This window comes from Bufo gargarizans, chromosome 6, assembly GCF_014858855.1.
Source record: "Bufo gargarizans isolate SCDJY-AF-19 chromosome 6, ASM1485885v1, whole genome shotgun sequence".
In the NCBI taxonomy this organism is placed as follows: domain Eukaryota; kingdom Metazoa; phylum Chordata; class Amphibia; order Anura; family Bufonidae; genus Bufo; species Bufo gargarizans.
Window position 1 is genome coordinate 379,672,995 of NC_058085.1, and position 72,089 is coordinate 379,745,083.

At 50.3% G+C, this 72,089-nt stretch overlaps 1 protein-coding gene across 2 annotated transcripts; it reads right to left on the bottom strand.

Moving 5' to 3' along the window:
- Positions 1-18,861: 18,861 nt before the first annotated feature.
- Positions 18,862-48,218, bottom strand: CASP7 (caspase 7). 2 transcript variants are annotated; one of them, XM_044296925.1, is made up of 7 exons: positions 48,124-48,218; positions 40,439-40,558; positions 29,819-29,964; positions 29,439-29,567; positions 28,946-29,121; positions 23,295-23,433; positions 18,862-20,163 (listed from the first exon to the last, which is right to left on the bottom strand). In XM_044296925.1, the coding sequence occupies exons 2-7, from the start codon at positions 40,555-40,557 to the stop codon at positions 19,940-19,942; spliced, it is 933 nt and encodes a 310-aa protein (XP_044152860.1). In that variant the 5' UTR covers position 40,558; positions 48,124-48,218; the 3' UTR covers positions 18,862-19,939. The 2 variants fall into 2 exon arrangements, with proteins under 2 accessions (XP_044152860.1, XP_044152861.1); XM_044296926.1 differs by lacking the exon at positions 48,124-48,218 and adding an exon at positions 39,929-39,930 and having other exon boundaries at positions 40,439-40,534.
- Between the last annotated feature and the right edge of the window lie 23,871 nt (positions 48,219-72,089).

Here is a 72,089-nt window from a genome sequence, read left to right on the forward strand (position 1 = left end):
CCTGCCCCCCTTCTCCTCATGTCCATTACATACACAAGGCTTCGAGTGACAGCAGTGAAGGGGGGGGGGGGGGCTCCTGAGCTAAAAATGCAGTTTCTGACGGTTTGGGATGGACCAGTTGTTGTTCTGGAAATACGAGAACATGTAGAATACAATTCACACATTTCTAACACTAGAGATGTCATTTCTCTCATGCGCCTTAGATCACAAAAGAAATGTTTTCCCAAACCTGAACATATACCTCCTCAGGATGAGGACAGTGACCTTGAGGAACAGTTCACTTTTATGACTATAGGGGTCATCTTGTTAAAGGGACCTATTGACGTAGTTGATATTAATAAAGTTGTTATTATACCCATAGCCCCTGTGGTTCCAGACACACCATCTCTGCTATCAGCTATTCCTGCCATGCAGAGGTTTTCTCTGTTATTGATTTGATGAATGCATTTTTTTCTGTCCCAGTTGACAAGGAGACACGGCCACTTTTTGCTTTCACATTTAAATTTTGCCAGTATACTTGGTGTAGAATGCCTCAGGGTTATGTAGGCTCCCCAATAGTCTACTCCATTGTCCTCCACATTACACTGCGCCCTTGGACTGCCCCTCATGGTTCTGTCCTTCTACAGTATGTGGACGATCTCCTCATATGTAGTTCTACTCGGGGGGCCTGCCAGGCAGACTGTGTTAGTTTACTACTGTGGCTATGTGACAGTGGTCACAAAGTTTCTAGGAAGAAATTACAATGGTGTATGGACAGTGTTGAGTATTTGGACTTTGTTCTCATTGAAGGTGAGAGGAGAATCAGCCATGCCAGAATTGCCGCCATACTGGGTCTGCCCCGCCCACGAACCTAGAAAGACATGTTGACCTTTCTTGGTATGATTGGTTACTGCCGCCAATGGATTGCTGATTGTTCCTACTATGATAATATTCTGAGACAAGCCACTAATACTCAGATGCCTGACTCCATTAAATGGTCTGATGACATGTTACAAGCTTTTAGTCATTTGAAATGTGCAATGGTTTCCAGTCCTGGTTTGGGCCTACCCGACTATGGCGTGATGTTTCACTTATTTGCCAGGGACAATTGTAAAACCATGGCAGGAGTCCTGGCGCAGGATCATGGAGGTAAATTCCACCCTGTTGCTTTTTTCTCAAAAGTGGTTCCCGTACAGGTTTAGGGCATGCCTGCGTGTCTCAGGAGTTTGGCAGCCTGTGCGATGGTCGCTGAGATGGTCACGCCTTTCACCCTAGGTCATCCCACCACTCTACATACCTCACACAATGTTCAGGCCCTGTTGAAGAACATACATACAGAACATATGTCAGCACAAAGACTGAGTGGATATGAAGTTTTGTTGCTATCTAATCCTCAACTTCATATCAAATACTCAGTGCCCACTTTCGATCCAATGGCTAAACTAAATGCTCTACTTGGCTACAAGGGAGAGCAGGATGATTTGCCTCCTCCCCATGCATGTACTGAACTCATACATGAACATACCTCACCTAGGCCTGACTTACAGTCCACACCCATTGAAGGGGCTCCTGATGTATTTATGGATGGATCCTGTTCCCGCCCTAATGTTGAGGGGAACGATGTGGCTGTATACACTGACTCCAAGTATGCCTTTGGGGTTGTCCATGATCATGGGGTAATCTGGCAGAGGAGAGGCTTCATAGCTGCAGATGGGAAACGAATCTCACATTCCACCCTAGTACATGATCTCCTGGCCGCCATCCAATTACCAAGCAAAGTTGCTATTATCCATTGTAGGGCACATACTGGTCTACAGACGCACATAGCTAGAGGGAATGCCCTGGCTGATCAGGCAGCAAAGGAGGCTGCTGTTAGGACGGCAGCAACAGTTCAAATGCCTTCACTGGTTCCAGACATTACCCTTCCTGACGATCTATTTCTCACCCTCCAGGATTTGGCTACTACTAGCGACAAACTGGCATGGCAGTCGGTTGGTGCAGTACAAGACCCCAAAACGGGTCTTCTCTGCAAAGAGGGGAAGCCATGTATCCTAGTTGCAAGCGCCCCGATTTTAATTGAACAGTATCATGGTCTTAGCCATAGGGGAGCACAGGCAACCACTGACCTCATTCAGAGAGATTCTTTATACCAGGTCTTAGATCAAAGGTACAATCTTATGTTTAGCGGAATATTATATGTCTCAGAAATTAGGATGCAGCCTAACAAGGATACTGGTTACTCACCATTTGAGGTCCTAATGGAAAGACCTTCCCCACCACTTGGGGTCAAAGGCCCCTGTGATAGAAAAAGGGGATCTAGAAGTAGTACAAACAGAGTATGTGAGGAAACTTATAGAAACTGTAGATCAAATTGAACAAGATATTGCTCGTACCTCTCCTTTCTCTCCACAGAAACCTACGCATCCTTTCCAACCAGGAGACGTGGCAAAAGGACGAAAACAGACTGAGTTCCCGTTTGGACCACCCACCCGAGTGGTAGCGGTCACCAGAACACCGATTCTCGCAGAAGAGGCTCCAATCTGGATTCACGCTAGCAGAGTGAAAAGGGTTCCTGAGGCTTCTTCTCCGGTGACGGACAAAGACAAAGAGGGTGAAGCAGGTGTGAAATCCCTAAACAAAGAGGGGAGCTCAGAAGAAGTTTCCCTGAAAAGTGCCTTGCCACAGGCTGAAGATGATGACCCCACAATATTCTGGGAGATTTGTTTGTCTGCTGATAATTATTAATCTTTGTATTTTCTTGCCAGTCTGGCTTATTATGCATGTATTTATCACCCAGAGGAGATGAGTTTCTTCTGCGGTGCACCAAATAATCAGCCAGTATATAAAAGAGCTCTGGAGCAAGATCCCTTGGCTCCCGTCCCCTTTTATTCTGAACAGAACAGTATAGTCAGGATGGCAAATGCCCTAAATGTTAGTTCATTGTGCCTTAAAGACTTACAGAGCCCACGGGATCTTATACAAACATGTGTTATTGCTGAGCCTACACCCGAGGATCCCTCCTTGAAGTCTGGTCGAAGGCTAACAATACACAATCTTTTATTCCCTTGTATGACTTCTGTGGGGAGTGTCAGAAATTAGGAAATAGCAGGGATAATATTAGAATAACAACTATTAATATGACTACAGCAGAAACTTGCTTTACTTTTTCCCAGGATATGACTTTATATTGTGATAATAGAGACATAAAAAGTGGACTACCTAGGAATAGTGTATATGATTATATTGACGACACCTGTAAAAAGAATGGAAGACTTGCTAGCTCCCTGGATAATTCCATGAGTTGTAATAAGACCATTGTGACTCCTAGTTTTATGTATAATATAATGCTCCCTAAAGGATGGTTTTTGTCTTGTGGTAACAGCGCCTACAATTACATTCCTGCTAATGTTATTGGAGGTCCCTGTGCGTTATCCAGGCTGACTTTGGCTCTTCCCAGTCAACCCCCTATCAGGAGAGCTTACAGATCAGTTACCAAGACTTTATTAGAAGACTGTGACTCTACCCCTTCTCAGCCATACAGAATATATAAGTTTGGGCGCCTCTATATTAGGAGTGCCTGGACAGGCTATATATAATACTCGTACTATAAATTCTATTGCATGTGACTTAGCAAAATCCCTGAATCATACCTCTATCGCCTTATCAGACATGCTTTTAGATATACAAGGTATAAGAGGAGCAGTGCTAGAAACTAGATTTGCTGTAGATTATCTGTTACTGAAGCATAATATAGGATGTCAGGATTTTAAAGGAATGTGTTGTTTTAATTTATCTGATCATTCCAGATCAATCCAGTCCCATATTCAAGGGTTACATGTAATTGCTAATGATATCAGGAAAGATGTTGAGTCATCCTCTTGGTGGGACTGGTTATTGAGCTGGCTGCCGGATTTGAGTTGGTTTAGAACATCATTTATCAGTATTGCAATTATAATTGCTTCCTTGATTGTTATATGATGTTGCATCCAATGTATCCCTTCCCTCATACAGATGTTTTGTGCAATGTGTCCAAAACCCACAGACCCTGGTCAAGCATATGCTACTTACCTCTTGTTGAGAGAGAAAAGATAAGTCATATTTATGACTTAAGAGGGGATTGAAGGGTTAAACAGAATTAGCTGTGTGATCTGTATGAAGGACAAGAGGTTGGGTGACATCATATTGAAGGGTGACTATGTATACAATTACCTTCTGTCTTTATAAGTTTCTAGTCAGCATTTATTATAATGAGAGATGCCTTTCTTTCTGTATAAGGAACTGCTATTATTGTAATAAGAGCTGCCGCTATTCTTGTATGTATGTTTGAAAGTATATAAGGCCCTGTACGACAACAATAAATAGAACTGTTTCTGACATAATTCTGCATCTGTCATTGACACGTTCTCCAGACGTCTGTCTTCGGGGACACAGAAAGGAATCACGGTGCATAGAGAGAAGGATGATATTCTTTCAGGGGGGGGGGGCATAAATGTTGCACATGTTAGTTATAGCGCATTTCCTTCTGAAATACTGGGGAAATGGGTCATTCCAGAAATTGTTCTGATGAAGAACGCACTTTGATTGAAAAAGTCGATTGGAGGTAAAAACACTTAGAGAAGTCAGCAAATTCCAGGCTGCTCCCCTAAAACTGTCTCAACTGCCTTGAAGTGGGAACCAAAACCTTAAAATACGCAGAAGGAAACAGGGGTCTACAGATCGAATGGATGGAAGAAGAGCCAGAATGGCCAAGGCTCAGCCGGTGACCCCTCCAGAAAGATGAAGGAACATCTGAAGTCACCAGTGAGACCGGATGGAATCAGAAGACGATGAAGTGAAGCCAAATTACCAACAAAAACTCCCCGCAAAGTCAGAAATGTCCTGAATGGGTTCAAATCTGCCAAGGACCACACTGAGCGGCCCAAAGAGAAATGAAGCCACATTCTGTGGACGGAAGCACCGAGCACTGACTTCAAGGGCCGGTCCACGGTGAAGACAGCAGAGACATGGGCGGTGTCTCACACCGGGGTGCCGGGCCTGTTTATCCCATACCAGGGATCAGAGTGAAGAGATCAGAATACTGGAGGAGACCATGTTACCCTCTGACGAAGAAAAAATACCAGAAATACCCCAAAACGCTGTCGAAAGAGAACGGCATCTGGGATACAGGCAAACAGGACGGAGTTAATGGAGCAGCCGCCCAACCCCCGACCTCAATCCCATAGAGAACTTGTGGGGGGGGCATCAAAAATGCAGACGAACTGGGGAATGTAGTCCAGCCGCCCTGGACTGGATGACGTGTTCAGAGGGGCCAGAAGCAGGTCGACTCCATGAAACACAGACGGCTAAACATCCGTCCAGTCATTGAAAGGGAAACCGTTTCTTCAGCTTATACATTAAATATTAGAGTTTTTAGCAATAAATGTTGGAGCTGCTGTTTTTTTGAACAAACATTAGGCTGTTCAAAAAAACAGCAGCTCCAACATTTATTGCTAAAAACTCTAATATTTAATGTAAAGCTGAAGAAACGGTGTGTTTTCTTTACTATCTGTAAAGGGTTAACAGCGGTTGGAGACATTGTTGCGCTATTGATGTCATTTGTAGGATTTCCAGTGCATTTATGGAAAGAAAAGTTATTATTATGCTTTTTTTCCTTTTTTAGGCTCCCATGTTGTTGAGCAGAGCCGTACGTTATGTCTGGTGTGTTGGGCTGTCGCTCTCGTCGCCGGCGCCTCTGCCTGCGCCGTCAGACTGATGTACCGTCATTAGGCGTCAACATGCTGCACTAGAGGCGGTAATACATGGTTGGACCCGGTGCCACCAGCAATAACCGGGCACTGGGAACTTTTCTCTGGGAACTTTCGGTGACTTGTGGAGTACGGGCACCAGAAGGCCAGGATCTCCTCGCCCAAGACCCAGAAATGGCGCAGGGACATTAGGGTTCGGGCCAGGCTCCGCCATTAACCTTTCTTTATGTCACAGCAACAAGGAAGAAAAACAGAAATAAATCTCGGCAAACACTTCTGCTTTGGTGTTTGCCCTCGTCAGTGCCAAGTGAACACGCCCTGGGTCCACTGCCTGAGCCGCGCACCGGGATTAGGAGGTCAGTCTTGGATTAGTTATCAGTAACCATGACCTCCGCACCTCATACTCTTTGGAAAAGATCTATGTAGAAAAGATCTATGAACAGAATGCCAGTACTGCAGTGAAGACTGACATTCTGCATCTAAGTCCCTTACCCAACTCATGTATTCTCCTCTGTACTTCCGGATCCATCTGCTGTAATGTAATTAACCCAATTTACCCTTTCAGCGTTTCGTTATCAGCCTCTAGAGGCCGTGTGAAATGTTAATTACTGAGTGTAATCAGCAGCGACACCACAGCTCAGCATTGGGTGTATTAATCATCCCGCCTGGGCCGGAGCCATAGGTCAGGTCTTCCTAAACTCCCCAGTTTATTAATACAATGCAAGAACAACAGTAAATACTGACACACTGCAGCCAAGAGCACCCTCACAATTTACTGTAACTAGGCACCTTAAAACTGTGCCAATATCTCATTTCTAGCTATGAATAAAATGCTTCAACTGCTGTAAAGACTGACACTTCAGAAGATAAGGAGCAGGACTCTGTATATCTTTAGGTAAATCAGGGTCTGCAGAAAGCTGGGGGGGCCCTGGAATCTGGGAAGGGGGGGTAATATTCTAGAAGGAAAAGGCTACTGAGCAGTGTAAGACGCCAGGTATTGTGTCAGACACTGGGCCGCCTTTACTAGGACGCCATAATCACCGGCTGCTGACAACTTTACTGACAACGTCCAGAACTGTAATCAAGACCAAAGGATCGTTCTCTATAAATGGAAAAGGAAAAAGCAAGACCCCCCCCCCCCCCCCGAATATATAACCAAAACATACACATTGTTCTGCCATAGGGACACTCTGGTGTATTATCAGACGCCCCCTAGTGGCAAAAGGTCAAGAAAGAAGACACAGTCCCCAATAGCCCACCACCAGCCCAGACGTGCCAAACCAGCCACCACCAGCCCAGATGTGCCAACCGGCCAACACCAGCTGAGATGTGCCAAGCCGGCCACCAGCCCAGAGGTGCCAAACCAGCCACCACCAGCCCAGAGGTGCCAAACCGGCCACCACCAGCCCAGAGGTGCCAAACTGGCCAACACCAGCCCAGAGGTGCCAAACCGGCCAACACCAGCTCAGATGTGCCAAACCAGCCACCACCAGCCCAGAGGTGCCAAACCGGCCACCACCAGCCCAGATGTGCCAAACTGGCCAACACCAGCCCAGAGGTGTCAAACCGGCCAACACCAGCTCAGATGTGCCAAACTGGCCAACACCAGCCCAGAGGTGCCAAACCGGCCAACACCAGCCCAGATGTGCCAAACCGGCCAACACCAGCCCAGACGTGCCAAACCGGCCACCACCAGCCCAGACGTGCCAAACCGGCCACCACCAGCCCAGATGTGCCAAACCGGCCACCAGCCCAGATGTGCCAAACCGGCCAACACCAGCCCTGGCTTATACAGTGCAACATAAACTGAAGACATCTGTGGGACTGATGACCGGTCTAACATGGTCATGCGAATCAGCCCTGAAGACCTCAGGATTTTTTTTACTTGTGGAGATCACCAAGGTGCCTGAGGAGTCTTCTAGAGGAGTATAAATAAGCAGGACACAAGCGGGTGCCACTGATGTAGCTATGGGGGTTGCAGCGGTCACAACCACTGATTATGTATTGTCATCCTGAAAACGGCAATACAATTAGGTACTGCGGCAGAGGCACGGGTACCATGTCTCTCTGCCCCGCTGTCACCTCTCATAGGCTCCAGGCCCAGTCAGAGGGCGGCAAATGAGGCGTGATGACGTAATCATCATCGTGTCGCCTGAACCAGGCAGCGCGCGGCTCAGGAAACAGACCGGAAGGTCCGCTGACAGCGGAGGTATGTATCTGCGTTTATTGTTTTTTATTTTACACCATGATGTGGGGGCATCTACTGGGGGCACTATGGAGATATTGGGGGTAAGGAGAGCACTATGGGGGCATCTACTGGGGCCACTATGGTGACATTGGGAGTGGAGAGAGCACTATGGGGACATCTACTGGGGGCACTATGGAGATATTGGGGGTAAGGAGAGCACTATGGGGGCATCTACTGGGGCCACTATGGTGACATTGGGAGTGGAGAGAGCACTATGGGGGTATCTACTGTGGGCACTGTGGAGACATTGGGGGTGGGGAGAGCACTATGGGGACATCTACTGGGGGCACTATGGAGACATTGGGGGTGGGGAGAGCACTATGGGGACATCTACTGGGGGCACTATGGTGACATTGGGGGTGGGGAGAGCACTATGGGGGCATCTACTGGGGCCACTATGGAGACATTGGAGGTGGGGAGAGCCAGTGGCGTCGCCAGGGGGGGGGCCAGAGGGGGCCACGGCCCCCCCTACATCATGCTCGGCCCCCCCATGTACCCCCCCAACTAAAATGCGCCGCCCCCCCCCCCCCCCCAAAGTGAGCTGCCGCCGCCGGGCACAGGGAGATGAGCGCTTCCATTGCGCTCATCTCCTTACCACTGCCTGTGCCAGCGGCGGTGCAGGGGAGGGAGAGGCGTGTCCCTTCCCCTTGCTCTGATAGGCTGCAGGCACTAGGCCGGCACAGGCATCGCAATGACGTCATCGCGCTGCCTGAGCCATACAGCGTGGGACACAGGCCTGAAGAGGCCTGCATCGCATCGCTGCCACTGAGGTAAGTATGTGTTCTTTTTTTTTTTTTTTTTTTACAATAGTGATACTGAATACTGAATACTGAAGGGGGGGACTTAATAATGGCACATGATGGGGGGGGGGGGACATAATAATGGCACATGATGGGGGGGGGACTTAATAATGGCACATGATGGGGGGGGACTTAATAATGGCACATGATGGGGGGGGGGACATAATAATGGCACATGATGGGGGGGGGACTTAATAATGGCACATGATGGGGGGGACTTAATAATGGCACATGATGGGGGGGACTTAATAATGGCACATGATGGGGGGGGACTTAATAATGGCACATGATGGGGGGGGGACATAATAATGGCACATGATGGGGGGGGGACTTAATAATGGCACATGATGGGGGGGGACTTAATAATGGCACATGATGGGGGGGGACTTAATAATGGCACATGATGGGGGGGACTTAATAATGGCACATGACGGGGGGGACTTAATAATGGCACATGACAGGGGGGGGACTTAATAATGGCACATGACGGGGGGGGGGACTTAATAATGGCACATGACGGGGGGGGGACTTAATAATGGCACATGACGGGGGGGGACTTAATAATGGCACATGACAGGGGGGGGACTTAATAATGGCACATGACGGGGGGGGACTTAATAATGGCACATGACGGGGGGGGGGACTTAATAATGGCACATGACGGGGGGGGGACTTAATAATGGCACATGACGGGGGGGGACTTAATAATGGCACATGACGGGGGGGGACTTAATAATGGCACATGACGGGGGGGGGACTTAATAATGGCACATGACGGGGGGGACTTAATAATGGCACATGACGGGGGGGACTTAATAATGGCACATGACGGGGGGGACTTAATAATGGCACATGACGGGGGGGACTTAATAATGGCACATGATGGGGGGGACTTAATAATGGCACATGATGGGGGGGACTTAATAATGGCACATGATGGGGGGGACTTAATAATGGCACATGATGGGGGGGACTTAATAATGGCACATGATGGGGGGGACTTAATAATGGCACATGATGGGGGGGACTTAATAATGGCACATGACGGGGGGGGACTACTTAATAATGGCACATGATGGGGGGGACTTAATACTGGCACATGATGGGGGGGGACTTAATAATGGCACATGATAGGGGGGACTTAATAATGGCACATGATAGGGGGGACTTAATAATGGCACATGATAGGGGGGACTTAATAATGGCACATGATAGGGGGGACTTAATACTGGCACATGATGGGGGGGACTTAATAATGGCACATGATAGGGGGGACTTAATAATGGCACATGATGGGGGGGACTTAATAATGGCACATGATTACTGGCACGTAATGGGGTCTTATTACTGGCACATGATGGGGGGGCTTATTACTGGCACGTAATGGGGGGCTTATTACTGGCACATTATTGGTGGGCACTATAGGGGCATCTACTGAGGCCACAAAGAAGGGGTGTTTTATATGGGGGGCTCTGTACAGTAGCATTTTATACTGGGACACATTATGGTGGGTACTATGGGGAAGGGGGGAGAGGAGTACTATGGAGTCATCTACGGGGGCACTAAGAAGGGGTAATTTATACTTGCAAAATTATGGGGGACACTGAGGGCATCTACTGGGGCATTTTATACTGGTACATTATGGGGGGCACTAGGAGGAAGGGGGAGAGGAGCACTATGGGGGCATTTACTGGGGGCACTATATAGGGGTATTTTATACTGGCACATTTTGGGGGACATTAGCTCAACTGGGGGCATAAGGGGGTATTTTTTGCATTGTCACATTATAAGGAGAATTATTTCTACTGGGGGGCATTATGGTGGGCTTTATTACCCCCCCCCCCCATGGTATGACCCCCTAGTAGCAGCACTGGCCTCTCCCTGCTCTGCTATCCCTCTGCCCCTTCTCCAAATCCTTATTATGAAATCTTTCTCATTAGGATAAAACACAACATCAGCTCCGCCGAGCCCCCGGCCAAAGTGTGGAAGTGGCGTCCGAGACCCCCAAGGGCCAAGTAACTGTAAGTGTTCATGTGAAATATGTTTATGTTATAGACATATAGCCTACACCGTGCCACACGATATACAGTATACTGCTACACTGTGCCCCACAATATACAGTATACTGCTACACTGTGCCACACAATATACAGTATACCTCTGCACCGTGCCACACAATATACAGTATACCTCTGCACTGTGCCCCATAATATACAGTATACCTCTGCACTGTGCCCCATAATATACAGTATACCTCTGCACTGTGCCCCACAATATACAGTATACCTCTACACTGTGCCACACAGTATACCTCTACACTGTGCCACACGATATACAGTATACTGCTACACTGTGCCCCACAATATACAGTATACCTCTACACTGTGCCCCACAATATACAGTATACCTCTGCACCGTGCCACACAATATACAGTATACCTCTGCACTGTGCCCCACAATATACAGTATACCTCTACACTGTGCCACACAGTATACCTCTACACTGTGCCACACAGTATACCTCTACACTGTGCCACACAGTATACCTCTACACTGTGCCACACGATATACAGTATACCGCTACACTGTGCCCCACGATATACAGTATACCGCTACACTGTGCCACACAGTATACAGTATACCTCTACACTGTGCCACACAGTATACCTCTACACTGTGCCCCACGATATACAGTATACCGCTACACTGTGCCACACAGTATACCTCTACACTGTGCCCCACGATATACAGTATACCGCTACACTGTGCCACACAGTATACCTCTACACTGTGCCCCACGATATACAGTATACCGCTACACTGTGCCACACAGTATACAGTATACCTCTACACTGTGCCACACAATATACAGTATACCGCTACACTGTGGAGTCTGTTCTATAAGCACCCTTGTTCTGTGGCGGCGGACAGAAAATAATCTGGAAGTGCCCCTCCCGAGACCAGGCTCTGGATCCGCCACTGGTCTGGACCGCTCACAGGAGTGTACATTTCTTCTAAACTGTAATCCGTATCCTCTGACCTGCAGAAATCAGCGCTTGCTCGATAACAACTAACAGGCAGTACCTGTAGGCTGTAGCCTGGCCCTGTTACCGAAGCTAGCCGAGTGGTGTAAGGTTAAGGTACTAGTAGAGATGAGCGGCTGCTGAATCCTGATTTAAAGTTAAAGTTACTGCAGGATATGGATTACGGTTTAGAAATGTCAAATGTACACTCCTGTGAGAGGCGGGGAGGGGCATCTGTGGATGACACTGTTATAGGGAGGGGCATCTGTGGGTGACACTGTTATAGGGAGGGGGATCTGTGGGTGACACTGTTATAGGGAGGGGGATCTGTGGATGACACTGTTATGGGGAGGGGGATCTGTGGATGACACTGTTATAGGGAGGGGCATCTGTGGGTGACACTGTTATAGGGAGGGGGATCTGTGGGTGACACTGTTATAGGGAGGGGGATCTGTGGATGACACTGTTATGGGGAGGGGGATCTGTGGATGACACTGTCATGGGGAGGGGGATCTGTGGGTGACACTGTTATGGAGGGGGATCTGTGGGTGACACTGTCATGGGGTGGATCTGTAGATGACACATATAGCATAAGATGCTATACCCGGTATGTGTCATCCACAGATCCCCCCCATAGCAGTGTCATCCACAGATCCCCCCCTCTCTATAAAAGTGTCATCCACAGACAGCTGGACTTTTCTTCCCTGTTGCGGTTTTAGGTATTGGGTAAAGTATCGCAGCATTTCGAAGCGTACTTGTGTAAATGTATCGTTGTTATAGCTGCCCCCCCTACTTTTGTCCTGGCCCCCAGTGTGCCCCCCCAAATTTTGAAAGCTAGAGACGCCACTGGGGAGAGCACTATGGGAACATCTACTGGGGCCACTGTGGAGACATTGGGGGTGGGGAGAGCACTATGGGGACATCTACTGGGGCCACTATGGAGACATTGGGGATGGGGAGAGCACTATGGGGACATCTACTGGGGCCACTATGGAGACATTGGGGGTGGAGAGAGCACTATGGGGACATCTACTGGGGGCACTATGGAGACATTGGAGGTGGAGAGAGCACTATGGGGGCATCTACTGGGGGCACTATGGAGACATTGGGGGTGGGGAGAGCACTATGGGGGCATCTATTGGAAAAATGATTGTGGGTAAAAAAGACAGAAAAAACGATTTCTAAGTGCAGGGAAAAAATAGGGAGGAATCATTTCACAGCATCTTAGTGCAGGGAGAGACGTCTGAAGGCGCTAGGGACAGTGATAGGAAAGCGATTTACAAGTGCAGGGAATGATTATTCTGGGATCCAAATAGCCATTAGACAACTCTGTCATTCCATCTATTTTTTCTTGGGGTACACGTGCTATGTTGGAAAGCCTTTAGTGGCTTATATCTTAGTATCTTATTCAGTACGTATTCAGGTCACTTCTGCAGTTATTTCTGTTGAAAGCGTATAGGGGCGTATTTCAGTAAAAAAATAAAAATATATACACACTTCACTCTCTAATTTTTTTCTGGTCAAAGCATATAGTGGCGTATTTTAGTACAACAAGAAAAATATATTCTCAGCAACCCAGCGGTTCTTAATTGGTCATCCACGTCATCCCAAGTAACATCAGATACCCCAGCCAAGAGTCAGTGGGTTCCTCAGACACAACCCTTAGTTGGCATAGCCCGGGAGCAGGTCCTGTGCCCTCACCTGTCCTCACCCTGCCTCTGTCCTTTTCTGTTCCCTCAGCCAGAGAAGTATTATATGCTGTGGGCTCAGCCCCACTATACAGCGAGGACGAGCTACTAGAGGACAATGAGCAGCTACTGGCCAGCCAAAATGTGGAGGAGAAATCCACCGCTTCCTCTGGTAGGCGGGCAAGTAGCGATGAGGAGAGTGGCGTGGGAGCTGGTGTTGTGAGCGGTCAGGCAGCGGCTGAGCCAGCAAGTCGCTAGCGTGGCCGGGAGACAGCAGGGTGGCAGGAGTCGGAGGTCATGAGCCAAATGTGCCCGGGGTAGACCACCTGCTTCACAGCAGCCTTCCTGCCCGGAAAGTAGTGCAGGGGTTCACGGAGGCAGCGGCGGTAGCAGTCAGTCAGTGCGGAGTGTTGGGGGGAAAATCACCTACTCGGCGGTGTGGCAGTTTTTTTTTCAAATTGCCAGAGGGGGTAAACGTGGCCATATGTCGCATCTGTGGGCAGAAGGTGAAGTGTAGCCAGGCTGCCAAGCGCCCTGCATCAACATCTGCAGAGTCACCATAATGTGGCCTGGGAGAACCGTGGCTCTGGTGTGGTGGTCCAGCCTACCGCAGCAACCGCTACATCACCCAGTGGCACGCAGCTGATTTCCGGCAGTCAAAGCTCCACCACCTCAGCCGAAGGGAGCTGTCTGTCCTTCTCATCATCTGCTGGTCCTGATGCTCCTGCTCCTCCTCCTCGTCAGTCATTCCGTCAGCAATCGATCACAGAAGCGATTGCCAAGAGACAGCAGTATGCGTGCACTCATCCAATGGCGCAGAAGCTGAACGTGCTCCTGTCCAAGTTGCTGGTGCTGCAGTCCCTCCCTTTCCAAGTGGTGGACTCTGCACCTTTCAGAGAACTGATGGCTTGTGCCGAGCCAAGGTGGAGAGTCCCAAGCTGTCATTTCTTTGCCAAAAAGGCAGTATCAGCCCTGCACACACATGCAGAACCGAAGGTGGGCCAGTCCTTGAGCCTGGCGGTGTCTGCCAAAGTACACGGCAGCACCGACGTGTGAAGCTGTAACTACGGTCAGGGACAATACATGTCCTTTGCGGCCCACTGGGTGAATGTGGCTCCTGTACAGCCACACCAGCAACTTGGCCAGGTGACGCGGCTTCCGCCTCCACGTTCTCACGCCGTTGGTCCAGCGACAATGTCCGCCTCTGTCTCCTCATCCTCCACCGTGTCCTCAGCCTCCACTGCAGGGAGAATTCACAGTGCCCCCCCAGCATACCACATGTGCAGGGCACGGCGGTGTCACGCTATTCTGCACCTCGTTTGCCTGGGTGAACGGAGTCACACAGGGGAGGAACTGCTCCGTGTCCTTCATCAAGAAATCGAATCCTGGCTTTCTCAACGACAACTGAAAATCGGAACCATGGTGACCGACAACGGGAAGAACATGGTGTCGGCACTGCGTCAAGGAGGGCTAAGCCATGCGCCCTGCATGGCACACATGTTCAATCTAGTGGTCAAGCGGTTTCTGAAATCTTCCACCCATCTGCAAGACATCTTAAAAATGGCCAGGAAACTTTGCATGCACTTCAGCCACTGGTACACTGCAAAGCACCCCCTCCTTGAGCTGCAGCGGCAGAATGGCATCTCCCCCAACATAGGCTGATATACGACGTTTCCACCTGTTGGAATTCCACCCTCCATATGTTGGACCGACTATACGAACAGAGAAAGGCCATAAACGATTTCTTGATGATCCAAGCGGACAGGAGTACTCCCCTGTGTAACTTCCATGTCAGCTCATGCTTGACACCTGCTGTTTGCTCAGGTTCTTTGAGAAAGCCACATTATTAGTCAGTCACCAGGACTACGGGATGAACAACGTCATGCCACTGCTTCATGTCCTGGAACAGATTCTGGTAACAATGGCTGGTTAGGGAACAGGAGACGTGGCGTCTAGATCTCATGGCCACATGAGCCCTGTGGGGGCTGAACTGGAGGAGGGGGAGGACTTGGAGCACAGGCAATGTGTAGCGAAATGGGTGTTTTTTTCTAGAGAGGTGACAGAAGAGGAAGAGCAGGAGCAGCCAGAGGAGCTACAGGGCGATGAGGAAGACAAGGCAGAGGACCCAGACACACCGTGGCAGTATGCACTGGAGATGGAGGCAGGGAGTCCCTCCGAGTCACTTGCACAAATGGCCCGATGCTCACTTGCTGGCGTAGTGACAGCCAAATTGTCAGCATTCAGCAGAGGGATGAATTCTGGCTATCCACCTTGTTGGACCAGAATGGGGGTCTTTTTTTTTTTTACACCTGCTGAGAGGGAGAACAAACTGAACTACTATAGCAGGTCTGACCTGGGGGCCATCTGCACTCACGTTCCACTGCCATGGCTGCTAGGGAGGGGTGGGGTGGTAGGAGCAGTTCCAGCTCCATCAGCAGCAGCCTTAGTCTAGAGTCGCTGATGAGCAGCTTTCTTCACCCGCCCAGTGAAAAAAACTACTTACCAGCAGCAGCAGCTAGACCTGGAGCAGAACCTGAACCAGCAGGTGGGGGCATACTTGGACAACACCCTGCCAACCCACATTGAAGATCCCCTGGACTGCTGGGCAGCCAAACTGGATTTGTGGCCACAACTGGCAGAGTTTGCCCTGGAGCGGGTGTTTAGTGCGCCGGGGGCCATAGTTATCCCAAGGAGAACTCGCCTGTCCACCCAAAATGTGGAGAGACTGACCTTTGTCAAGATGAATCAGGCGTGGATCAGCCAGGATTTCCACCCACCAATGCCTGATGCATCAGACTAGATCATCCATGGTGCCACACCAACATTTTGATAAAAGAGACTGGTTTCTTCTGACTAGCTGCCTCAGCTACTATTCTGATGATGCCACACCTCTGATGCCAAGTGCTCCTTCTTACACCCACCATCTTCAGCTGCTACTGGTATTGCCACCCAATGCCCCACTCTGTCACCTTGTCACTCTGTGGTCTCCTCATGCTGCTTCCACCCTCGCGATCATGACTGGTCCACTATTTTGCCTTTCAGCCTGGTGGACATAATCATTTATTTGACCCTTCTTCTGATCTGTTAGAAAGAAGGAAACATGAGACGCACAGCGGATCCTGTCTGTAGCAGCTGTAAGGCCTGTGTGGTCCCATCAGAATTGGCTTGTGATTTGGTAGCCAAAAGCAGGAGTGGGTACAAAACACAGAAGACATGCAAATATTCCATTCACGTGTCATCTCTGTTTTGGATCCACTCCTGTTTGTTTTTTTTGCTTTAGCAATACTGATGGATTACTGACCAAATGCTGACCGAGTGAAGGCGGATGCTCCACAGACCGGATCCGTTTTTTGGGGGTTATTGTTCTGACAGATCAGAGAATGGGGAAAATTAATCAGTGACGTCAACACAACCTTACTGCTGACCCCCTCTCCACTCTGTCGGAAGCTCTACTTGTATCAGCGTTTTCTAGAACAGGTTCTGTAGACATCTATGTGGAATCAGCTGACGACGGTGTAAAAGGTTCACACTTGAGTTATTTGGTCAGTTTTGGCACCGTGACTGCCCAAATAAGTGACGTGTGCAGTGATTCTAAGAGCGACGCCTGTCATCTGCATGTCATACGGAATGACAGTATTATTTCACTACCACAGCAGACTCCCTATGCGTGTTACTGCAAGGCACAGTGCTCCACACCGCCATACAGGCACAGTGCTCCACACCGCCATACAGGCTCTCAGCAGCCAGGAAATAGCCCTTTTTTAACGCGATTCGCCGCAAATAGCCACAGAAGCAAATTGTTCTGAAAAATTTAGTGAACCGGCCAAATCGAATTTTGGAAAAATTTGCTCATCTCTAATCATTATGTTTACACTATTAGTGTCAGGGACACTATTTACCGGGTGCAGTTATTTTTTTGTGGAACTTTGCACAAATAATCTGTGTAGTACCAGTATTTTCAGGGGGACTGTTACTGCAGGATAGTATTTGGGGGCACAGCAGACACAGTATTACGGGGGCAGGATGGAGTGTTGAGAAGGTGAGGAGGATGGAAAAGTAGGAAAGAAAGATGTCTGTTTGTCAAACTCTGCAGAGACGAGAGATAGCTGAAAGAAAATCATGGTGGTCCGGACTGAATGGAGAAGATGAGGAAAGAGAACATCTGCACCAGAGGAGACAGCACTGGCTGCATGGCCGTCTTTAATATTGATTGGACCCTGGGCAAAAATTTACTTGGGCCCCCTGGATCCCGCCTTCCCACACCTTAGCAGGCAATCACGCCTCCACCACAACACACAAAAAATCCACACATCTGGTAGAGTCCAGTGAATGACTGTAAATACTTCCAGTTCTGAAGACTCCAGCGGCTCAGGATCAGTGCTCTGGGCTGGAAGTGGGCACCGCTCTGCAGGAAGGGGACCAGGGCTTGGCTCACCCTAGTGTTACAGTGCATACCAGCACCCCACAGTATGCAGTATAGCACCCTATAGTATACAGCACCCCACAGTATGCAGTATAGCACCCACACTATACAGTACCCCACAGTATATAGTAGAGCAGTATAGCAGCTCACAGTATACAGCACCCCACAGTATACAGTAGAGCAGTATAGCACCTCACTGTATACAGCACTCCAAACTATACACTATACAGCACCCCACACTATACAGTACAGCAGTATAGCACTCCACACTATACAGGCCCCCCCCCCCCAGTATACAGGCCCCCACACAGTACACAGCCCCCCCCCCCCCACAGTATACAGCACCCCACTATACAGTAGTTTTCAGTATATTAGCATAACAGCCCCTGTCACCTTTTTCTGATGTAATCTTCACACAAAAAAGCTCCAAGCTTCTCCTGCAGCACTCCTGTTAGGACCTGTGATGACCTCATAGCCATGTGACCAGTAATATTGCTAGGCTACTGGTCACATGGTGATGATGTCATCTAAGGTCCTAGATCACATTATAGGATGCCTGGACTCAGTGCCGGTGTTCTATGAATAAACCTTAAGTTATAACTAGTGATGAGCGAACTTCTGTTTTAAGTTCGGCGTCTAAAGTTCGGCTTCCGGTTAGCGGAGAATCCCGATATCGATTCAGAATTCCGTTGTGGTCCGTGGTAGCGGAATCAATAATCGGCCATTATTGATTCCGCTACCACGGACCACAACGGTATTCTGAATCGATATCGGGATTCTCCGCTAACCGGAAGCCGAACTTTAGACGCCGAACTTAAAACAGAAGTTCGCTCATCACTAGTTATAACCAAACCACTTGTCTGAGCAGCCAATTGTTAGCAGGGCTGTCAATGTATAAAGTAGAACGCTCCTCCCGGGGTGGTGAGAGCATAACATTGAAAGTAAAAAGAACAACATTCACAATAAGATAAAAAGGTTTATTAAACTCATTTTTATAAAATCTTTTCACCATTATTGCTGTAATTCTCCGGGATATGAAAATCCTCATTTTTTTTTCTAGATAGTTTCTTTTTTTTTCTATATCCTGAGTCTTATAGGTTCGCGGTGGAGAGGAGGAGCTACACAGAAAGGAGGAGGAGTGTATTACTGAAGGGGGAGGAGACAGCTATCAAAGAGAAATATATACACATTATATCTCGGGTGCAACTAAAAGACTATTCCGTCTGGATCACAAATACTGACCATGTTGAGGTATTCAGAGACGCACCCCAAATATACTGATTGTGGAGAACACCCTCCCCATTTCCCAGTAAATCTAAGTCCCTGAGTTGTTTTTAGTTCTACCTGTTTCTGGGAAAGCTGGATGACAACCGATATAATGGTCATCAAGTCGTCATGCAGAGCTACGAATAGAAAATCTGCACAATTATACAGCAAATCCCCCCTCCCTGGTTCCAGGAGTGCCCTTCGGGATTGTGGGAAAGCTGGGTAGCCATCCCTCTAATCCTCTTATGTCATAAGTAATATCTGTCTCTGGGAAAGCTGGGTAATAGCCAATATGGCCAACTTTCTATGAAGTTTTGAATGCAAAATCTGGGCATTTAGGGGGCAGTAAATCCCGCTGCACCATGTATGCCCTTCAGGAGTCTAAGAAAGCTGCGCGACAAGCCCTGTGGACGCAGTCATGGCGGTCACCAGTAGTCACCCAGCTTTCCTAGGCACAGATATGGCTGAAATGAAGACATGACAAGAACAGGAGAGCTCAGTACTGGGGGTGTACTGGAAATGTAGTTATTGTCACTGGGATTTGCGCGTCATCTGCGCGGTGGAGAGACTTTTCTACATTCCCTTTAACGGCAGTGGATTCCACCGAACTGAGATGAGATCTTCACGATGACATCAGACGGACATAAAGAAATGTGAGATTTCTGCAGAGATCTTGGGATCTGTTCTGTGACCCAGTTTTCTATATTGACCATTGCCTGCGGGTTCCTTGACTGTATGTGACCCCCTGAGGGTCTGGAACATCATCGTCTAGAAGTACAGTTCCTTGGTGAGCATGGACACCACGCACGGTATCTGCTTCTTCTCGCTGTAGCGCGGGTCGTCGGACCAGGACTCGAAGCTGGTCGCCACCATGTGGTTGACTCTGGTGAGGATCTGCATGATCTCCAGCTGCTTCCCGTGCTCATTGAGAACGCTGCAGAGCGCCTGAACGAACCAGGAGCCCCGGCCCGGATTTCTCCAGGAATAGTAACCTGCGGGGACACAGAGGTGAAGGAGGACATACTGGTGGTAATACAAAGGAGGGGGACATAACGATAGGAGGCATCGTATAAAGTTACTATGGCTGATGATATACTTTTATACTAGCTGATTTTTTTTCTTATAAAAAATCTTAAAGGGGTTGGCTCATCTGGCACATTGATGGCATATTGCTATGGCATGCCATCAATGTCCGATAGCTGCAGTTCCCTCCTCTGGGACACCAAAATCAAGAAGAGTACACTGCGCATGCACAGTGTGCCCTCCATTGTCATGGGGGTGAGTGCGCTTGGCTATTTTCAGAAGTCCCATAGGGGTGAATGTAGAGCGCACAATTCCGGTGCAGCCGCTGCTCCATTCATCGCCATGGGACTGCCGGAAATAGCTGAACCTGAGGCCGTAGCAGTGAGCGGTGCCCACACATGCGCGGCTGCTCCCTGTTCACTTCCAAAGTCCTGTTCTGGAGACTTTGATGGCATATCGGGCATTAATCTAGCGGCATGCCATCAATGTCCCAGATGGGAATACCCCTTTAAAGCACCTTGTAAATGAGAAGCTTTGCAAATTCCTAATAGACTTTGTTTCTTCTTCTAACCATTTTCAAGATCTCTGCTTGCTGTACAGGGCGTAAACCTAGTCTTGACATCTTCTCAGTTGAGAAGGGGATACAATTGTATCCAGTCTAGACAATGCTCTGCCCCAGAATGATACATTGTAGCAAACTAGCAAGAGAGATTTGTGCTGCTGATGATGGGTTTAGCTCATGGAGCATTGTTTAGAATGAGTACAAATGTAGCAAACCCTCAGCCGAGAGCAGGATTAGGCTACTTTCACACCTGCGTTCTTGTCTTCCGGCATAGAGTTCCGTCGTCGGGGCTCTATGCCGGAAGAATCCTGATCAGTTTTATCCTAATGCATTCTGAATGGAGAGAAATCCGTTCAGGATGCATCAGGATGTCTTCAGTTCCGGACCGGAACGTTTTTTGGCCGGAGAAAATACTGCAGCATGCTGCGCTTTTTGCTCCGGCCAAAAATCCTGAACACTTGCCGCAAGGCCGGATCCGGAATTGATGCCCATTGAAAGGCATTGATCTGGATCCGGCCTTAAGCTAAACGTCGTTTCGGCGCATTGCCGGATCCGACGTTTAGCTTTTTCTGCATGGTTACCATGGCTGCCGGGACGCTAAAGTCCTGGCAGCCATGGTAAAGTGTAGCGGGGAGTGGGGGAGTAGTATACTTACCGTCCGTGCGGCTCCCGGGGCGCTTCAGAGTGACGTCAGGGCACCCCAAGCGCATGGATGACGTGATCGCATGGATCACATGATTCATGTGCATGGGGCACTCTGACGTCACTCTGGAGCGCCCCGGGAGCCGCGTGGACTGTAAGTATACCGCTCCCCACTACTACTATGGCAACCAGGACTTTAATAGCGTCCTGGGTGCCATAGTAACACTGAACGCATTTTGAAGACGGATCCGTCTTCAAATGCTTTCAGATCACTTGCGTTTTTCCGGCAAATGGAGTACACGCCGGATCCGGACAACGCAAGTGTGAAAGAGCCCTTAGCTTTGTACACGTTTACTGCCTCTGAATGGAAACATGAGTGTTCTCGTTCACTGACAGCAAGCATTTTGAATTTGAAAGCTGCAGAACTTCTCATTCATACACCAATTAAAGCTACATAAAATCACGGAAGTATAAATTAAAGGGGTTCTCCCACGAAAAATATTCTACAGTTTTCAAACCAGCACCTGGATCTGAATACTTTTTCTAATTGCATTTAATTAACAATTTTGTATAACTAAAAAATAAATAAAATGTCTCTGTACAGCGCCAACTGCTGTATTTTTTTTCTTATTTCTTTGACCTGCTCACGCGCATCCCGAGCTGCAGCAGAAAGGACGCGTCCCCCGAGCTGCAGCAGAAAGGACGCGCCCCCCGAGCTGCAGCAGAAAGGACGCGCCCCCCCGAGCTGCAGCAGAAAGGACGCGCCCCCCGAGCTGCAGCAGAAAGGACGCGCCCCCCGAGCTGCAGCAGAAAGGACACTCTCCTTGAGCTGCCAGCTTGATATAAAGGTAGTAATGAATGGGGAGATCTCTGGATCCATGTGAGGTACAGGGCTGGTTCTAGCTTTGTTAGAAAGAGGTCGTAATGTTCTATATAAAGTCTGATTTTCATTTTTTACATTAGTCATGGGATAACCCCTTTATTTTTAAAGGGGTTTCCAGCCCCATGACATTGCAGACCTGTCCTCAGGATAGGTCTGATCTGTGAGGGTCCGACACCTAACACCCCCTCTGATTAGCGGTTCCCTGCAGCCTCCAGAACCAGCACTGGATCCGTTCATAGGGGTCATGTCGGGTCACTGCCATTCACTTCAGTGAAGGCTGAACTGCAGTAACCCAGGATGGCCACTACACTTTGAGCGGCGCTGTGCTTCCTGGAGGCTGCAGGGAACACCCGCTTGGTGGGGTGCAGAGTGTAACCACTCACCGATCCCACGGAAAGGTCATCAATATCGTGAGCCTGGAAACCCCCTTTAAGAACACTACAGTAATACTCTAATACTACAAGGGATCATACACCATTACTAGAACATGAATTATTCTATATATAGAGATTACATAGTAAGCATACATGTATGGGACTGAAGACTATACAGATACATAGATCTGAGTGCAGTATATATTGCATGTAATATAATGGATTACACACTATGTACTATATAGATATATACGTGGGGGCCCCGTGCCCTTGTGGAAACCATCGCCGACCTCTCTGCGAGCCCTAAGATCATCACAGGCCAGAAAAGGGTCATTGGCAGGAGAGGCCGGAACCTGATCCTTGACTGCTCCGTCCATAGCGGAGCGTGGCCCTCAGCAGAAATACACCGGCCCCTACTGATGCTCGTTTGCTTAGAGGTGAGAAGCGAGGGTGCGAGTCCTGGGTTGGTTCCCCCCTCACTGGTTTGGTGATATGGAGCAGTGGGGGATGGAGGGGGTCCTGCACTGGGACATGCCATTAAGGTGGGTGGATGATGGGGGATCCGCTCCCCTATACAGTCCCTGCGCAGGCGCTAGCTCCATGGGGTGTCGGTGGTCACCATTCACTGCTCATCTTTACCTGGTACCGTTGAATAGGCAAAGAGAAAGTCGGCCTCCACCGGGATCTTGTATCTGGGACTGGCATCTGTCTCCATGGAGTCGTTGGCGGGTCCCGAGTCGGTCTGAATCCCCTCATCGAACTCTGAGCCCCGGCAGGCCTGAAATGGGACAAGGCAGCGTCACTGACTGTTTGTTCTGGAATAGGCTGTTGGTTTTGGCAGAAGTAAAATGTCAGGTAAACGGGCAGGAAAAAACCCAGGGGATCAGACGAAACCAGCTCCAAGGTATGTGACGAACAATCACCCACTGTACCCATTATCCAGCGACTGGAACACCGCCAACTCCCTTACTGGTGATGTATGGTTTACAAGGCATTGCTATAGAGGTAGCACACGGGCCCTGGTGCCTGAGGGGCCCACACACCTGTCTGCCACATAGGAGGACGTCAGGATTATAAAGGACACATGATCAGTGGGGCCCCATTACAGTTTTTACATTGGGGCCCAGGAGCTGCACGTTACATCCTAATGGATCATGGACCAGAAAGATGGATAATGAGGTTATTATCTGGATAAAACTGGCCATAATCCTTCTATACAAAACGCACCCAGTCTGCCCGGCCTCCGATCCAAAACGCACCCAGTCTGCCCAGCCTCCGATCCAAAACGCACCCAGTCTGCCCAGCCTCCGATCCAAAACGCACCCAGTCTGCCCAGCCTCCGATCCAAAACGCACCCAGTCTGCCCAGCCTCCGATCCAAAACGCACCCAGTCTGCCCAGCCTCCGATCCAAAACGCACCCAGTCTGCCCAGCCTCCGATCCAAAACGCACCCAGTCTGCCCAGCCTCCGATCCAAAACGCACCCAGTCTGCCCAGCCTCCGATCCAAAACGCACCCAGTCTGCCCAGCCTCCGATCCAAAACGCACCCAGTCTGCCCAGCCTCCGATCCCAAACGCACCCAGTCTGCCCAGCCTCCGATCCAAAACGCACCCAGTCTGCCCAGCCTCCGATCCAAAACGCACCCAGTCTGCCCAGCCTCCGATCCAAAACGCACCCAGTCTGCCCAGCCTCCGATCCAAAACGCACCCAGTCTGCCCAGCCTCCGATCCAAAACGCACCCAGTCTGCCCAGCCTCCGATCCAAAACGCACCCAGTCTGCCCAGCCTCCGATCCAAAACGCACCCAGTCTGCCCAGCCTCCGATCCAAAACGCACCCAGTCTGCCCAGCCTCCGATCCAAAACGCACCCAGTCTGCCCAGCCTCCGATCCAAACGCACCCAGTCTGCCCAGCCTCCGATCCAAAACGCACCCAGTCTGCCCAGCCTCCGATCCAAAACGCACCCAGTCTGCCCAGCCTCCGATCCAAAACGCACCCAGTCTGCCCAGCCTCCGATCCAAAACGCACCCAGTCTGCCCAGCCTCCGATCCAAAACGCACCCAGTCTGCCCAGCCTCCGATCCAAAACGCACCCAGTCTGCCCAGCCTCCGATCCAAAACGCACCCAGTCTGCCCAGCCTCCGATCCAAAACGCACCCAGTCTGCCCAGCCTCCGATCCAAAACGCACCCAGTCTGCCCAGCCTCCGATCCAAAACGCACCCAGTCTGCCCAGCCTCCGATCCAAAACGCACCCAGTCTGCCCAGCCTCCGATCCAAAACGCACCCAGTCTGCCCAGCCTCCGATCCAAAACGCACCCAGTCTGCCCAGCCTCCGATCCAAAACGCACCCAGTCTGCCCAGCCTCCGATCCAAAACGCACCCAGTCTGCCCAGCCTCCGATCCAAAACGCACCCAGTCTGCCCAGCCTCCGATCCAAAACGCACCCAGTCTGCCCAGCCTCCGATCCAAAACGCACCCAGTCTGCCCAGCCTCCGATCCAAAACGCACCCAGTCTGCCCAGCCTCCGATCCAAAACGCACCCAGTCTGCCCAGCCTCCGATCCAAAACGCACCCAGTCTGCCCAGCCTCCGATCCAAAACGCACCCAGTCTGCCCAGCCTCCGATCCAAAACGCACCCAGTCTGCCCAGCCTCCGATCCAAAACGCACCCAGTCTGCCCAGCCTCCGATCCAAAACGCACCCAGTCTGCCCAGCCTCCGATCCAAAACGCACCCAGTCTGCCCAGCCTCCGATCCAAAACGCACCCAGTCTGCCCAGCCTCCGATCCAAAACGCACCCAGTCTGCCCAGCCTCCGATCCAAAACGCACCCAGTCTGCCCAGCCTCCGATCCAAAACGCACCCAGTCTGCCCAGCCTCCGATCCAAAACGCACCCAGTCTGCCCAGCCTCCGATCCAAAACGCACCCAGTCTGCCCAGCCTCCGATCCAAAACGCACCCAGTCTGCCCAGCCTCCGATCCAAAACGCACCCAGTCTGCCCAGCCTCCGATCCAAAACGCACCCAGTCTGCCCAGCCTCCGATCCAAAACGCACCCAGTCTGCCCCAGCCTCCGATCCAAACGCACCCAGTCTGCCCAGCCTCCGATCCAAAACGCACCCAGTCTGCCCAGCCTCCGATCCAAAACGCACCCAGTCTGCCCAGCCTCCGATCCAAAACGCACCCAGTCTGCCCAGCCTCCGATCCAAAACGCACCCAGTCTGCCAGCCTCCGATCCAAAACGCACCCAGTCTGCCCAGCCTCCGATCCAAACGCACCCAGTCTGCCCAGCCTCCGATCCAAAACGCACCCAGTCTGCCCAGCCTCCGATCCAAAACGCACCCAGTCTGCCCAGCCTCCGATCCAAAACGCACCCAGTCTGCCCAGCCTCCGATCCAAAACGCACCCAGTCTGCCCAGCCTCCGATCCAAAACGCACCCAGTCTGCCCAGCCTCCGATCCAAAACGCGTCATTTATAAAGACCAGCATGTTACGCTGTTCTTTGTTTCCCTCTGTGCTGACTAGGATTAGGCTCATTTATGGCGAGGCTGGCAGCTCCGGCAGTCCGTGCACCTGACTGATAGACACTGACTGGAGTAGTTTTTATTCCCCTTTTACGCCCGTTTCCAGTCATAAAAGAGGATAAATTAGCTGGGCCCTGGCTCCCACCACTTCCATGTGGCAAGTATGGCGTAAAAATATCCGTGCAACAAAGTATTGTCACATGGCCGCTAAAAAAAGTCACAAAAATGAGTTTTATGACTTTTTACACTGAAAATTGGCGTGGTGCACTTAGTAAATGACCCCCAATGTATCCAGTCTGTACGATCTCTGATACATTGTAACAAACTATGAGCACAGGAGAGGGATGTGGTGCTCATTTGTGTAGCTCATAGAGCATTGTCTAGATTGGGTACAACTGTTACAAACCCACAGATGTGAGTAGTCTTTCCATTCACTGCAGCAAGCAGAGATCTCGACCATATTGAACTAAAGGCATTGTTTATTAGAAAGTTTTTACTACACAATGATTAAGCTTCGAAGATTGGAAATCCACAGAGCCCGACACCTGGGAGACATATGGCTTATACACTAGTCACACCCAGTGCTGCACTCAACTCAGCAGCCTACGGAGTGAACATATCCATTACACACCAGGGGCGGACTGGGAACTTAAAAAAAAAATACTAAGAGTGGCCCCATTTTGTAGTTGGGTCCAAATTGATGGAAGGCAGGGCGAGCAATACCATATTGTGCACATTATAGCACCACAACAGAGCCAAATACATCCCCAAAAACTTCCGCTGGCCGGCAGTGAGGAGGGCCCAGGTGGCCCCCGGGAAATTTCCCTGTAAGGTCTATGGCCAATCCGCCCCTGAACCTCACTGAGAATGCAGTGCAGCAGAGACCACTTCATTATAGAAACTTCAGTAGCAGCTTGGAGAGATGCGACTGCAGCTCTGGATGTGACTGGAGTATACAATGCCTCCCTTCAGGATCCACACAAGAATGGGATTGTCTGCCAGTCCCATCCCTTTAACTGGTGTCTGTGGCGGCTGGATGCAATCCACTGCCTTATCCGAAATCACAGAAAGTCCCCTCATTATTACTAAATATTAAGTACCCAGAAGACGCTGGGCAGACGGGATTCCGAGGGGGGGGGGGGGGCAGGATTCCGGGATAGTAAGTGGCAGGTGCAGGACGGGCACTGAGTCCCTATTGTTCCCGGTGAAGTCACAGATTATTTATAACTGGGACTTCTGGTTTTAATGTCAATAAACCTTAATCCTAATATAATGGAAAGTTCTGTAACTTACTAATAGACTTTGTGTTTCCTTATTTCTGGGATCTCTGCTTGCGGTCGGTGAATGTGAACATTATTGGTTATATCTAGAGACTGAAGCCTATATTAAACGGAGCGAATATCATTCGAATGTCATTAATGCAAACAAAATTGAACATAAAGCTGAAACAATTACTCAAATCAATAGTAACACCACAAAAAAACCTCGATTAACAAGCAAAAGTTTGAACGGCCGTCGCTCTCTATGTCATCAGCGCGTTTCTGGCCGCTAACAAGTCACAAAACCTTCGATCTATAATCGTTATCAGCAAGACATCTGCTGCTCTAATTCGGACCTCCTAGTATTCGCAGCTGAAGATTTGTGACAATGAGCCCAGTTCTGAAAATCCTCCCTGTGGACATGGATTGCGCCCACAGGGATTCTAGACTTTATGGAGCAGCCGTGTACCAGTGAAATGCAGGGTATAGAGCCGGGTACCAGTGAAATGCAGGGTATAGAGCCGGGTACCAGTGAAATGCAGGGTATGGAGCCGTGTACCAGTGAAATGCAGGGTATGGAGCCGTGTACCAGTGAAATGCAGGGTATGGAGCCGTGTACCAGTGAAATGCAGGGTATGGAGCCGTGTACCAGTGAAATGCAGGGTATGGAGCCGTGTACCAGTGAAATGCAGGGTATGGAGCCGTGTACCAGTGAAATGCAGGGTATGGAGCCGTGTACCAGTGAAATGCAGGGTATGGAGCCGTGTACCAGTGAAATGCAGGGTATGGAGCCGTGTACCAGTGAAATGCAGGGTATGGAGCCGTGTACCAGTGAAATGCAGGGTATGGAGCCGTGTACCAGTGAAATGCAGGGTATGGAGCCGTGTACCAGTGAAATGCAGGGTATGGAGCAGTGTACCAGTGAAATGCAGGGTATGGAGCAGTGTACCAGTGAAATGCAGGGTATGGAGCAGTGTACCAGTGAAATGCAGGGTATGGAGCAGTGTACCAGTGAAATGCAGGGTATGGAGCAGTGTACCAGTGAAATGCAGGGTATGGAGCAGTGTACCAGTGAAATGCAGGGTATGGAGCAGTGTACCAGTGAAATGCAGGGTATGGAGCAGTGTACCAGTGAAATGCAGGGTATGGAGCAGTGTACCAGTGAAATGCAGGGTATGGAGCAGTGTACCAGTGAAATGCAGGGTATGGAGCAGTGTACCAGTGAAATGCAGGGTATGAAGCCGTGTACCAGTGAAATGCAGGGTATGGAGCAGTGTACCAGTGAAATGCAGGGTATGGAGCAGTGTACCAGTGAAATGCAGGGTATGAAGCCGTGTACCAGTGAAATGCAGGGGTGTGGAGCCGTGTGCCAGTGAAATGTTGTGGTATGGAGCCGTGTGCCAGTGAAATGTTGCGGTATGGAGCCGTGTGCCAGTGAAATGTTGCGGTATGGAGCAGTGTGCCAGTGAAATGTGGGGTTTCAGTGCACCAGTCCGGTTTGGAGCTGACTTACCTGGATAAAGAAGAGTTTCGGCTTCCCGACGAGACTTTTACACTTATCTCCCCGAAACAGGGTGGTCAGAGTTTTTATCGCCATCGCCCCGTCAGTGCCGTAGATTTGTCCTTCTTCTCCATGGCTCAGCAGGATGCAGGCAAAGCAAGCGCTGTCGCTGTGATTCTGCTGCGCCACTGACGAGAGAAGAAGAAAGCGCTCAGGGTCACGTGTGTAGGAAAGCTGGGTGACGTCCACCGGTGCTTATTACACTCCTGTCATTTTATAAGGCAGCTGTCTGTTAACGTTCATTAACCACACTCACCCCCGCTCGCTCCCTCACCGCACTCACCCCCGCTCGCTCCCTCACCGCACTCACCCCCGCTCGCTCCCTCACCGCACTCACCCCCGCTCGCTCCCTCACCGCACTCACCCCCGCTCGCTCCCTCACCGCACTCACCCCCGCTCGCTCCCTCACCGCACTCACCCCCGCTCGCTCCCTCACCGCACTCACCGTTCTGCAGCAGTCTCTCCATTTCTTCGCAGTTTCTGTCGTTATAAACAGTTACATCAAATCCCAGTTTCTTGAAGCAAAAAAGGAGATCACCGGCGTCTTTATCTGTGCCGTTACGTATACACATCCCTGAGTAGCGGAAGAGAGGAACAGAGATCAGCGGTGACATCATTGAGAATGCCGCCTATCCATTCACTAGGGATCAGCGGTGACATCACTGAGAATGCCGCCTATCCATTCACTAGGGATCAGCGGTGACATCACTGAGAATGCCGCCTATCTATACCCTGACCCACAGGCTACTGCACAGATAGTTCTTCTCAGAGTGTCTTTTCCGTTTGCCCCGCCTCCCCCACACTAGGCCCCACCTCCCCGGTCACCTGTTGTCTCGTGGAAGTTCTTGTTGTTGATGATGACACACTTGCCGACCCTCCCGTAGTTCATGGTGTACTGGTGCTCGGGGCTGACCAGGCGCTGGTTCAGTCGCGGCATCTTCTCCGATTTATCGGGGTCATTTTTCTTTTTTCTGTCAGGAGATGATGAAGATGGTGATAAGGCACTGTTCACACGAGACGCAGGATGCATCCAGGTCGCCGGCCACACGGGGCGCTCCTCATCTGACCCCATGTGCCTGTATGAGCCCATCCCCCGCATGGCTTTGGGCTTCCTGCAATCTGCTCTATGGTAGCAAAGCAATGACTAATCTCCCGACAACTACCTCCCCAGATCGCCAAGTGGTTGTCAGACTCCACCCCGTCAATGTCACACACCTTACGAGGGATTTAATAGGGAACTTTCCAAAAAGAGGTTGTGACCCTCCATGTAAAGAGAAACAAGTGCGCTGCAAACATGTACCTGATCTGCAGGGGGCGCTCATCACCCCAACCAGAGGCTCTGGTTATAGGGGTATATCTGTACAAGTAATACCAGCCAGAGGAGGAGATAGAGACCACGGCTCATCAGAGTGCCCCCCATAACAGCGACCTCCACAGTGCCCCCCATAACAGCGACCTCCACAGTGCCCCCCATAACAGCGACCTCTACAGCACCTCCATAACAGTGACATCTACAGTGCCCCCATAACAGTGACATCCACATTCCCCCCATAACAGCGACCTCCACAGTGCCCCCATAACAGCGACCTCCACAGTGCCCCCATAACAGCGACCTCCACAGTGCCCCCCATAACAGCGACCTCCACAGTGCCCCCCATAACAGCGACCTCCACAGTGCCCCCATAACAGCGACCTCCACAGTGCCCCCATAACAGCGACCTCCACAGTGCCCCCATAACAGCGACCTCCACAGTGCCCCCATAACAGCGACCTCCACAGTGCCCCCATAACAGCGACCTCCACAGTGCCCCCCATAACAGCGACCTCCACAGTGCCCCCATAACAGCGACCTCCACAGTGCCCCATAACAGCGACCTCCACAGTGCCCCCATAACAGCGACCTCCACAGTGCCCCCTATAACAGTGACCTCCACAGTGCCCCCATAACAGTGACATCCACAGTGCCCCCTATAACAGTGACATCCACAGTGCCCCCCATAACAGCGACCTCCACAGTGCCCCCATAACAGTGACCTCCACAGTGCCCCCTATAACAGCGACCTCCACTGTGCCCCCATAACAGTGACATCCACAGTGCCCCCTATAACAGCGACCTCCACAGTGCCCCCATAACAGCGCCCCTACAGCAGGTGCAGTGAGCGACACTTGTTCCCAGTTTTCTATGACAGATATTCAGGTTTATCCGGATGTAAAAGGAAACGACAGAAACAGAGGAAGAAACATGGAGATTCCTCTGCAGGATCAGTTTTCAGGAATGAGACAAAGGCGCAGAACACCAAGAAGGTATCCGAATGTATCCGAGCCCTGCGGCCTTATAGGCAATGTGCACTTAAAGGGCAGCTCCACCCCAGGTGCAGAACTCCCCGTTATCAGGAGATTCATCTTCATAGGTCAGTTATACTGCTAATGGGGACAAACAGTTGTCAGAGCCCCGCCCCCATAACTGACAGGCCCCTCCCTCTGTTACTGACACACCTCGCCCCCTACTACTACTCCTACTAATATATCTAGTTATGCATGGGGGTGGTATTACTGCAGGACTATAGAGCAGACGGCTGGTGCCCCCATATTGGTCCTGCATGAACAAGTCTAAGGGGCGGAGCTTGGGATTTGTCCATTGAGGAGGACGACCAATCACATACAGAATGAGTGGTCATGGGGGGTCTGGAGGGGTGTGTATGACATATCCACAGGTCGGGGGCCCGGGGACTTCCCTTTACAGATTCTCACCCGTCGAGCCCTAAAGCGATACTCCCTGGATCCGTCAGCAGCAGCTCGCCTGCCTGGTCTCCAGAACACAATATAAATGCAAATCAAAAAAGAGGAAAAAAGGGGAAATTAAAAAACAACAGATATTTTCCAATAGTCGTCATGGAGGGGCCGGGTGGTCCCCAGGAGCATCATAATACTGAGGCTCCAACCCCCGACAATACCCTGAGGATGGTCCATTCCCCGAGTAACAGGCACAGGATGGGGATTACCTGAGAACACCCCCTCCCCCCCAGTTTCAGAGGATGGGGATTACCTGAGACTCCCCAGTGTCAGAGGATGGGGATTACCTGAGGCCCCCCATTGTCAGAGGATGGGGATTACCCGAGACCCCCCCACAGTGTCAGAGGATGGAGATTACCTGAGGCCCCCCATTGTCAGAGGATGGGGATTACCCGAGACCCCCCCCCAGTGTCAGAGGATGGGGATTACCTGAGACCCCCCCCCCCCCAGTGTCAGAGGATGGGGATTACCTGAGACACCCCCCCCCCAGTGTCAGAGGATGGGGATTACCTGAGACACCCCCCCCCCCCCAGTGTCAGAGGATGGGGATTACCTGAGACACCCCCCCCCCCCAGTGTCAGAGGATGGGGATTACCTGAGACCCCCCCCCCCCCCCAGTGTCAGAGGATGGGGATTACCTGAGACCCCCCCCCCCCCCCCAGTGTCAGAGGATGGGGATTACCTGAGACCCCTCCCCCAGTGTCAGAGGATGGGGATTACCTGAGACCCCTCCCCCAGTGTCAGAAGATGGGGATTACCTGAGACCCCCTCCCCAGTGTCAGAGGATGGGGATTACCTGAGACACCCCCCCCCCCCCCCAGTGTCAGAGGATGGGGATTACCTGAGACCCCCCCCCCCCAGTGTCAGAGGATGGGGATTACCTGAGACCCCTCCCCCAGTGTCAGAGGATGGGGATTACCTGAGACCCCTCCCCCAGTGTCAGAAGATGGGGATTACCTGAGACCCCTCCCCCAGTGTCAGAAGATGGGATTACCTGAGACCCCCCCCCCCCCCCAGTGTCAGAGGATGGGGATTACCTGAGACCCCCCCCCAGTGTCAGAGGATGGGGATTACCTGAGACACCCCCCCCCCCCAGTGTCAGAGGATGGGGATTACCTGAGACCCCCCCCCCCCCAGTGTCAGAGGATGGGGATTACCTGAGACCCCTCCCCCAGTGTCAGAGGATGGGGATTACCTGAGACCCCTCCCCCAGTGTCAGAAGATGGGGATTACCTGAGACCCCCTCCCCAGTGTCAGAGGATGGGGATTACCTGAGACCCCCCCCCCCCCCAGTGTCAGAGGATGGGGATTACCTGAGACCCCTCCCCCAGTGTCAGAAGATGGGGATTACCTGAGACCCCCTCCCCAGTGTCAGAGGATGGGGATTACCTGAGACCCCCCCCCCCCCAGTGTCAGAGAGGATGGGGATTACCTGAGACACCCCCCCCCCCCCAGTGTCAGAGGATGGGGATTACCTGAGACCCCCTCCCCAGGGTCAGAGGATGGGGATTACCTGAGACCCCCCCCCCCCCCCAGTGTCAGAGGATGGGGTATAACTGAGACCCCCTCCCCAGGGTCAGAGGATGGGGATTACCTGAGACCCCCCCCCATTGTCAGAGGATGGGGATTACCCGAGACCCCCCCCATTGTCAGAGGATGGGGATTACCCGAGACCCCCCACAGTTACCTGGGCTCCTCATTAAGTGGCACTCCACTCTGCATCTGAAAACACGCCGGATCTGCCGCTTTCTGCCGAGGCCCACTCCCCAGTAGCCCACCATGACCAGGCTGCTCTGCAGTTCAGCAGCTTCACCTGACTCAGCAGAGTCCGACCAGAGTTTTCTATGGGCCATTGAGCCCCACCCCACCCCCGCCCCGCCGGGTGTATTCATCAATGACCCCTCACTGCTGAGCAGAGCAAAACCCTGACCGTAAAACACGTGTGCCCCCCACTCACCTGTATACTGCTGCCCCCCCCACTCACCTGTATACTGCTGCCCCCCCCCACACTCACCTGTATACTGCTGCCCCCCCCCACACTCACCTGTATACTGCTGCCCCCCCCCACACTCACCTGTATACTGCTGCTTTCCCCAAGGTGTCTGAGTGTATGGTGTCTATACATAGTATCAGTGCACGGCGTGTCTATACATAGTATCAGTGCACGGCGTGTCTATACATAGTATCAGTGCACGGCGTGTCTATACATAGTATCAGTGCACGGCGTGTCTATACATAGTATCAGTGCACGGCGTGTCTATACATAGTATCAGTGCACGGCGTGTCTATACATAGTATCAGTGCACGGCGTGTCTATACATAGTATCAGTGCACGGCGTGTCTATACATAGTATCAGTGCACGGCGTGTCTATACATAGTATCAGTGCACGGCGTGTCTATACATAGTATCAGTGCACGGCGTGTCTATACATAGTATCAGTGCACGGCGTGTCTATACATAGTATCAGTGCACGGCGTGTCTATACATAGTATCAGTGCACGGCGTGTCTATACATAGTATCAGTGCACGGCGTGTCTATACATAGTATCAGTGCACGGCGTGTCTATACATAGTATCAGTGCACGGCGTGTCCTATACATAGTATCAGTGCACGGCGTGTCTATACATAGTATCAGTGCACGGCGTGTATATACATAGTATCAGTGCACGGCGTGTATATACATAGTATCAGTGCACGGCGTGTATATACATAGTATCAGTGCACAGTGTATATACATAGTATCAGTGCACGGCGTGTATATACATAGTATCAGTGCACAGTGTGTATATACATAGTATCAGTGCACAGTGTATATACATAGTATCAGTGCACAGTGTGTATATACATAGTATCAGTGCACAGTGTATATACATAGTATCAGTGCACAGTGTATATACATAGTATCAGTGCACAGTGTGTATATACATAGTATCAGTGCACAGTGTGTATACATAGTATCAGTGCACAGTGTGTATATACATAGTATCAGTGCACAGTGTGTATATACATAGTATCAGTGCACAGTGTATATACATAGTATCAGTGCACAGTGTGTATATACATAGTATCAGTGCACGGCGTGTATATACATAGTATCAGTGCACAGTGTATATACATAGTATCAGTGCACAGTGTGTATATACATAGTATCAGTGCACAGTGTATATACATAGTATCAGTGCACAGTGTATATACATAGTATCAGTGCACAGTGTATATACATAGTATCAGTGCACGGCGTGTATATACATAGTATCAGTGCACAGTGTGTATATACATAGTATCAGTGCACAGTGTGTATATACATAGTATCAGTGCACAGTGTGTATATACATAGTATCAGTGCACAGTGTGTATATACATAGTATCAGTGCACAGTGTGTATATACATAGTATCAGTGCACAGTGTGTATATACATAGTATCAGTGCACAGTGTATATACATAGCATCAGTGCACAGTGTATATATACATAGTATCAGTGCACAGTGTATATACATAGTATCAGTGCACAGCGTGTATATACATAGTATCAGTGCACAGTGTTGCATTCAAAGAAATCAATGGAAACTGCACACAACAGACATGTACCCAATGTGCATCACATGACCTTAATGATGTGACCAGGGCTGTAAAGACAGCAAATGTGACTTCACCACTGAAAACCAACAGAACTGGGCCAGGAGACATGACATGAGGAGGAGCGGGGACCCTAAAGTGATTCTTCTGTGCTGTAAGTCACCAAACATGTCACATTACATAACAAGACTTGTGTGAAGTGTGGCTTTAGATGTGACTGGAGTTTAAGACAATACAGGAGAATTGTGAATGCAGCTCTGGATGTGACTGGAGTGTAACGCATGATGTAACCTGACAATTATGAATGCAGCTCTGGATATCTGCTCCTGGGAAAGCTGAGCAACAACTTCTATGGGTGTTACTGTTCTAACAGGGGTTGACACCCAGCTTCCTGAACAGCAGAAATAGGATTCAGAGCCTGGGAAAGCTGGGTGACAATGGCCAGTAATGGATGCGTTTTCACCAGCTTTCCCAGAAATTGATCAACCCCTTTTAACAAGGTATATAATGGATGATCCACAGATAAGACTTTCCTTGCAGACAGCTAAGGGTTAATTTACTTTTAACACAACTAATCCTGGAGACCCGAGACACTGATCAGTGATTGACTGGTCCTCAGAGCTTTCCTGCCATCCAGTGGCCACTCTGGGTAGTGCACACAGATTTACATACAGGCTCAGATCTCACAAGCGATGAAGTCATTGTGAATAAAGACCAGATCCCCCTAATAAAGATACAGACCCCAGACCAGATCCCCCTAATAAAGATACAGACCCCAGACCAGATCCCGCTAATAAAGATACAGACCCCGGACCAGATCCCCCTAATAAAGATACAGACCCCAGACCAGATCCCCCTAATAAAGATACAGACCCCGGACCAGATCCCCCTAATAAAAAGATACAGACCCCAGACCAGATCCCCCTAATAAAGATACCGACCCCAGACCAGACATACAGACACTCACAGCTCTGCATTTCTACTCTCCTCTTCACTGAAGCATCTGCACAGATGTGCGGTATTGGGGGGGGGCAGTGTACTCCTGCAGACTAAACCGCTGCCTGCTCTGAAGGGTGCATGTCAGACACGGGCTAAGCTGGAATTGCACCAAGTTTTGAGTTATTCCTTTTGAATCCACTCCTGACGTTACAAAAAAATGAAAAATGGTCCAGAAACTACAGGTGTGGATCCGACCTTTAAAGAGGACCTTTCACCTCTCCTGACCGGCCTGTTTTAATAACTTCATGCATTCCCCATGTAATAACAATTCTGCAGCATCTATTCTTATGACGCTATATTGTGGCATTACATTATTATTCCTTCTAGAACTTATGAATGAATTAATAGCAGTCTGGGGGGGGTGTCCGTTTCAGTTTTCACCTCAGGCAGCAGAAAGGCTAGGTGCTGGCTGATAACAGGGAGCAATAGCCTGTATTCTCCTGTCCTACAGTCATCCTCTCCCCTGAAATGGCTGATAACAGGGGGCAATAGACTGTATTCTCCTGCGCTACAGTCATCCTCCCCCCTGAAATGGCTGATAACAGGGGGCAATAGACTGTATTCTCCTGTCCTACAGTCATCCTCTCCCCTGAAATGGCTGATAACAGGGGGCAATAGACTGTATTCTCCTATCCTACAGTCATCCTCTCCCTGAAATGGCTGATAACAGGGAGCAATAGACTGTATTCTCCTGTCCTACAGTCATCCTCTCCCCTGAAATGGCTGATAACAGGGAGCAATAGACTGTATTCTCCTGTCCTACAGTCATCCTCTCCCTGAAATGGCTGATAACAGGGGGCAATAGACTGTATTCTCCTGTCCTACAGTCATCCTCTCCCCTGAAATGGCTGATAACAGGGGGCAATAGACTGTATTCTCCTGTCCTACAGTCATCCTCTCCCTGAAATGGCTGATAACAGGGGCAATAGACTGTATTCTCCTGTCCTACAGTCATCTCCCCTGAAATGGCTGATAACAGGGGCAATAGACTGTATTCTCCTGTCCTACAGTCATCCTCTCCCCTGAAATGGCTGATAACAGGGGGCAATAGACTGTATTCTCCTGTCCTACAGTCATCCTCTCCCTGAAATGGCTGATAACAGGGGGCAATAGACTGTATTCTCCTGTCCTACAGTCATCCTCTCCCCTGAAATGGCTGATAACAGGGGCAATAGACTGTATTCTCCTGTCCTACAGTCATCCTCTCCCCTGAAATGGCTGATAACAGGGGCAATAGACTGTATTCTCCTGTCCTACAGTCATCCTCTCCCCTGAAATGGCTGATAACAGGGGCAATAGACTGTATTCTCCTGTCCTACAGTCATCCTCTCCCCTGAAATGGCTGATAACAGGGGGCAATAGACTGTATTCTCCTGTCCTACAGTCATCCTCTCCCCTGTAATGGCTGATAACAGGGAGCAATAGACTGTATTCTCCTGTCCTACAGTCATCCTCTCCCCTGAAATGGCTGATAACAGGGGGCAATAGACTGTATTCTCCTGTCCTACAGTCATCCTCTCCCCTGTAATGGCTGATAACAGGGGGCAATAGACTGTATTCTCCTGTCCTACAGTCATCCTCTCCCCTGTAAATGGCTGATAACAGGGGGCAATAGACTGTATTCTCCTGTCCTACAGTCATCCTCTCCCCTGTAATGGCTGATAACAGGGGCAATAGACTGTATTCTCCTGTCCTACAGTCATCCTCTCCCCTGAAATGGCTGATAACAGGGGCAATAGACTGTATTCTCCTGTCCTACAGTCATCCTCTCCCCTGAAATGGCTGATAACAGGGAGCAATAGACTGTATTCTCCTGTCCTACAGTCATCCTCTCCCCTGAAATGGCTGATAACAGGGGGCAATAGACTTGTATTCTCCTGTCCTACAGTCATCCTCTCCCCTGAAATGGCTGATAACAGGGAGCAATAGACTGTATTCTCCTGTCCTACACTCATCCTCTCCCCTGAAATGGCTGATAACAGAGGGCAATAGACTGTATTCTCCTGTCCTACAGTCATCCTCCCCCTGAAATGGCTGATAACAGGGAGCAATAGACTGTATTCTCCTGTCCTACAGTCATCCTCTCCCCTGAAATGGCTGATAACAGGGGCAATAGACTGTATTCTCCTGTCCTACAGTCATCCTCCCCCTGAAATGGCTGATAACAGGGGGCAATAGACTGTATTCTCCTGTCCTACAGTCATCCTCTCTCCTGAAATGGCTGATAACAGGGGGCAATAGACTGTATTCTCCTGTCCTACAGTCATCCTCTCCCCTGACATGGCTGATAACAGGGAGCAATAGACTGTATTCTCCTGTCCTACAGTCATCCTCTCCCCTGAAATGGCTGATAACAGGGGGCAATAGACTGTATTCTCCTGTCCTACAGTCATCCTCCCCCTGAAATGGCTGATAACAGGGGGCAATAGACTGTATTCTCCTGTCCTACAGTCATCCTCTCTCCTGAAATGGCTGATAACAGGGGCAATAGACTGTATTCTCCTGTCCTACAGTCATCCTCTCCCCTGACATGGCTGATAACAGGGGGCAATAGACTGTATTCTCCTGTCCTACAGTCATCCTCTCCCCTGAAATGGCTGATAACAGGGGCAATAGACTGTATTCTCCTGTCCTACAGTCATCCTCTCCCCTGACATGGCTGATAACAGGGGGCAATAGACTGTATTCTCCTGTCCTACAGTCATCCTCTCCCCTGACATGGCTGATAACAGGGAGTACTTTGACATTTGGACATTTGCCTTTGTCCCCTATGCAGAGTTAAAACTTCATACTTTATTTATCTTGAAAGGGATAACTTGCACTGTTTATTACTGTGTATCTGCATTTTATATATATGTTGTGACAAATATCCTGTTCATTATCACTGTATTTACATGGCTCTGTGGAAAGGGTTAATGAATACTGTGAGACTGTTTTCCACGCAATGCAGGCCCCATAGAAGTGAATGGGGTGCGTGAAAATCGCATACCATCCGCAAGCAAGTGCGGATGCGGTGCGATTTTCACGCACGGTTGCTAGGAGACGATCGGGATGGGGACCCGATCATTATTATTTTCCCTTATAACATGGTTATAAGGGAAAATAATAGCATTCTGAATACAGACTGCATAGTAAAATAGCGCTGGAGGGGTTAAAAAAACATTAATAAAAAAATTGAACTCACCTTAGTCCACTTGCTCGCGCAGCCGGCATCTCTTCTGTCTTCATCTTAGCTGTGTGTAGCAACAAGGACCTTTGGTGACGTCACAGTCATCACATGGTCCGTCACATGATCTTTTACCATGGTGATGGATCATGTGATGACCGGCGTGAAGTCACCACAGGTCCTGTTGCTACACACAGCTAAGATGAAGACAGAAGGAGATGCCGGCTGCGCGAGCAAGTGGACTAAGGTGAGTTCAATTTTTTTATTAATGTTTTTTTAACCCTTCCAGCACTATTGTACTATGCATTCTGTATTCAGAATGCTATTATTTTCCCTTATAACCATGTTATAAGGGAAAATAATACAATCTACAGAACACCGATCCCAGACCCGAACTTCTGTGTATAAGGAGAGCAGTCAGAGCCCCTAGTGTTCTGCAGTTAGGGACCAGTGCTTGGAGGGGAGACTCTGCCAGACTACAGAGTGACCAGAAGAAGACACTGAGACGGGGATACGCTGCCACAGACCATAGGTCACCAACCTTGGACCAGGATACCAGCCTTCTGAGGAGAGGGACAGCTAGCTCAGGCCTTTCCTCAGCACCAAACCCTTCTTCTGCCACGGAGGAGACTGGAGAAGCCGGCCCCACGCCTCCCCTGAATTGTGTTGCACCTGAATCCCTCCAGTAAAGAAGCCCCCTGGTTACTGCAGACCCTGAGTCTCTGGACCGATTTCCCATTGGGGTGCACCACATCTTACCTTCCCTTCTGGAGAGCAGCAACACGTGGTGACACCTTGATGGTGTACGGGGAACCCAGTGTAGCGTTAGTGCCACCCCAAACCCGGCCACTGCACAATAGATTGTATTCCTTCCTGTATCAGTGATGTAGGAAATGGTTGTTTCACCTGGAGAAGAACGATAATCTTTGACTCCGGTCGGGTTTGGCGTCCACGTCGTCCTCCGTCTCCTCATTCATGACCTCTTCCTCCTTCTGCGGGGGATCGGGGACCTGCTGCTCCGCCATCCTGGGCAGAACACATAAGAAATTAGGTCATGGCACCTTTAGGAGGCGTCACCCAGCTCTCCACAGTATATACATCTACATTATTATAGACATATATTACCACTCCCTTTACCATCTAGCCTGTCTCTATATGGGTCAGTCTACACTGTAGTTCTAGCATTCTATTCCTGAACTAGTAAGCTATGGATGAACAGTGCTTAGATGTGGCCCAGCATGGAATTGGGAGTGGACTGCTGATCCTGCCAGAAGACGATTTGTCTATGCTACCATGGGCGAAAAAACAGCTGTTGCCTCAGCAAGCAGAGGTCTTGAAAATGTTTTGCATTAAGCCCCATACACGGAATAATGAGAGAGACAATAAAGCCTCATATTTATTTTGAATTATGCTCTACTTTCTGGAGAAAACAATGACCCCCAACCTCCGCCCCTCCACCGCACAGTAGGAGATGGGTGCTATATAGTCTGGAATGAGTAATGACATCACCAGATATCTCCATATACCCCCTCCCTCTCACCATGACATCACCAGATCTCTCCATGTCATTACCAAACATACAGTAGAATACAGCAAAATATACCTGTCATGTCCAGCTATGTCTCCTATAATGTAGATGTTCTCTTTCCTTATCTTCGGCCCAGACCACTATGATGATATCTTACAGCTATTTCCTGTCTCTTCAGAGTTTGCCACCTCCTGGTGCCCTAACAGTTTCATCCTGCTGCTACCCCCAATCCTGTGCCCCTATACTGAAGAAATAACAGCCATACAGATCGTCCCCCCATAGTAATGGTGCAATTATAATGATCTCCCAGAGTAATCTCATTGCTAATAGTGCCCCCTACAGTGAAAATGCTCTCCGAGAGTGCCCCCGTTATTAATAGTGACCTCCATATTGTGCTCCATAATAATAATAATAATAATCTCTCACAGTAGTAGTGGTGCCCCTAGTAGTAATACCGCCCCCAAAAGAGCCCCAGTAGTAATAAGGCGCCCTAAAGTACCCCCAGTAGTAATAAGGCCCCTACAGTGCCCCCAGTAGTAATAAGGCGCCCTAAGGCCTCTTTCACACAAGCGTGAAGGATCCGTGCGGGTGCAATGTGTGAAAAACGCAGAATATAGAACATGCTGCGTTTTTCACGCAATGCAGAACTGATGCGTGAAAAAAATTAAAAAGATTCAGTGCGGGGGCTACGCGTTCACCTCACGCATTGCAGCCACGCGGAAAAGTTGCTCACGTGAAAGGGGCCTAAAGAGTCCCCAGTAGTAATAATGTCTCTCCGTATTGCCCTAAAAGTGACAGAAAAAAATACTCATCTTGGTTCCTTTCTATGCTTCAAACTGTGAACCAGGCCATTACCACATCCTGCCACAGTGACGTCATCGTGACCACCTGAGACGCAGCCCCTGGTGGTCGTGGCCGTTGAGAATGAATGGCGGGCTGGGAGCCGTTGGTTGCTGCGTTGTAAGGACAGCCATACTGTTGTATCTGCCGCAGCCACCACTTCTGGGCCCTCGGCAAAACGTCAGGGGCCTAAATCTAAATGTATCACAGAGCTGAGATCCTGTATAGACCAAGTACTTCTCACAGCTGAGGGTTTGCTACAATTGTACTGTATCCAGTGTAGACAATCCTCTGTGAGCTTCACACATCAGCAGCACCAATCTCCCATCTGCCCTGATAGTTTGTTCCAATGTATCAGTGCAGGTAAAATGTATCAGTTTGGCTACATGCACACGACTGTATATGTTTTGCGGTCCGCAAAAAAATAAAATAAAAACTATGGCATCCGTATGCCATCAGTTTTTTTGTGTGGATCCATTGTAACAATGCCTAAAACGGACAAGACTAGGACATGTTCTATTTTTTTTTGTGGGGCTACGAAACTGACATACCGATGCAGACAGCACACCGCAAAAAAAAACGGAACGGACATGGAAACAAACAACGTTCGTGTGCATGAGGCCTTTATCTCATAGGGGATTTTGTAGACTGAATACTAATGTAACAAACACTCAGCACTGACAGCAAGCAGAGATCTTGAAATGGTGAGGAATTGATGTCTAATAGAAATGCGCAGAGCTTTTTATTACAAGACACTGAACAGGGGAAGGGTCGGGATATAGAGCACCCCCCACTTACCCACAGCACCAGCCCCCCAGAAGTTTCACACAAATTATTGGGGGATTATGGATTCCAAATAGCATGGGGAGCTCAGCCTCTGCGTTGTGAAGCACCTACATCAGACACACACACACACAGCCCTGCTACATCAGACACACACACACACAGCCCTGCTACATCAGACACACACACACACAGCCCTGCTACATCAGACACACACACACACAGCCCTGCTACATCAGACACACACACACACCAGCCCTGCTACATCAGACACACACACACACAGCCCCTGCTACATCACACAACTCACACACACAGCCCTGCTACATCAACACACACACACAGCCCTGCTACATCAGACACACACACACACAGCCCTGCTACATCAGACACACACACACACAGCCCCTGCTACATCAGACACACACACACACAGCCCTGCTACATCAGACACACACACACACAGCCCTGCTACATCAGACACACACACACACAGCCCTGCTACATCAGACACACACACACACAGCCCTGCTACATCAGACACACACACACACAGCCCTGCTACATCAGACACACACACACACAGCCCTGCTACATCAGACACACACACACACAGCCCTGCTACATCAGACACACACACACACAGCCCTGCTACATCAGACACACACACACACAGCCCTGCTACATCAGACACACACACAACACAGCCCTGCTACATCAGACACACACACACACAGCCCTGCTACATCAGACACACACACACACAGCCCTGCTACATCAGACACACACACACACAGCCCTGCTACATCAGACACACACACACACAGCCCTGCTACATCAGACACACACACACACAGCCCTGCTACATCAGACACACACACACACAGCCCTGCTACATCAGACACACACACACACAGCCCTGCTACATCAGACACACACACACACAGCCCTGCTACATCAGACACACACACACACAGCCCTGCTACATCAGACACACACACACACAGCCCTGCTACATCAGACACACACACACACAGCCCTGCTACATCAGACACACACACACACAGCCCTGCTACATCAGACACACACACACACAGCCCTGCTACATCAGACACACACACACACAGCCCTGCTACATCAGACACACACACACACAGCCCTGCTACATCAGACACACACACCACAGCCCTGCTACATCAGACACACACACACACAGCCCTGCTACATCAGACACACACACACACAGCCCTGCTACATCAGACACACACACACACAGCCCTGCTACATCAGACACACACACACACAGCCCTGCTACATCAGACACACACACACACAGCCCCTGCTACATCAGACACACACACACACAGCCCTGCTACATCAGACACACACACACACAGCCCTGCTACATCAGACACACACACACACAGCCCTGCTTACATCAGACACACACACACACAGCCCTGCTACATCAGACACACACACACACAGCCCTGCTACATCAGACACACACACACACAGCCCTGCTACATCAGAACACACACCACACAGCCCTGCTACATCAGACACACACACACACAGCCCTGCTACATCAGACACACACACACAGCCCTGCTACATCAGACACACACACACACAGTCCCTGCTACATCAGACACACACACACACAGCCCTGCTACATCAGACACACACCACACACAGCCCTGCTACATCAGACACACACACACACAGCCCTTGCTACATCAGACACACACACACACAGCCCCTGCTACATCAGACACACACCACACACAGCCCTGCTACATCAGACACACACACACACAGCCTGCTACATCAGACACACAACACACACAGCCCTGCTACATCAGACACACACACACACAGCCATGCTACATCAGACACACACACACACAGCCTGCTACCATCAGACAACACACCAGCCGATACATCAGACTACACACACACCAGCCCTGCTACATCAGACACACACACACCAGCCCTGCTACATCAGACACACACACCACACAGCCTGCTACATCAGACACACACACACCCAGCCCTGCTACATCAGACACACACACACACAGCCCTGCTACATCAGACACACACCACACACAGCCCTGCTACATCCGACACACACACCACCACAGCCCTGCTACATCAGACACACACACACACAGCCCTGCTACATCAGACACACACACACACAGCCCTGCTACATCAGACACACACACACACAGCCCTGCTACATCAGACACACACACCACACAGCCCTGCTACATCAGACACACACACACACAGCCCTGCTACATCAGACACACACACACACAGCCCTGCTACATCAGACACACACACACACAGCCCTGCTACATCAGACACACACCACACACAGCCCTGCTACATCAGACACACACACACACAGCCCTGCTACATCAGACACACACACACACAGCCCTGCTACATCAGACACACACACACACAGCCCTGCTACATCAGACACACACACACACAGCCCTGCTACATCAGACACACACACACAGCCCTGCTACATCAGACACACACACAACACAGCCCTGCTACATCAGACACCAGCCCGGCTACATCAGACCACACAGCCCTGCTACATCAGAACCACACAAACCCAGCCTGCTACATCAGGACACACAACACACAGCCCTGCTACATCAGACACACCACACACAGCCCTGCTACATCAGACACACACACACAGCCCTGCTACATCAGACACACACACACAGCCCTGCTACATCAGACACACACACACAGCCCTGCTACATCAGACACACACACACAGCCCTGCTACATCAGACACACACACAGCCCTGCTACATCAGACACACACACAGCCCTGCTACATCAGACACACACACAGCCCTGCTACATCAGACACACACACAGCCCTGCTACATCAGACACACACACACAGCCCTGCTACATCAGACACACACACAGCCCTGCTACATCAGACACACACACACAGCCCTGCTACATCAGACACACACACACCCTGCTACATCAGACACACACAACAGCCCTGCTACATCAGACACACACACACAGCCCTGCTACATCAGACCACACACACAGCCCTGCTACATCAGACACACACACACAGCCCTGCTACATCAGACACACACACACAGCCCTGCTACATCAGACACACACACACAGCCCTGCTACATCAGACACACACACAGCCCTGCTACATCAGACACACACACAGCCCTGCTACATCAGACACACACACACAGCCCTGCTACATCAGACACACACACACAGCCCACACACAGACACACCACACCAGCCCTGCTACATCAGACACACACACACAGCCCTGCTACATCAGGACACACACACACAGCCCTGCTACATCAGACACACACACACAGCCCTGCTACATCAGGACACACACACACACAGCCCTGCTACATCAGACACACACACACACAGCCCTTGCTACATCAGACACACACACACAGCCCTGCTACATCAGACACACACACCACAGCCCTGCTACATCAGACACACACACACAGCCCTGCTACATCGACACACACACACAGCCCTGCTACATCAGACACACACACACAGCCCCTGCTACATCAGACACACACACACAGCCCTGCTACATCAGACACACACACACAGCCCTGCTACATCAGACACACACACACACCCTGCTACATCAGACACACACACAGCCCTGCTACATCAGACACACACACAGCCTGCTACATCAGACACACACACACAGCCCTGCTACATCAGACACACACACACAGCCCTGCTACATCAGACACACACACACAGCCCTGCTACATCAGACACACACACACAGCCCTGCTACATCAGACACACACACACAAGCCCTGCTACATCAGACAACACACACACAGCCCTGCTACATCAGACACACACACACAGCCCTGCTACATCAGACACACACACAGCCCTGCTACATCAGACCCACACACAGCCCTGCTACATCAGACACACACACACCCCTGCTACATCAGTCCACACACACACCCCCCCCCCCAGCCCTGCTACATCAGACACACACACACAGCCCTGCTACATCAGACAACACACACACAGCCTGGCTACATCAGACACACACACACAGCCCTCTACATCAGACACACACAAACACAGCCCTGCTACATCAGCACACACAAACACAGCCCTGCTACATCAGACACACACACAGCCCTGCTACATCAGCAGACACACACACAGCCCATGCTACATCAGACACACCACACAGCCCTGCTACATCAGACACACACACACAGCCCTGCTAACATCAGACACACCACACACAGCCCTGCTACATCAGACACACACACACAGCCCTGCTACATCAGACACACACACACAGCCCTGCTACATCAGACACACACACAGCCCTGCTACATCAGACAACCCCAGCTCTGCCAGTGCAGGATCCTCCATACTGTTCTGTTACATTGTTGCTGCTGTGTCTAGGATGTTTCACTTTCATTTGTTCCTCTTTCCAAGAAACATAAACCCGAGGAGCGGCGCCGCAGCCATTCCAAGGCGCTCAGCCCTCCTGGCGCCCCCTAGAGGAAAGTCCCAGCGGCTCCAACATGGTCCTACAGCCTGGAATAATAATGGAGAACACAAAGATTTTTCCTAGAAATAAAGAGAATAAATACTGCACTGGTCACCATTACCATGTCCATAGCAGAGCTCACCAAGCTTCCCCTAGACTCTGAATGGCAGGTAAATAGTCTCCTTACCCAGGGGTGTAGCTAATGGCTCATGGGCCCTGGTGCAAGAGTTCAGATTGGGGCCCCTCTTCCCTCAGGCCTTCGTGCTGCCCAAGGCAAAAATTGAAGCAGCACCCCCTTGAGCCAGAGGTGTAACTTGACCAGCATGCACTTTCTATAATACTGGTGTCTTCTTATGCACCACAAGAGTCTTTGGGCCCCCTCAGGCTTCTGGGCCCGGTAGCGACTGCTACCTCTGCACACCTTATAGCTATGCCCCTGTCCTTACCCATTCCCATATATGTGTCAGTCTTTACTGTGATTCTAGCATTCTATTCATGAACCAGGTAGCTCAGGATGAACCATGGTAGGAGAGAAGGGTATTGTGGAACGAAACAGAATAACATAGGTATATCCATGCTGTAAACTAAAGTGTGGCCACAATCTATGCAAAGGGGAAAAGACCCTGCGGACCCCAGAAGACTCATCACATGATACCGTAGAACCACAAGACCCAGCAGACCCCAGCACAGATAGTAGCACTCCATAGACCTGAGGGAGCGGCGGAGGAAGACGCCCTATAGACTGTACACAGAGGGGTTAACTCCTCATGTGCTGGACGTCTCAGCACTCAGGGACAGCAGGGGTTAACGCCCAGCAGAGCAGAGCCCCTCTACAATATGAATTACCTGAGGATTCCGAAATCCGCGCCCCGGGTTGTGTCTCCTCAGCCCCAAACTTCTCCAAGTTTCATTTTCAAATCTCCACCCCCAATAGGAAGTAGAAGAGGAAGTCCGCCCTCCCCCTCCCCAAGTGTGCAGTGAGTGTGAGCTCACACCCCTGTCATGTGCACGCCGTGTATCTAAGCTTGTCAGGTGTGATACTGCCTGAGAGAGTCATGAGCTGGCGTATCTAATCCTATCATGTGTGATACTGCCTAAGAGAGTCGTGAGCTGCCGTATCTAATCCTATCATGTGTGATACTGCCTGAGAGAGTCCTGAGCTGCTGTATCTAATCCTATCATGTGTGATACTGCCTAAGAGAGTCGTGAGCTGCCGTATCTAATCCTATCATGTGTGATACTGTCTGAGAGAGTCGTGAGCTGCCGTATCTAATCCTATCATGTGTGATACTGCCTGAGAGTCCTGAGCTGCCGTATCTAATCCCATCATGTGTGATACTGACTGAGAGAGTCCTGAGCTGCCGTATCTAATCCTATCATGTGTGATACTGCCTGAGAGTCCTGAGCTGCCGTATCTAATCCCATCATGTGTGATACTGACTGAGAGAGTCCTGAGCTGCTGTATCTAATCCCATCATGTGTGATACTGCCTGAGAGAGTCGTGAGATGCTGTATCTAATCCTATCATGTGTGATACTGTCTGAGAGTCGTGAGCTGCTGCTGTATCTAATCCTATCATGTGTGATGCTGCCTGAGAGAGTCGTGAGCTGCTGTATCTAATCCTATCATGTGTGATACTGCCTGAGAGAGTCGTGAGCTGCTGTATCTAATCCCATCATGTGTGATACTGTCTGAGAGAGTCGTGAGCTGCTGTATCTAATCCTATCATGTGTGATACTGTCTGAGAGAGTCATGAGCTGCTGTATCTAATCCTATCATGTGTGATACTGCCTGAGAGAGTCCTGAGCTGCTGTATCTAATCCTATCATGTGTGATACTGTCTGAGAGAGTCGTGAGCTGCTGTATCTAATCCTATCATGTGTGATACTGCCTGAGAGAGTCCTGAGCTGCCGTATCTAATCCTATCATGTGTGATACTGTCTGAGAGAGTCCTGAGCTGCTGTATCTAATCCTATCATGTGTGATACTGCCTGAGAGAGTCCTGAGCTGCTGTATCTAATCCTATCATGTGTGATACTGCCTGAGAGAGTCCTGAGCTGCCGTATCTAATCCTATCATGTGTGATACTGCCTGAGAGAGTCCTGAGCTGCCGTATCTAATCCTATCATGTGTGATACTGCCTGAGAGAGTCCTGAGCTGCTGTATCTAATCCTATCATGTGTGATACTGCCTGAGAGAGTCCTGAGCTGCTGTATCTAATCCTATCATGTGTGATACTGCCTGAGAGAGTCCTGAGCTGCTGTATCTAATCCTATCATGTGTGATACTGCCTGAGAGAGTCCTGAGCTGCTGTATCTAATCCTATCATGTGTGATACTGCCTGAGAGAGTCCTGAGCTGCTGTATCTAATCCTATCATGTGTGATACTGCCTGAGAGAGTCGTGAGCTGCTGTATCTAATCCTATCATGTGTGATACTGCCTGAGAGAGTCCTGGGCTGCTGTATCTAATCCTATCATGTGTGATACTGTCTGAGAGAGTCGTGAGCTGCTGTATCTAATCCTATCATGTGTGATACTGTCTGATAGAGTCGTGAGCTGCTGTATCTAATCCTATCATGTGTGATACTGCCTGAGAGAGTCCTGGGCTGCTGTATCTAATCCTATCATGTGTGATACTGCCTGAGAGAGTCGTGAGCTGCTGTATCTAATCCTATCATGTGTGATACTGTCTGAGAGAGTCGTGAGCTGCTGTATCTAATCCTATCATGTGTGATACTGTCTGAGAGAGTCGTGAGCTGCTGTATCTAATCCTATCATGTGTGATACTGTCTGAGAGAGTCATGAGCTGCTGTATCTAATCCTATCATGTGTGATACTGCCTGAGAGAGTCCTGAGCTGCTGTATCTAATCCTATCATGTGTGATACTGTCTGAGAGAGTCGTGAGCTGCTGTATCTAATCCTATCATGTGTGATACTGCCTGAGAGAGTCCTGAGCTGCCGTATCTAATCCTATCATGTGTGATACTGTCTGAGAGAGTCCTGAGCTGCTGTATCTAATCCTATCATGTGTGATACTGCCTGAGAGAGTCCTGAGCTGCTGTATCTAATCCTATCATGTGTGATACTGCCTGAGAGAGTCCTGAGCTGCCGTATCTAATCCTATCATGTGTGATACTGCCTGAGAGAGTCCTGAGCTGCCGTATCTAATCCTATCATGTGTGATACTGCCTGAGAGAGTCCTGAGCTGCTGTATCTAATCCTATCATGTGTGATACTGCCTGAGAGAGTCCTGAGCTGCCGTATCTAATCCTATCATGTGTGATACTGCCTGAGAGAGTCCTGAGCTGCTGTATCTAATCCTATCATGTGTGATACTGCCTGAGAGAGTCCTGAGCTGCTGTATCTAATCCTATCATGTGTGATACTGCCTGAGAGAGTCGTGAGCTGCTGTATCTAATCCTATCATGTGTGATACTGCCTGAGAGAGTCCTGGGCTGCTGTATCTAATCCTATCATGTGTGATACTGTCTGAGAGAGTCGTGAGCTGCTGTATCTAATCCTATCATGTGTGATACTGTCTGAGAGAGTCCTGGGCTGCTGTATCTAATCCTATCATGTGTGATACTGTCTGAGAGAGTCGTGAGCTGCTGTATCTAATCCTATCATGTGTGATACTGTCTGAGAGAGTCCTAGGCTGCTGTATCTAATCCTATTATGTGTGATACTGCCTGTAAGAGAACTCTCACATGAGATAGACTGTTTGAATGGAGGGCTGTGGTGCTGCCCCTGGTGCTCACCAGTGGTACTGCAACCGGCAGACACTAGATATTAGGGCTCATGCTCATGTTTTTTACAGATCTGTTGTTATGTATCTTAGTTTTTTTTTCCCTCTGATTTAAGTCCTCTTCCGTTCCGTTATTCCACAAAACATCCATATGGTTTCCGTATGCGATCAGTTTTTTGTGGAAACAGTAACTTGTTAATCACCACACACATGAGCAATATGGCCTGGGCGTAGCATTTCTACAGTATGGATCCGCGAAATCCGAATGAAATACGGATGTGTTCCGTGTGCGTTCCGTATTTTTTGCGGACTCATTGACTTGAATGGGGCCTTGGATTGTGATTTGCGGACAATAATAGGACATGAACTACTTATTTGCGGAACGGAAATGGAATACCTTCAGTTGTTTTTGCAGGTCCATTGAAGTGAATGGTTCCGCATACGGTCCGCAAAAAAACAGAACGGAAGCAGAAAGAAAATAAGTTTGTGTGCATGAGCCCTTAAGCCGTATTTACTCGGCGATTCATGTCCGTTTTCTGGCGCAGATCACCTCACCTCCTGATCTATTGGCACCGAATGACTGGAGCAACATTTACTAAATGATTTCCTGTGAAAGAAGCAAAATAGCGAGAAGTTCTGCAACTTTCTTATAGGCTTTCTCAGTTCCTCATCATTTTCAAGATCTCTGCTTGCTAGCAGGGAACATTCTTTCCTTTATCCAGAGGCTGACATCCAATCCATACTTCTCACAGCTGAGGGTTTGTTACAGCTGTATCCTGTCAAGGCAATCTTCTGTGAGCTATTAGTCTGGACTCCAGACTGATACATTGTAACAAACAGTCAGGACAGCAGTGAATCTGCGCTGCTGCTGAGCTCATGGAGTCAAAGCTAGAAAACACTGTAACAAACCTTCAGCTGTGAGAAGTGTGAGCTCACAGAGGACTATCTTCTGTACGGCTGCACTTTTATACATATCTCAAGACTCCAGGAAAGCTGGGTGGCACCCGCTGCAGGCGCCGTGCTGGCAGCCATATTGGTTCTGATATAAAATATAACCATTAATAATCACGATGAGATGATGGGATTTGCATCGATCCCTCATGGATCACGCGCACCTTTTACCAACGTTTCCAGCTGTAATAACATTGTAGTCATTATTAACCCCATAAGTGCTGGTGACTCATATCCCCGACTCACATGTCAGTCACCGAATTCCTGGGCGGGCACATGCCAGCGTTATCGCCCCGCGCTATTCTCTCCCTCTGACATCATTTACCCTGAGTCACCGATCCTCATGGTCTAAACGTCTGGTGATAACACAACTCAGATCAGACCGAGCGAACATGACACAAGAATCCGGCTGATGGCATTATGTACGAGCTCACGAGAAACACACATTACTCCACCAGCAGAATAGTGAGTGCAGCTCTGGAGTATAATACAGGATGTATCTCAGGATCAGTACAGGATAAGTAATGTATGTACACAGTGACTGTACCAGAAGAATAGTGAGTGCAGCTCTGGAGTATAATACAGGATGTAACTCAGGATCAGTACAGGATAAGTGATGTATGTACACAGTGACTGCACCAGCAGAATAGTGAGTGCAGCTCTGGAGTATAATACAGGATGTAACTCAGGATCAGCACAGGATAAGTAATGTATGTACACAGTGACTGCACCAGCAGAATAGTGAGTGCAGCTCTGGAGTATAATACAGGATGTAACTCAGGATCAGTACAGGATAAGTAATGTATGTACACAGTGACTGCACCAGCAGAATAGTGAGTGCAGCTCTGGAGTATAATACAGGATGTAACTCAGGATCAGTACAGGATAACTAGTGTATGTACACAGTGACTGCACCAGCAGAATAGTGAGTGCAGCTCTGGAGTATAATACAGGATGTAACTCAGGATCAGTACAGGATAAGTAATGTATGTACACAGTGACTGCACCAGCAGAATAGTGAGTGCAGCTCTGGAGTATAATACAGGATGTAACTCAGGATTAGTACAGGATAAGTAATGTATGTACACAGTGACTGCACCAGCAGAATAGTGAGTGCAGCTCTGGAGTATAATACAGGATGTAACTCAGGATCAGTACAGGATAAGTAATGTATGTACACAGTGATTGCACCAGCAGAATAGTGAGTGCAGCTCTGGAGTATAATACAGGATGTAACTCAGGGTCAGTACAGGATAAGTAATGTATGTACACAGTGACTGCACCAGCAGAATAGTGAGTGCAGCTCTGGAGTATAATACAGGATGTAACTCAGGATCAGTACAGGATAAGTAATGTATGTACACAGTGACTGCACCAGCAGAATAGTGAGTGCAGCTCTGGAGTATAATACAGGATGTAACTCAGGATCAGTACAGGATAAGTAATGTATGTACACAGTGACTGCACCAGCAGAATAGTGAGTGCAGCTCTGGAGTATAATACAGGATGTAACTCAATGATTTTCCTAGTCTACGACGTAAAGTCATAGTTTTATTAAAGACACGGAGGCTCCTATTGCTTTCTCCTTCTTTACTTTCCACCAATAGCAGCAAAGAAGAAATGTACATAATCATAACAACAAAGGATCCACCCCTCTCAGATCCTATATCAATCGGCTCCTCTTCAGTAACTTCCTCTTTCTTTGTATCCGACACCATCCATAACACCGTAACTGAAACTGGAACCGGAACTGGACCCGAGGAACGACCACCATTCAGGTCCACCAAACCGCAAAATCGAGCCAACCTGGCTAACTTCTGTAAACTCAGAACGACGTAGAACCATAGACACCATGGCAACTCAGAAAAACGGCATCGAATTCCGAATCGACCCTCAACCTGAAAAAGAGAACAGACCATAGGCCCAGGTGAAACATACACGTCAAGACCTGTCACATCCGGAAATCCCAGTACTCAAACATACATGACAGGGATAGAATGACAGATCAACAATATACGATAATAATCATAATAATAATAATATAAATAATAAGAGCATAAAAGATCTGATAACAGTAATACTAAAAGGTACAACAATAATAATAACAATTTTAACAAAAACGACCATCATCAGAAAAACAAGGAAAAAATCCACTGCAATAAAAAACCGTGAGGAGACCCAAGGGCGGGAACAGGGAGGGCAATACTCGCCTCCGTGTCTTTAATAAAACTATGACTTTACGTCGTAGACTAGGAAAATCATTGAGTTTTACAGCAAGACACGGAGGCTCATATTACAAGTTCAAAGCCGATCTATAATAGAAGAAAACAAATGAGACGGAGGACGAAAATAAAATTCCCTAAACGTGGTAACATTAGACCAGTCCGCCAACCGCATAACGTCCTCCAATCGGGCCCCTGAAACCGCCAAAGAAGCAGCAGAGGCACTCCTGGCGGAATGCGCGGTGAAGACGGCAGTGTCAATTCCAGCCAGTGACATGGCCCACTTAAGCCAGCGTGCCAACGTAGGACTAGAAACCGGGCCAAAAGGATGGCGAATAGAGAGGAACAAATGAGACACAGTCGAAGAACGATGTGCTCTAGTCCTGGACTCATATTCTCTCAGACAAGCCACAGGACACAAAATCAGAGCAGAAGGAAAACTGGGATAGGAGACAGTATTGATGTTAGTCTTGGTGCGACGCGAAATGTTGAAAGTGACGCCTTCCGAGTAAAAGAACGTGCGTCAAAGTTGAGGGCCCGAACATCCGAGACCCGTTTGCAAGAAATAAGACAAAATAAAGCCAACAATTTAGCGGACAACTGTCTCAAAGAGAGAGCCGAATTCTCCGGCCAAGAGGACAAAAAGGAAAGGACCAGAGAGACGTCCCAGGTAGTCGAAAAACGAGGCAGAGGAGGGCGCGCCAAACGAGAACTCCTCAAAAGGCGAGAAACCGAAGGATGTTGACCCGCAGGGACGCCTTCATAACCCTGATGGGTAGAGGAAATAGCCGACCTGAAGAGGTTGATGGTCCGGTACGCCTTACCTGCCTCAAAAAGGGAGGTGAGGAACTGCAAAAGGTGAGCTACAGGTGCTGAAACGGGATCCAAGTCCCGTTCCAAGCACCAGCTAGCCAATTTCTCCAGGCTGCCCGATAAGACTTTCTGGTGCCGGGAGCCCATGCGTTGTCCAGTAACTGTCGAGTCGCCTCCGAAATGCCATCGACAGCTCCAGGTGTCCGGAGATCCGGCACGCCAACAGCCGAAGGGAACCGTCGAGCAGGAGAGGATGGGGAGAAGAACAGGTACCTCCACTAGGATCCCCAGCAACGTCCAAATCCGCCCGATGGCGACGAACCTGAAGGAGAGTCCGCGGGATCATTGCGAACGGGGGAAAAGCGTAAAGGCGGGAAGTCGACCAGTCTTAGAGAAACGCGTCCACCGCCACTGCTTCCGGATCTGGACGCCAACTGTAAAACCGGTTGAGCCGCGAAGCAAAGAGATCGATGGTCATCGGGCCCCACATTTTCGAAATTGCCGAGAACACCTCCGGATCCAACTGCCAATCGCTGCCATCCGACAGGTAGCGAGAGTTCCAATCCGCGCGGACGTTGCTCAGACCCGGCAGGTATTCCGCCTGCACCACAATGTCCCTGGAGAGGCAAAACGACCAAAACTCCTTGGCTAACCGCGCCCAGGTTGCCGAGTGGGTACCTCCCAACCGGTTGACGTAACGGACTGCCGAGACGTTGTCCATCCGCAGCCTGATGCATGCATCGGCGATCCCACTGGAGAAACTCCTGACCGCGAAGGAACCGGCCAGGAGCTCCAAGGCGTTGATGTGGAGGAGAGACTCCTCCGCCGACCAAGATCATCCCGTGGAGACCCCGTTGCAATGAGCCCCTCATTCGTGGAGGCTCGCATCCGACTCGATGGTCAACTCCGGAAGGAAGCCGAAGATCGCCCTGCCATTCCACGCTTCCAGATTGACGATCCACCAACGCAACTCCTTCCGAGTCCAAGACCACCACGTCCGCAAAGGAGGCACCGATCCGAAGATGCGCAATCTTCAGCCTCTGGAGAGCACGGTAGTGCAACGGCGCCGGAAACACGGCCTGAATTGAAGATGCTAAGAGTCCAATGATGCGGGCCAGGTGGCGTAATGAAAGGTAAGGGACAAGAAGAGCATGTCTCAACTCCTTGCGGATCGCACGTAACTTCGTCATTGGGAGGCTGAGGGATTCCGAGATCGAATCCACCATAAAGCCCAGAAACTCCATCCTCTGCGATGGGATGAGGCATGATTTCTCCGCGTTGAGGAGGAAACCGAGGTCCGTCAGTAGGTCCGCTGTCCACTGCAGATGTTCCAGAAGTCCCGCTCTGGATTCGTGCATCAGGAGGATGTCGTCCAGGTAAATGATGAGGCGAACGCTCCGACTCCTCAACCATGACACGACCGGACGCAGCAGTTTGGTGAAGCACCAAGGAGCTGAAGACAACCCGAACGGGAGACAAGTGAACCTCCAGATCCCTCCTCTCCAAAAGAACCGGAGAAGGTCCCTGGAATGAGGGTCCACCGGGACTGTCAGGTAAGCATCTTTTAGATCCAGCTTTACCATCCAATCTCCTGGTGTCAAAAGATCTTGAAGGAGGTGAATCCCCTCCATTTTGAAATGACGGTAGCGCACCACCGTATTCAGGGCTCCGAATCTACTAGTGCGCAATCCGGGCGCGACATTGGTATGGGCAGGGGGGGGATGGGAAGCATGCACGGGACCCCGTGAGCTCTATACAAAAACCCCTGACTGTGGTCAGCACCCATGGGTCTGATGTGATGAGGCTCCAAACATGAGAAAAAAAAGTTGGAGTCTGCCCCCTACACAAGGGGCCATAGAATCCCCAATCAGAGGAGGACTTACCGAAGGGTCTGCGAGAGGTCGGGTTGCCTCTGAAGGAGCGAGATCGCCACTGGCCTCCTCTGGTCGAGAAGAAAGGAATGGGTTGCGTTGATCCTGGAAGGGAGGTCGCTGACCAAAGGAACCTCTACCTGCGCCACGGGCCTGAAAGTTTGCATGGCCGGACAGGCGGCCCCTGCTACTGCCGGCCCGATTAGAGACCCGTCCCTGAAATACCCTGCGCATGGATGATTGGGCCTTGTCTAGCGCGGCGAAGGTGCCAACAAATTGCCCCATATCTTTAATAAAGGAATCGCCAAACAGAAGACCCTGGGCGTCCTTACCCGCTTCTGTGAGCGCCAAATTTGACAACTTGGGATCAATTTAAACAAAATGACCTTACGCCTTTCGATTGCCAAAGCGGTGTTGGCATTCCCGGCGATGCAGATCGCCCTTTGGGTCCAACCCCGCAACTCTTCAGGGTCAATAGTGGAGCCCTCAGTCCTAGCCACCTCAGCTAGTTCGAAAATCTTGGCCAGCGGGCCGAAGATATCCAGCACTTTATCCAGGCAGCAGAGTCCAGGCCCTTTTAAGGGTTCCAACCAGTTTTGGCCAAAAACTGAGACATCTTGGGGTCCACCACAGGGGTGTCACACACCTTATTGGGGACTAGTGGCCTGGGGCACTCGGCCCTAAGTTTGTTCCGTGTTTCACGGCTCAGGGGGCGACGCACCCAGTGCTCCAAATAGCTACCCACATGTTCAGTGGGAAGCCACTCCGCCGATCTAGGGTGATGCAAAGTGTCGGGGTTGAACATAGGTTCACCCGCTGAGTCCAGCAGAATGTCTGACCGACTCATGGCGGAGGAGGACGCAACGTCCTTGGCAGAGGAGGCCGCAGGAGCGGAAACTGAGGGGCCCTCAACTGGGGGAGAAATATCCTCCTCTGACACATAATCCACATCCGCAAAAGCCTCCTCATCCGATGCTCTGTCTGAGTCAGACATATTAGGGGATTGTGCTCTAGCGCACTTCCATGTTCGCGCCCGTTCTGCCTGGCGTGATGAGGCCCTTTTACGTGAACTATGCACGTTACCTTGGGTGGCAGGATGCGCACCAGTCAAGTTCTCCTGTAAAACAGGAGGCTCAATACAGGTAGGCTGCGGTGTGTTCTGGGTATCCTGCAGAGCTACTCTTGTAGGCTGCGCAGATAGCGCCTAGGTAATGCTCTGGGACAGAATAGTGGTCATGGAGCCCATGGCTGCCATGACAGCATCAGACACAGAGCGCTGAAAAGCCTGCGCCTGTGCATCCTCCCCAGGTGCCCTATGATCCTCAGGAGAAGGGGGGGGGGGCATTAGTGGGAGACTGGGCAGGGTGGGACATGATGAGGTAAACAGACCTGAAATTAACTGGCCGCAAGTAAGGGGGAGGTAGCTAAGCAAAGAACTAGCCTAGTCAGTGCAAGCGCCAAGTAGCAGAATACAGGGGTCGCAGCTAGGAGAACGAGGGCGGCAGGAGCAGCAAGCAGGGAACGCTGGGTATGAACTGCCCACGAGAAATCGCGACCAAGAAACGAAAATGGCCGCCGAGATCTCGCGGGACAATTCGCGTCATCCAAGATGGCCGCCGAGATCTTGCGAGATCTCGCGGCCGGCCGGGGAGCAAGGCCCGCATCGCGGGCAGACCTGAAGCGAGGAAGACGGGGAGGGAGGCCCCGCCTCCCGATGTAGAGACAAGCGGTCGGGAAGGGGAAACGCTGCGCAGAAACGGAATGTAGGTAAGCGAATGAAAATGAAGAACAGGCCAAAATGGGGACAGTGAGAACTGAAGGCAAATACAGAACCTAAAGGGGGATAAAAAACTGTGGGGACATAACCCACCAGGAAGCGCTGCACATAAGGGTTAGTCACCCTAGATGAAGCAGCGCAGACAAACAACCTGTAAGAAACACAGCAATATAGCAACATGACAAGAGAAAATGCAGGTGAACTGGTGGAGCAGCCAAGAAAGAGGAGGATTCTGAAGAGGAGCCGATTGATATAGGATCTGAGAGGGGAGGGGCCTTTGTTGTTATGATTATGTAAATTTCTTCTTTGCTGCTATTGGTGGAAAGTAAAGAAGGAGAAAGCAATAGGAGCCTCCGTGTCTGGCTGTAAAACTCAGGATCAGTACAGAATAAGTAATGTATGTACACAGTGACTGCACCAGCAGAATAGTGAGTGCAGCTCTGGAGTATAATACAGGATGTAACTCAGGATCAGTACAGGATAAGTAATGTATGTACACAGTGACTGCACCAGCAGAATAGTGAGTGCAGCTCTGGAGTATAATGCAGGACGTAACTCAGGATCAGTACAGGATAAGTAATGTATGTACACAGTGACTGCACCAGCAGAATAGTGAGTGCAGCTCTGGAGTATAATGCAGGACGTAACTCAGGATCAGTACAGGATAAGTAATGTATGTACACAGAGACTGCACCAGCAGAATAGTGAGTGCAGCTCTGGAGTATAATACAGGATGTAACTCAGGATCAGTACAGGATAAGTAATGTATGTACACAGTGACTGCACCAGCAGAATAGTGAGTGCAGCTCTGGAGTATAATGCAGGACGTAACTCAGGATCAGTACAGGATAAGTAATGTATGTACACAGTGACTGCACCAGCAGAATAGTGAGTGCAGCTCTGGAGTATAATACAGGATGTAACTCAGGATCAGTACAGGATAAGTAATGTATGTACACAGTGACTGCACCAGCAGAATAGTGAGTGCAGCTCTGGAGTATAATACAGGATGTAACTCAGGATCAGTACAGGATAAGTAATGTATGTACACAGTGACTGCTCCAGCAGAATAGTGAGTGCAGCTCTGGAGTATAATACAGGATGTAACTCAGGATCAGTACAGGATAAGTAATGTATGTACACAGTGACTGCTCCAGCAGAATAGTGAGTGCAGCTCTGGAGTATAATACAGGATGTAACTCAGGATCAGTACAGGATAAGTAATGTATGTACACAGTGACTGCACCAGCAGAATAGTGAGTGCAGCTCTGGAGTACAACACAGGATGTAACTCAGGATCAGTACAGGATAAGTAATGTATGTACACAGTGACTGCACCAGCAGAATAGTGAGTGGAGCTCTGGAGTATAATACAGGATGTGACTCAGGATCAGTACAGGATAAGTAATGTATGTGCACAGTGACTGCACCAGCAGAATAGTGAGTGCAGCTCTGGAGTATAATACAGGATGTAACTCAATGATTTTCCTAGTCTACGACGTAAAGTCATAGTTTTATTAAAGACACGGAGGCTCCTATTGCTTTCTCCTTCTTTACTGTCCACCAATAGCAGCAAAGAGAAAAAATTTACATACAGGGAACAACCATAGTAACCAAGGTCCCTGCCCTATGGCCCCTATAATAGGCCGCTCTTCCTCTGGACCTTCCTCTTTCTTTGAGATCCTGGTGCCAACATCACGAACACCCCAACGATAACTCCAAACTGTGACTGGAACGGATAAGTCCAACGCCAACGAAGCGTATTCAGCTAGCCAACCTGTCCCAACTGTAGTATAGACATCAACCGGGAACACGGCTTCTTAGAATGGAAAGAGCTTCATCCTGAAAAAGAGAACAGACCATAGGCCCAGGTGAAACAAACACGTCAGGACCAAACACGTCCGGAATCCCTATACTCAAATCGACCCAGTAGGGGTCAAAGGACTGAAAACAATATAAATCTGAATAAATAACATGAAAGATGATGGCAACTAAATAAATATTATAACAATAATGACAATAACCATAAACAATCATAAAATATCAATAATACAATGCGGCAATAATAAACGACCCCTGTAATAAAAACCGTGAAGAGACCCAAGGGAGGGAAAAGGGTGGGCAATACTCGCCTCCGTGTCTTTAATAAAATTATGACTTTACGTCGTAGACTAGGAAAATCATTGAGTTTTACAGCAAGACACGGAGGCTCATATTGCAAGTTCAAAGCCGGTCTATAATAGAAGCAAACAAATTAGACGGAGGACGAAAATAAAATTCTCTGAACGTGGTGACATTAGACCAATCAGCCAGACGCATAACATCCTCCAATCTGGCCCCTGAAACCGCCAAGGCGATGGCAGAAGCACTACGCGCAGAATGGGCAGTGAAGACGGAAGTGTCAATTCCCGCTAGCGACATGACCCATTTAAGCCAGCGTGCCAACGTAGGGCTAGAAACCGGTCCAAAAGGATGTCGGATAGAAAGGAACAACTGAGATATGGCGGAAGACCAATGGGCCATAGTCCTGGATTCGTATTCCTTAAGGAAAGCCACAGGACACAAAATAGGAGAGGAAGGGAAACTGGGATAGGAGACAAACCGGATGCTAGTCTTGGTGCGACGCGAGATGTTATAGGTGACCCCCTCCGGGGTGAAAGAACAAGTGTCATAGTCAAGGGCCCTAACATCCGAGACCCTCTTGCAGGAAATAAGGCAAAACAATGCCAACAATTTTGCGGATAATTGCCTAAGTGAAAGGGCAGAATTCTCTGGCCAAAAGGATAAAAAGGAAAGGACCAGGGAGATGTCCAATGTAGTGGAAAAACGAGGCCGAGGGGGACGAGCCAACCGAGACCCACGCAACAGGCGAGACACCGAAGGATGCTGACCAGCCGGGACACCCTCGTAACCTGAATGGGTAGAAGAAATAGCGGACCTGAAAAGGTTGATGGTCCGATACGCCTTCCCCGCCTCGAAGAGAGAGGTGAGAAACTGTAGCAGGTGAGCTACAGGCACTGAAACGGGATCCAAGTCCCGTTCCACGAACCAGTTAGCCCAAGTTCTCCAGGCTGCCCGGTAAGACTTTCTGGTGCCGGGAGCCCATGCGTTGTCCAGTAACTGTCGAGTCGCTTCCGAAATGCCATCGACAGCTCCAGGTGTCCGGAGATCTGGCACGCCAACAGCCGTAGGGATCCGTCGAGGAGAAGTGGGTGGTGCAGACCCTGAGGGTTGCGCAGGAGATCTGGACAGGTCGGGAGAAGAAGAGGTACCTTCAATAGGATCCTCAGCAACGAAGGGAACCAGACTTGAGACCCCCAGAACGGAACCACCAACACCAAGTCCGCCAGATGTCGTTGAACCTGAAGGAGCGTCCTCGGAATCATCGAGAAAGGAGGAAAGGCGTAAAGGCGGGATACCGACCAATCTTGGAGAAACGCATCCACCGCCACTGCTTCCGGATCTGGACGCCAACTGAAAAACCGGGCGAGTTGCCTGTTGAGCCGAGAAGCAAAGAGATCGACAGACATCGGACCCCATATATCCGAAATCGCTGAGAACACCTCCAGATCCAACTGCCAATCGCTGCCATCCGACAGGTAGCGCGAGTTCCAATCCGCACGAACGTTGTTCAGCCCCGGTAAGTATTCCGCCTGTACCATGATGTCCCTGGACAGGCAAAACGACCAAAAATCCTTGGCTAACCGAGCCAAGGTTGCCGAGTGAGTACCTCCCAATCGGTTGACATACCGGACCGCCAATATATTGTCCATCCGCAGCCTGATGCACGCGTTGGCGATCCCGTTGGAGAAGCTCCTCACTGATAAATGAACCGGCTAGGAGTTCCAATGCATTGATGTGGAGGAGGGATTCCTCCGCCGACCAGGCTCCCCCCGTGGAGACTCCATTGCAATGGGCGCCCCAGCCCTGGAGGCTCGCATCCGACTCGATGATCAACTCCGGCAGAAATCCGAAGATTGCTCTGCCGTTCCACGCCTCCAGATTGGTGATCCACCAACTCAACTCCTCTCGGGCCTCTGAGTCCAGAACCACCGCGTCTGCAAAGGAGGCACCGGTCCGAAGATGGGCGATCTTCAGTCGCTGGAGAGCACGGTAGTGCAACGGGGCCGGAAACACGGCCTGAATCGATGAGGCTAACAGACCGATGATGCGAGCCAGGTGACGTAATGAGAGGTGGGGAATGAGAAGAGCATGTCTCAACTCCTTGCGAATCGCCCGCAACTTCGCCATCGGCAGACTGAGGGGCTCCAAGAGCGAATCCACCATGAAGCCCAGGAACTCCATCCTCTGAGATGGGATGAGGCAAGACTTCTCCTTGTTGAGGAGGAAACCGAGATCCGACAGTAGGTCCGCTGTCCACTGTAGATGTTCCAGTAATCCCACACTGGACTCGTGCATCAGCAGGATGTCGTCCATGTAAATGATGAGACGAACGCCCCGAGTCCTCAACTATGACACGACCGGACGCAGCAGCTTGTTGAAACACCAAGGAGCTGAAGACAGCCCGAATGGTAGACAGGTGAACCTCCAGATCTCTCCTCTCCACCAGAACCGGAGCAGATCCCTGGAACGAGTGGCCACTGGGACCGTCAGGTAAGCATCTTTTAGATCCAGCTTTACCATCCAGTCCCCAGGAACTAACAAGTCCACGAAGTAGGTGGATCCCCTACATCTTGAAATGACAGTAGCGTACCACTGTATTCAGAGCGCGAAGGTTGATGACAGGTCTCATCTGACCCCCTTTTTTCTGGACGAGGGAAACATTGCTGATCACACCCCACCCAGAAGGGGGTGCTCGCTCTATCGCCTGTTTCTGCCTGAGAGAGCACAGTTCCGCGGAATCAGGCAAGGGGACCCCGTGAGTTCTATGTGAAATCCCCTGGAGTCTGCACCCTACGCAAGGTACCATAGAATCCCCAATCTGGGGAAGACTTACCCAAGGGTCTGCGATGGCTTGGATTGCCTCTGAAGGAGCGACATCGCCATTGGCTTCCTCTAGTAGAGAAGAAAGGTGATGGGTTGCGCTGGTCCTGGAAGGGAGGTCGTTGTCCACTGGAACCTCTGCTCGCGCCACGGGCCTGAAAGTTTGCACGGCCGGACAGGTGGCCCCTACTACTGCCGGCCCGATGAGAGACCCGTCCCTGGAATACCCTGCGCATAGAGGCCTGTGCCTTGTCAAGCGCGGTAAAGGTACCCATGAATCGGCCCATATCCTTAATGAAGGAATCGCCGAAAAGGAGACCTTGAGCGTCCTTACCCGCCTCTGTGAGAGCCAAATTCGCCAATTTGGGGTCTATTTTGCACAAGATGGCTTTGCGCCTCTCAATTGCCAAGGAAGTATTGGCGTTACCGGCAATACAGATTGCCCTCTGGGTCCAACCCCGCAATTCTTCGGGATCTATTGGGGAGCCGTCATTTCTAGCTGCCTCGGCTAATTCAAAAATCTTGGCCAGCGGGCCAAAGATATCTAAAACCTTATCCTGGCAGCTGCGCAGAGCTGAATCCAGGCCCTTTTTTGGGTTCCAGCCAGTTTTGGCCAGGAATTGTGACATCTTGGGGTCCACAACAGGAGTGTCACATACTTTGTCGGGGACTAATGGCCTAAGACACTCGGCCCTAAGTTTGTTCCGGGTCTCACAGCTAAGAGGGTGACGCACCCAAGATTTCTAAATAAGTCCCCACATGGTCAGTGGGAAGCCACTCCGCCGAACGAGGGTGATGCAAGGTCTCAGGGTCGAACATCGGTTCGCCTGATGCATCTAGCAAAGCCTCTGATCGGGTAACGTTAGATGAGGACGCTACGTCCTCGGCAGCAGAGGCCGCAGTAGCGGATACTGAGGGGCCCTGAACTGGGGGGGCGACATCCTCCTCTGACACGTAATCTAAATCCGCAATAGCCTCCTCGTCCAATGCTCTATCTGAGTCAGACATATCAGGTGATTGTGCTCTAGCGCACTTCCATGTTCGCGCCCGTTCTGCCTGGCGGGAAGAGGCCCTTTTTCGTGAGCTATGCACGATCTCTTGGGTGGCAGGATGCGCACCAGTCAAAGTCTCCTGTGGCACAGGAGGGTCATTAGAGGTAGGCTGCGGTGTAGCAATAGGGACTTGTAAAGACACTCTAGCGGGCTGGGCGGACAGAGCCTGGGTGATGGTTTGCGACAAAATAGTCGACATGGACCCCATGGCTGCCATGATGGCATCGGACACAGAGCGCTGCAGGGCAAGCGCCTGTGCGTCCACCTCAGTGGTGTTCTGACCCTCAGGGGAGGAGGGGGGAACATTTGTGGTAGGAGTAAGTGTAGGGTTAGACATGATACCCCAATAATACGGCCGGGCAATAGAGGGCACACTGGGGCTAGCTCTAATGGAACCTGAAAATCGCAGGGTAAATCGCCGCTAATCGACAGTGGAAGCCTGAGCCGCCGACCGGAGCAGAGCGCAGGAGCCGGAGACCGGGGAGACACACAGTGGCCGGAAGTGTAGAGGGAACCGGAAACCAGACAAAAAGCCTGCGAATCGCGGTACAATCGACACCAAAATGGCCGCCGAGATCTCGCGAGATCTCGTGGCCGCAGAACTACTGAAGACGCACACAAGAATGGCGGCGCCGAAGCGAGGGCAAGAAGGCCCCGCCCCCGAACGCCAAGGGGCGCGTGGGGACCGAGCAGGTAAACCAGAGGGAACGCCGCAATGAGCTCCCCCCACCGAGGATAGTGAACGCAGGGAAGCGCCAAATGGGGAATAAACAAAGCGCAGGGGAGAAAATAAAAATCGCAAAGGTAATAAGCGGGCAGAAACCCACAAGGGAGCGCTGCCAGCAAGGGTTAGTCACCCTGGGTTGGAGCAGCGCAAAGGAGCAACATAAACACAAACCACATAGAAAAACAACAGAATCTATAGGTAAAGGTGCACTTAACTGGTGGCAGCAGCAAGGAAAGAGGAAGGTCCAGAGGAGGAGCGGCCTATTATAGGGGCCATAGGGGAGGGACCTTGGTTACTATGGTTGTTTCCTGTATGTAATTTTTTTCTCTTTGCTGCTATTGGTGGACAGTAGGGATGAGCGAACTCGAACTGTATAGTTCGGGTTCGTACCGAATTTTGGGGTGTCCGTGACACGGACCCGAACCCCGACATTTTCGTAAAAGTCCGGGTTCGGGTTCGGTGTTCGTCGCTTTCTTGGCGCTTTTGTGACGCTTTCTTGGCGCTTTTTGAAAGGCTGCAAAGCAGCCAATCAACAAGCGTCATACTACTTGCCCCAAGAGGCCGTCACAGCCATGCCTACTATTGGCACGGCTGTGATTGGCCAGAGCACCATGTGACCCAGCCTCTATTTAAGCTGGAGTCACATAGCGCCGCCCGTCACTCTGCTCTGATTAGCGTAGGGAGAGGTTGCGGCTGCGACAGTAGGGCGAGATTAGGCAGTGATTAACTCTTCCAAAGGACTTGATTAATCGATCGATCTGCAGCTGTGGATCATTGAGCTGCTGAAATTCAATTGCTCACTGTTTTTAGGCTGCCCAGACCGTTTGTCAGTCACATTTTTCTGGGGTGATCGGCGGCCATTTTGTGTCTTGTGCGGTGCTGCGACCAAGTGCATCCAAGCTGCGACCAAGTGCATTTAACCCTCAATGGTGTGGTTGTTTTTTGGCTAAAGCCTACATCAGGGTGAAGCTGTCACCAAGTGCATTTAACCAGCAATAGTCTGTTTATTTTTTGGCCATATACTACATCAGGGGCAAGCTGCGCCCGTCACCAAGTGCATTTAACCCTCAGTAGTGTGGTTGGTCAAGCTGTCACACCAAGTGCATTTAACCAGCAATAGTGTGGTTATTTTTTGGCCATATCCCAGTCTAATTCTGTCACTAAATCCATACCGGTCACCCAGCGCCTAAATACTAGGCCTCAAATTTATATCCCGCTAAATCTCTCGTTACCGCTGTACTGTTGTGGCTGGGAAAGTTATTTAGTGTCCGTCAAAGCACATTTTTTGTTCTGGGTTGAAGTACAATTCCCAATTTAGCAATTTCATAATTTAGTGGTTTCTGCTATATCAGAGCTATTTGAAATCTATCCCTAAAAGGGTATATAATATTCAAGGTGCACATTGGGTCATTCAGAATAACTTCACACACCCGCTACTGTGCATTTCCAAGTCTAATTCTGTTAGTAAATCCATACCGGTCACCCAGCGCCTAAATACTAGGCCTCAAATTTATATCCAGCTGAATTTGAATACAATACATTGGGCCAAATAATATTTTTGTTGTTGTGGTGAACGATAACAATGAGGAAAACATCTAGTAAGGGACGCGGACGTGGACATGGTCGTGGTGGTGTTAGTGGACCCTCTGGTGCTGGGAGAGGACGTGGCCGTTCTGCCACAGCCACACGTCCTAGTGTACCAACTACCTCAGGTCCCAGTAGCCGCCAGAATTTACAGCGATATATGGTGGGGCCAATGCCGTTCTAAGGATGGTAAGGCCTGAGCAAGTACAGGCATTAGTCAATTGGGTGGCCGACAGTGGATCCAGCACGTTCACATTATCTCCCACCCAGTCTTCTGCAGAAAGCGCACAGATGGCGCCTGAAAACCAAGCCCATCAGTCTGTCACATCACCCCCATGCATACCAGGGAAACTGTCTCAGCCTCAAGTTATGCAGCAGTCTCTTATGCTGTTTGAAGACTCCGCTGGCAGGGTTTCCCAAGGGCATCCACCCAGCCCTTCCCCAGCGGTGGAAGACATAGAATGCACTGACGCACAACCACTTATGTTTCCTGATGATGAGGACATGGGAATACCACCTCAGCACGTCTCTGATGATGACGAAACACAGGTGCCAACTGCTGCGTCTTTCTGCAGTGTGCAGACTGAACAGGAGGTCAGGGATCAAGACTGGGTGGAAGACGATGCAGGGGACGATGAGGTCCTAGACCCCACATGGAATGAAGGTCGTGCCACTGAGTTTCACAGTTCGGAGGAAGAGGCAGTGGTGAGACCGAGCCAACAGCGTAGCAAAAGAGGGAGCAGTGGGCAAAAGCAGAACACCCGCCGCCAAGAGACTCCGCCTGCTACTGACCGCCGCCATCTGGGACCGAGCACCCCAAAGGCAGCTTCAAGGAGTTCCCTGGCATGGCACTTCTTCAAACAATGTGCTGACGACAAGACCCGAGTGGTTTGCACGCTGTGCCATCAGAGCCTGAAGCGAGGCATTAACGTTCTGAACCTGAGCACAACCTGCATGACCAGGCACCTGCATGCAAAGCATGAACTGCAGTGGAGTAAACACCTTAAAACCAAGGAAGTCACTCAGGCTCCCCCTGCTACCTCTCCTGCTGCTGCCGCCTCGGCCTCTTCTGCTGCTGCCGCCTCGGCCTCTTCCTCCGCCTCTGGAGGAACGTTGGCACCTGCCGCCCAGCAAACAGGGGATGTACCACCAACACCACCACCACCACCTCCGTCACCAAGCGTCTCAACCATGTCACACGGCAGCGTTCAGCTCTCCATCTCACAAACATTTGAGAGAAAGCGTAAATTCCCACCTAGCCACCCTCGATCCCTGGCCCTGAATGCCAGCATTTCTAAACTACTGGCCTATGAAATGCTGTCATTCAGGCTGGTGGACACAGACAGCTTCAAACAGCTCATGTCGCTTGCTGTCCCACAGTATGTTGTTCCCAGCCGGCACTACTTCTCCAAGAGAGCCGTGCCTTCCCTGCACAAGCAAGTATCCGATAAAATCAAGTGTGCACTGCGCAACGCCATCTGTGGCAAGGTCCACCTAACCACAGATACGTGGACCAGTAAGCACGGCCAGGGACGCTATATCTCCCTAACTGCACACTGGGTAAATGTAGTGGCGGCTGGGCCCCAGGCGGAGAGCTGTTTGGCGCACGTCCTTCCGCCGCCAAGGATCGCAGGGCAACATTCTTTGCCTCCTGTTGCCACCTCCTCCTTCTCGGCTTCCTCCTCCTCTTCTTCCACCTGCTCATCCAGTCAGCCACACACCTTCACCACCAACTTCAGCACAGCCCGGGGTAAACGTCAGCAGGCCATTCTGAAACTCATATGTTTGGGGGACAGGCCCCACACCGCACAGGAGTTGTGGCGGGGTATTGAACAACAGACCGACGAGTGGTTGCTGCCGGTGAGCCTCAAGCCCGGCCTGGTGGTGTGTGATAATGGGCGAAATCTCGTTGCAGCTCTGGGACTAGCCAATTTGACGCACATCCCTTGCTTGGCGCATGTGCTGAATTTGGTGGTGCAGAAGTTCATTCACAACTACCCCGACATGTCAGAGCTGCTGCATAAAGTGTGGGCCGTCTGTTCGCGCTTCCGGCGTTCACATCCTGCTGCTGCTCGCCTGTCTGCGCTACAGCGTAACTTCGGCCTTCCCGCTCACCGCCTCATATGCGACGTGCCCACCAGGTGGAACTCCACCTTGCACATGCTGGACAGACTGTGCGAGCAGCAGCAGGCCATAGTGGAGTTTCAGCTGCAGCACGCACGGGTCAGTCGCACTGCGGAACAGCACCACTTCACCACCAATGACTGGGCCTCCATGCGAGACCTGTGTGCCCTGTTGCGCTGTTTCGGGTACTCCACCAACATGGCCAGTGGCGATGACGCCGTTATCAGCGTTACAATACCACTTCTATGTCTCCTTGAGAAAACACTTAGGGCGATGATGGAAGAGGAGGTGGCCCAGGAGGAGGAGGAGGAGGAGGAGGAGGAGGAAGAGGGGTCATTTTTAGCACTTTCAGGCCAGTCTCTTCGAAGTGACTCAGAGGGAGGTTTTTGGCAACAGCAGAGGCCAGGTACAAATGTGGCCAGCCAGGGCCCACTACTGGAGGACGAGGAGGACGAGGATGAGGAGGAGGTGGAGGAGGATGAGGATGAAGCATGGTCACAGCGGGTGGCACCCAACGCAGCTCGGGTCCATCACTGGTGCGTGGCTGGGGGGAAAGGCAGGACGATGACGATACGCCTCCCACAGAGGACAGCTTGTCCTTACCCCTGGGCAGCCTGGCACACATGAGCGACTACATGCTGCAGTGCCTGCGCAACGACAGCAGAGTTGCCCACATTTTAACCTGTGCGGACTACTGGGTTGCCACCCTGCTGGATCCACGCTACAAAGACAATGTGCCCACCTTACTTCCTGCACTGGAGCGTGATAGGAAGATGCGCGAGTACAAGCGCACGTTGGTAGACGCGCTACTGAGAGCATTCCCAAATGTCACAGGGGAACAAGTGGAAGCCCAAGGCCAAGGCAGAGGAGGAGCAAGAGGTCGCCAAGGCAGCTGTGTCACGGCCAGCTCCTCTGAGGGCAGGGTTAGCATGGCAGAGATGTGGAAAAGTTTTGTCAACACGCCACAGCTAACTGCACCACCACCTGATACGCAACGTGTTAGCAGGAGGCAACATTTCACTAACATGGTGGAACAGTACGTGTGCACACCCCTCCACGTACTGACTGATGGTTCGGCCCCATTCAACTTCTGGGTCTCCAAATTGTCCACGTGGCCAGAGCTAGCCTTTTATGCCTTGGAGGTGCTGGCCTGCCCGGCAGCCAGCGTTTTGTCTGAACGTGTATTCAGCACGGCAGGGGGTGTCATTACAGACAAACGCAGCCGCCTGTCTACAGCCAATGTGGACAAGCTGACGTTCATAAAAATGAACCAGGCATGGATCCCACAGGACCTGTCCATCCCTTGTGCAGATTAGACATTAACTACCTCCCCATAACCATATATTATTGGACTCCAGGGCACTTCCTCATTCAATCCTATTTTTATTTTCATTTTACCATTATATTGCGAGGCTACCCAAAGTTGAATGAACCTCTCCTCTGTCTGGGTGCCGGGGCCTAAATATCTGACAATGGACTGTTCCAGTGGTGGCTGACATGAAGCCTGATTCTCTGCTATGACATGCAGACTAATTCTCTGCTGACATGAAGCCAGATTGTCTGTTACGGGACCTCTCTCCTCTGCCTGGGTGCCGGGGCCTAAATATCTGACAATGGACTGTTGCAGTGCTGGGTGACGTGAAGCCTGATTCTCTGCTATGACATGCAGACTGATTCTCTGCTGACATGAAGCCAGATTCTCTGTTACGGGACCTCTCTCCTCTGCCTGGGTGCTGGGCCTAAATATCTGACAATGGACTGTTGCAGTGGTGGCTGACGTGAAGCCTCATTCTCTGCTATGACATGCAGACTAATTCTCTGCTGACATGAAGCCAGAGTCTCTGTTACGGGACCTCTCTCCTCTGCCTGGGTGCCGGGGCCTAAATATCTGAGAATGGACTGTTCCAGTGGTGGGTGACGGGAAGCCAGATTCTCTGCTATGGGACCTCTCTCCAATTGATTTTGGTTAATTTTTATTTATTTAATTTTTATTTTAATTCATTTCCCTATCCACATTTGTTTGCAGGGGATTTACCTACATGTTGCTGCCTTTTGCAGCCCTCTAGCCCTTTCCTGGGCTGTTTTACAGCTGTTTTAGTGCCGAAAAGTTCGGGTCCCCATTGTCTTCAATGGGGTTCGGGACGAAGTTCGGATCGGGTTCGGATCCCGAACCCGAACATTTTCGGGAAGTTCTGCCGAACTTCTCGAACCCGAACATCCAGGTGTTCGCTCAACTCTAGTGGACAGTAAAGAAGGAGAAAGCAATAGGAGCCTCTGTGTCTTGCTGTAAAACTCAGGATCAGTACAGGATAAGTAATGTATGTACACAGTGACTGCACCAGCAGAATAGTGAGTGCAGCTCTGGAGTATAATACAGGATGTAACTCAGGATCAGTACAGGATAAGTAATGTATGTACACAGTGACTGCACCAGCAGAATAGTGAGTGCAGCTCTGGAGTATAATACAGGATGTAACTCAGGATCAGTACAGGATAAGTAATGTATGTACACAGTGACTGCACCAGCAGAATAGTGAGTGCAGCTCTGGAGTATAATACAGGATGTAACTCAGGATCAGTACAGGATAAGTAATGTATGTACACAGTGACTGCACCAGCAGAATAGTGAGTGCAGCTCTGGAGTATAATACAGGATGTAACTCAGGATCAGTACAGGATAAGTAATGTATGTACACAGTGACTGCACCAGCAGAATAGTGAGTGCAGCTCTGGAGTATAATACAGGATGTAACTCAGGATCAGTACAGGATAAGTAATGTATGTGCACAGTGACTGCACCAGCAGAATAGTGAGTGCAGCTCTGGAGTATAATACAGGATGTAATTTAGGATCAGTACAGGATAAGTAATGTAATGTATGTACACAGTGACTGCACCAGCAGAATAGTGAGTGCAGCTCTGGAGTATAATACAGGATGTAACTCAGCATCAGTACAGTATAAGTAATGTATGTACACAGTGACTGCACCAGCAGAATAGT

Bases quoted from the DNA above. Each gene is read 5' to 3' on its own strand.
- CASP7 (XM_044296925.1), bottom strand. From the start codon at position 40,557: ATGGCGGAGCAGCAGGTCCCCGATCCCCCGCAGAAGGAGGAAGAGGTC. The intron at 29,965-40,438 runs GTGAAACAACCA...ATCTCCTGACAG, and splicing joins AGATTATCGTTCTTCTCCAG to AAAAAAGAAAAATGACCCCG. The intron at 23,434-28,945 runs GTAAGTCAGCTC...GTCCCATTTCAG, and splicing joins CGAAACTCTTCTTTATCCAG to GCCTGCCGGGGCTCAGAGTT.